Here is a 72089-nt window from a genome sequence, read left to right on the forward strand (position 1 = left end):
TCAAAGAGCTGGAAGAGCCTTCAGTGGCCATCTAGTCCAACCTCCCCCTCTATTTTACAAACAAGGAAAGAGAGGTCAGGATTTGTCCAAGATCACAGCTAGTAAGCTTCTAGGACAGGATTCAAAGCTAGTTGTTCCTGACTTTCTAGATCAATAACCTAGAAAAAGGATTGATCGGGTTTGGTTCAGGAGCATGCTTTTTGATACAAAGGAATGCCACATTTCCAGCTAAATAAAGAAAAGCCATCACCCTAACACTGCCTTAACAACATGAGATGAGGTGTTAAACCTCAGTCTTTTCATTTCCTAGACCAGATTGGGGCATGGATAGTTAATCCAACAAGTGGACTGCAAATACCACTTTTTTTTATATGTTAATTGTGTATTTTATTTTATTTTTTTTATTAAAAATTTTATTTGAGTTTTATCAAATACCACTTTCTTAAAGAATTCCTTCCATTCGGGGCGGCTAGGTGGCGCAGTAAATAGAGCACCAGCCTTGGAGTCAGGAGTACCTGGGTTCAAATCCAACCTCAGACACTTAATAATTACCTAGCCGTGTGGTCTTGGGCAAGCCACTTTAACCCCATTGCCTTGAAAAATCTAAAAAAAAAATTCTTTCCAATCAATGTGCTTTAGCAAACAAGTAGACCCTAGGAAAGAAGTGGAAGAGAGTGATTACCCTGGACAGAATTAACCAAGATTGATCATACATAGATCACAAGCTGGGACTTCATTTTATAGATGAGTAAACTGAGACCCAGGAAAATAGTGATTTGCCCAAGGTCACCAGTAGCAAATGTCAGAAGTGAGATTTGAACCTAGGTCCTCTGACTTAAGAACCAGTGCTCTTTCCATGGTATCAAGGTCCTTTTGAAGTTGGAGCTGTTGTGAATGCCTGCATTTGACCTAAAATATAAAAGATCTTGTACCCCATTTATCCAAATTCCTGTCTTTCTTACTGAGCCTAACTGCCTAGCCTTCACACTAATCATTGACACTATTCACTCCTATTCTTCAACTGACTTGAATCACTTTTCCCTCAACCCTCTTGCCCACCAATTCCCCACGTGGAGTCCAATAGGTCTCTGAACCCTGGCCCTCCATGCTTCAAAGAGGATATAAAATGGAAAGATAGGTATTTGGCTGATGGCTGTCCAGTGCCACCAACTGGGACTTGTCAAAGGAGAGGTGAAGTAGCTGGAAAATATACAATGGAGGGGTGGCACCACCAGGTTGAAAAGATGAACTGAACGTGAATCCAGGATCTATCTAGAAAAAAAAAGCAAAGATGGTAGGGAAGGTCATAAAATAAGACAACAATGTCAACCAATATTACCAACTCCTTATTGTATAGGGTTGATTTAAAAATATTTCATTCTCATCCTTATGAACTATCCCTAAATGAAAATCTTTTTTTCCTGGGTGAAATTAAAACCAAGATTCCCAAGGCTGACCTCAGGGATGCCCTTTTCTTGTTTTTTTCTTTTCTTTTTTTTTAAGTTTTTTTTTGCAAGGCAATGGGGTTAAATGACTTGCCCAAGACCACACGGCTAGGTAATTATTAAGTGTCTGAGGCCAGATTTGAACTCAGTTACTCCTGACTCCAGGGCCAGTGCTCTATCCACTGCGCCACCTATCCGCCCCAGGGATGCCCTTTTCAATAACCCCCAGAGCCATCTGGCATCAGTCTCAACTATCCCCCACAACTCAACTCAGACCGCATTACTTTCATCCTCTTTAGAGCTTCCTTTTTTCTTATTTGAAAGGTTTCTCTAACTACAGATTGTAAATTCTTGGAGGGCAGGAACTTGGAATTCTCAGCACCTAGAATGTTTCCTGACAAAATAAATAATAATTGTTGACTCATTCCTCAGTAATCCCCTCATAGTATCCCACCTACATCAAGGTATCCCTCTATAAATATCACAAATTATGAGAATATCTGACCTCCCAGGAATCAGGTTCCATGCCCAGACAAACAGCCTGCACTCCCATTTGTCTCACATCTTGGTGACCCTGAAGTTGAACCATCCAACCAAATGGAAGTCCAACTTGTTCAGACTCACAAAAAGGAAGATTACTTCTCTCCCCTCTCCCCATAGAGGACTCACCTGAGGAAGGTGGTCAAGGTCAATGTGGGCTTTCAGGCAAAGATGCCCCCAATGGTGGAGGCCAAGATGATGGCAAGAATAATGCAGCAAATCATGATCATAATCTTCTTCTGCTCATCCGGGAGAAGGAAAGAGAAAGCACAGAAGCAACATAATACCATTGTACAAGGAAAATTCTGTGGAGACTGGGGCTCCCAGAGCAATTATGCTGGTGGAGAATAAGGAGAGAGACAGTGGGAAGGAGAGAACAAACATGGAACTGGCTTTTGAAATCCAAAGTGCTGCCAATGAGCAATTTATTCCAAGCATGAAAAACCCAAGATAAATTCATAGATCTTTAATTTAGGGCAAGAAAGGCTCTCAGAGGTATCTAGGTCCTTCTTCCTTTACAGATGGAGGAACCTAAGCTCAAGACTTTCTGGAGGTCATATAAATACTACAAATATTCAGAATTTGAACCCAGGACTTCCTGATTCCAAGTACATTGTATCCAAATCTTTTTCCTGTCTTGAAAAACCAGAATCCTTTAAAAAAAAAAAAAAACCTATGATGAGATAAAAAAAAACACAAGATTTAGAGTTGGAAGGTACTTCAAAAATCATCTAGTTCCCTCCTTTTACAGATGGTGCCTAGAGATAGGGCCCAAAATCGCCCAGATAATAAAGAGAAAATCCAAGATTCAAACCCAGATCTTCTAACTCCTAAATCCAGTGCCCTTCTCCTACCCCAGTCAGCTACCTCTCAATATTAGATGTTGGTCATTGGCACCCAGAGAATGCAGACCCACCTATCCAGAAATTTATGCTTCAACTTGCAGCATGGAAACACACCCACTAATCTGCCTTGCCTCAGCCCCAGATACCATTAACACCAGGTCTTCTGAATCTTCATTTCCTCATGGACATGCCTCACTCTCTGAATGATCATCAAACCTGAAGTTACACAGAAAATTAAATCAGTGGTTCTGATGGAAAAATCTGGGATCATGAGATATCTGTATGAATCACACCCTCCATTGGAAGACTTCTTTCAGCGGCTGACTGACCCCTTGCCTTTCTGCCATGGCAGCCCTGCTCTGCTCCAACCTTAGCTAACTACCATCAGCTGCTTCTTTTTCTATTCCCAATATTGTTGGAGGAAGCACCTCCAAGTTACTAACTGGTTATAATTGCTCTCATAACCGAGAAGCCTCTCTCCAACATCAAAATTCTTTTCTCTTAATTTCCTCATATTCCCCACAGCAGATGTCCCAAAACCTTCCCAATCTCTCCTTACCCTGAACAGATAACCTAATTCCCACTTTAGTGAGGTCAAGGATGTCTTCCCTTCTCTGACCCACTAAGCTCATATCCTCACCTTTCCTCTCCCTTACCCTTCAGCTGCAGAAAATGGCCCTCCTGGTCAAAGATAACTCTCATCTATACCCATTCTCCCAGTTCCTCCCATTTTCTCCAAATCTTTTCAACTCTGCCTTTGTATCTTTTGTATGTTTTCTCCTTGGTTTACAAATCTACATAGATCTCCATTTATATATAGAAACACATATAATATTCTATATATTAATAGTCTATATTTATAAAATATATATATTTTTAAAACCCTTAATTCTGATCACCCAAACTACAATCTGTCTTTCCTCCCCTTCATCATGATGTTTCTAGAAAAAACAATCTACATCATTGAATCTACTTTCTCATCACTCACTCATTCTATAGACCCTGACAATCTGGTTTCTATCCTTTCATCTCTATTAAAATAGTGACTACCAAACTCATTACCAAACCTCCCTGTCTAGCCTGATTCTCTTTGACCTTTCAACATGGATCCAACTGAATACCCCTTCTCAATTCCCTTTCTTCCCTTAGCTCTCTCCTCCTATGACTGTAACTATTGGGGGGGGGGGCTTTTCTGATTTTTCATGCTCCTCAAAATCAAATATTTAGAGACACAGAGGTCATGCCATCATACCAGATGACAGAAATAAAAATGTAAAAACTGACTTGCCCACTAAGACATAGCAATAGCAGATAAATAGCCAAGATAGAATTTGAACCCACGATTTTCTGACTCCGTAGTCCACCACACTGTCCTTTATGTCATTCTACCACCTGCCCCTTATATATTGTTCCCCCCCCCCCCCCAAGGCTCTGTCCTCAACTATCTTCAGTCCCCTACACTCTCTCTCCCTTGGTCATTTCATCCATTCACATGACTACAATGACCACTTGTCTGCAGCTGTTCTCCAATGCTGACTTTATTCTCTATTTCTCCCCAGAACATCAGTCCTATTTCAATGCCTCTTAGATACCTCCACTAGGAAGTGCCACCAATGGTCAAAATATCATACCTCAGTCAAAAATTCCCTACCCTCTGTAAATTCTTTATTTTTTTCTGACACAAACTTATCAACCTAGTCACTCAGGCTCAAAATCTGTCAACTGGCTCTAAATATCTCCCATTCCCACTCTCTTTTCTATTTCCACTGCAGCCCTACCATCAGTTCTTGGAGGGCAGTGTCAGTGTCATTTAATCTTAGTATTCCTCAGCCCTTAGCAGGGTACCTCATTTTTGACTGCTAACTTAAAAGAGGGAGTTAATTTATTTTCATATCTAGTCTCTTTGCACCAAGACCCATTCCCAAGCATTTATTTGTCATACAGAATTTGAACAAAACCTAAAAATTGTATTAGTCCCAGTGAAATTCTTATCATTGGACATCCATAGAGGAAGTTAGGGAGAGACAAGGCCTTCTCACAATCAATATTAACTCATTTATTTAAATTAACAATAAAATAATCAATTTTCCATTTAAAAAAAAACAGACCAAAAACCCTTTGTTTTTGGACACACAATACAATTCCCAGCCTCACATAGAGACCAAAGTCGTGTATTTGGAGTTTGTTCCTTCTTGGCACCAGGGCCAGTCCCCTCTTCAATGTCAGACATCACAGCCTTGGGCAAGAACATGAAATTCCCTGGACTCTGTCTACATATTGAAGGGTATTTAGAACATATCCTGCAAAAAGGCACTATAGGACAGTAGCCTGGATTAGCGATCCTGCTCCATCCTTGGAGTCATTAAGGTTGAGGGTTAAGTCAATGAAGAATGGTGGGCACCTGTGGTATAAAGGAGCAATGAGTTTGGGGACAAACCTTATTCACCAGGTGAGAGCGATCAGCTTATGTTGACATAAGTCCAGTATCAGCTCCATGAGAGCTTCTGCACACTAAAGCTGACTTCTGGATGATCTAAAGGAGATTTTTCAATACCCTTAGCTTTCCCATGGCACAATGAGGAAGAGAGCAAACCCTCTTTGGAAAGTAGAGGGTATATTAACAGCAAAGACCATTTAGTCAAAGCCCCAATCCTAATTGAGTGACTCTATCAACATGGCCGTAGGAGACAGGGTCTCCTCAGTCCCCTAAGTGGCCACTAATTTCTAGTGGGCACAACCTGGACCTGTGCATTAGGGAGAAAAGAAGACAAGGGTCCAGTAGGCAAGTGAGCCAATAGACTATGGGTGATCTTGAAATGCTGATTTTCAAAACTACCACCTGCCCCTTATATAGTTTCTCTTCAAGGCTCTGTCCTCAACCATCTTCAGTCCCCTACACTCTTTCCCTTGTCATTTCATCCACTCACATGACTATAATGGCCACTTGTCTGCAGCTGTTCAGGAAGAGTGTTTTAATCAGAGTTTCTTCCGAAGCTGCCCAAATATCTGATTGGCTGATTGGTCTCTCATCTATTCCAACAAAGTTACTCAAGCTAATTCTAGAGGTTATATCCAGAACCTCTACTCCCCAGACTGATTTTCTCTCTCTCTCTCTCTCTCTCTCTCTCTCTCTCTCTCTCTCTCTCTCTCTCTCTCTCTCTCATCCACACACACACACACACACACATATTTGAGTAACTGAAAGTCTACCTTCCCTCCCCAGAGGGTAAAGGGTCAACTACTACCCCCTTATATCCTCTCCAGTTCCTTATGGAACAGTAATCAAAAGAATTATAGAAACCCCTGAGCACCTAGCATGACAGAGGAAAAACCAAGTGACAAAAAGCCTTGGACCCCACCCTTATCTTGTGATAGTAGGAAGGATGAGACCTCCCACCCTTCCTCCATAAGCCAGTTTTCATATCTGAGATCTCACTGGCCATTAGACAGAGAGTTGCATGACCTTCTCCTCTAGACAACCGTTGGTTTCCAGTACACACACTTCCAAACACAGCCAAGGATGGACTCAGCCTTGGCAAATGATGACCTCAGAAGATTAGGTCATCACAGCCCTTCCCTTGGTAAACGGCCACACATGAGAACATATACATAACCACCCAAGAATCCAAAGTCAATATTGGCCTCTTGGCTTGCTTAGAGGATAAAGAGCCAAAAGCTGAATTTGAAAAAGACTGTGCATTCTTAAAGGCCCCAGTTTTTACCATCACCCACCATCCTATGCCTTAGGGCCTTTTCTAATTCCAGTTTCTAGGGAGCATTACAAAGATTAGAGTTGTCAGCCTGCCAATGGGGGAGACTCAATTTAAGCCCTTTCCTTGTCAAAGTTGGCAGAATGAGACCAATTTCCGTTTTCTTAAACATTAGTTAAAGAAATAGACAATAAAGAAAAATTATTGTAGTTCCTGAGAAAAGAGTATTCCATGAGGTAGAAGGCAGCATTCTGGGAAGCATCTGAAGGGGGCTCCCAAGTTGCAATGCCAGAAAAGTAGGCTTGGTGATTAACCAGGGAGACCTGGGAGGCATTTCAGGGCTGGAGGATGAGATAGCGTGACTCTCCAAAAAGAGGTTTGGGTTGGATCAGGACAGGTAAGATTCCTCCTGGCTGGGCAAATGGCAAAACCAAGCCCCAGATGGGGTGAACTTGGGAACAAAGGCACACGTCCTGCTCACTCTTCAGAGACTTTTGAGAGGCAGCTCCCATCCAGTCCAAAGGAAGAGGCACAGGGATCCAGTTGGGATAAGATCGGGTTCTGGGAGAGGCAGGGGAGGAGGCGTCGGTCAGTGCACAGGTAGTCGGAGAGGATCAACTGGACTCAGCAGCAGGCCAAGGAAGTGGGGGGCAAGGAGGAGTTACTGGAAAAAGGGAAGAATAGCAAAGAGGAAATCAATTAACAACTAGGCAAAAGGATCCAACTCACACACCTGAGTCACTGAACAGGGAATTCCCCATTCTCAGAGGGAAGGATGCACACAATTCTTTTTTGGACACTTGTCAAACTCCAATGCGGACTGCTCAGGCACCACCTGCTCAGGGGACACCAGAGGTCATGGTTAGGCCTCTAACCTTTGTCCATGAATAATTAGAGAATGGAACAGGGAGGGGAGGGGGCAGAGAGACAGAAACAGAGGGGTGAAAGAGAGAGAGAGAGAGAGAGAGAGAGAGAGAGAGAAAGGAATGGGGGGAGAGAGGAGACAGAGAGAAACAGAGACAGATAAACAGAAAGAGAGACACAGAGAGAGAAAAATACCCTTCCCCAATCTACTACATGGATGATGACATCATCAGTGCATCTTTTACCCTTCACCAGATTTTAGAAATTCTAGGCTTGTGCAGTCAGACTAGCAGAATTTAAAAAATTAATAATAACAGCTAGCATTTATATGGCACTTTAAGGTATGCAAAATACTTTAAAACTATCTCCTTTGATCCTGGGAAAAATCTGCAAAGTAGATACTATTATCCCAGATGAAGAAACTGGGGTATAGAGAAGTTAAGTGACCTGTCCAAGGTCACACAACTAGTGTTCAAGGTCAAATTTGAATTCAGGTCTTCCTGAATCCAAGTCCAGAGCTCTTAAATATCACAACATGCTCAAGAATCTAAACTACTCCCTTCCCCAGAATGAGCTTTGGAACAAGAGCGTGATGAAGAAACTATCTGTAAGACATTCTGTTTAGGAAGGAGAGTTGTGTTAATCTACTGAAAATGAAGTTTTATGAAGGCTAACTTGAGCTTTGATGTTCACTCACTAAGGGGCCTGTGGTTAATTAGGGCCTACTTAATTTTTTAAAGGTTAATTCTAATATCTGAAAGCACTTATTTCACCGCAGTTTACTAATTCTAATAACCTCCAATTGAGTAGCTGAGTGAGAGACCAAAATCACATCTTAGAAAGAGAAAATGAAGACCAGATTGAAAAATGGAGCTAGTAACAGCAAGGATTATCAGCTGTGAATGACTTAGCTTTTCTCAGCAATATAATGACCCAGGACAATTCTGAAGGACTTATGTTGAAGAATGCTATCCATCCTCAAAGAAAGAGTTGATGATATATGAATACAGATTGAAGCATACTATTTTTTAATTGTATTTTTCTTGAGGTTTGTTTTTTTTGGGGGGGGGGTCTTTCACAACATGACTATTATGGAAATCTTTTGCATGACTATAATCTATATCAAATTGATTACTTTCTCAATAAGGGAGGAGGGGAGAGAGGAAAGAAGAGAATTTGGAACTCAAAGTTTTAAAAACAAATGTTAAAATTTGTTTTTACTTGTAACTGGTGGAAAATTAAATGCAAAATAAATAAAAAGAAAATAATATAAAAGAAAGAAAAATGGAGCTAGATACCAGATGTTTGTCTGATATCAGTGGAGCTCAGATGCCGATCCTCTGACCATAAGGAAGTCCAACTCAATAGTCCTGCATCAGGGCTTCATTCATATTTCTATTTTTTGGTTTTCCTAAGCAGATTGTCCCCTAACCTTAACCCATGACCATCACTCCATCTTTCCTCATCTCTTCTCTCCCTAAAGAAAGCAGGTTAAACATAGTGAAAGGTCTGACACTGAGCCCATGTCTCCTGTCACATGAAATGGAAAGGGACAGAAGAAGGAAGTAGCTTTAATCAGAGAGAGTGTTTATGAGACCAGAAGGGAAGAAGGGAGAAGATAGAAACAGGAGGTTGAGGACAGAAGCCAGAGGATCATAGTTTAGAAATGAAAGAAGCTTTAGAGGCCATCTAGTCCATCCACATTCATTTTACAGGTAAAGAAACTAAGGCACAGGGTGAAGTGACTTAGCCATGGTCATTCAGCTATTATATGTCAGAGGCAAGATTTGAACTCAGATTTTCCTGGCTCTAAGTCTTGTCCTCTGGACCACTGGACCACTATTCATCTCACTAGTCATAGAAGGTTCCCTTCCCATGTTCCAGAAAGAAGTTGAGATAATATCTGCAGATCAAACAAAGGACTAGAAATTTCACTGCTCAAAATGTCAGAATTAGGCAGTCTTACAACCAGACCACTTGGCTCCTATCCTGAAGAGAACTGATTAATAACCAACAATTCATTAATCATTCTCATGTTGGTAATGCTTAAAGGATTATAAAACAGCCTTCTTCCCAAGAACCTTGATTAAGAGTAGGGGTAACTATGGTGATCCTTCATTTTACAGATAAGGGAACTGAGGTTTAGATTAAACTGTGGAGTTGGAACAAAGACCAAGGACTATTACCTTAAACTAAGAAAAAAAAAACCTGATATCTTACTGTCTGATCTTGCTATCTCTTATACTTTATGTTTCTTCCTTTAAGGATATGATTTCTCTCTCATCACACTCAATTTAGATCAATGTACAACATGGAAATAATGTAAAGACTGACAAATTGCCTCCTGTGGGGTTTGGGGGGTCGGGAAGTAAGATTAGGGGGAAAATTGTGAAACTCAAAACAAAATAATAAAATCTTTAATTTAAAAAAAAAACCTTCCCCAAATTGTGAGAAAGAGCCCAGAAACCAAACCCTCAAAACCCAGCCTCCCAGTGACCAATCCATAGCTCTATTTCCACAAGAATAAAACAGAACCCAAAAATGGAGCAGATACAGAAAGCAAATTGTAGGATTCACCAAGCCAGTTGAGTATATAAAAAGAAGACACTACTGCCCAGAGAATCTAGATGCATGCTTCCTCCCAGAAACACCGGTGGAAAGGAAAAAAGGCCAGCCCCAAAACAAGACCTATTAAATGAAGAGGCACAAAGTCGACAGCTTGAGGGCCAGTCCCCAGTGACTCAGCTTAGGAATTCCAAGAGATTTCAGAAGCAGAAGAGATGCTGAAATCAAGTATGTGTTAGTTTTCTCTCTAAGAGTCAACAGAGCCCCAAAGAAGACCAGGTCCATATTACTTACAGTTCAGTGCCAACAGTCAAGGGGGGCTGCTGTTATTTCAGTCCAACGGAAAGCCCAATGATCAGAGCTAAAATGCCCAGGGCCACCACAACTATGATAATGATAATTACCATTTTCTAGATGGGAGGTATAAGAGAGAGGAAGAAGAAATTATCATAAATAACCAAGAAATGCAAATTAACTGGCAACAGTTCTCTCACCAAGGAGGCATTAATTGGTAAAGAGCACCAAAAACACTCCCAAGTCAACTTTTAAAACAATTTCAGCTCAGAGAACAGTAGACCATTGCTGAAGAGGCCACTTCCATGATAGTGGCTGCCTTTTAGTTTCTTATTTTAATTAGTTAATATTAATAAGAAGGAACATTTAACACTTTCCACATTTCCACATTTCCATTTTCCTAAAGGAGAGCAAATGTTATGAACACATTCTAAATTTTGGTGCTCTGGGACAAAGTCTCTGTGGCTCCCACCTTGTTATGACTTTAAATCAATCCATTCAGCGTAAGTCATCTCTGCACTGAAAGAAGCATTCTGTCTGTAGCACAGAGAATCAGTTATCCCTTTAAAAAGTAGTGATAACTTCTGACTTTAACCAAAGATCTATCAAGAGTTTGAATTTCTAGATTTACTTACTGTAACAATGTAAGTTTCTTGAAAGTAAGGGAATTTTATTTTTATCTTTGTATAAAAATGAGCAAACCAAATCCCCCCCTTATTCAAGAGAGAAAACGAGTCCCTTCCCCACACTGCACAGATGAAGAAACCAAAGCTTCTTCATGATACAGATCGAGGAAACCTAATCCCACCCATCTACCCCCTTTATACCTCACAGAGTGTCTAATACATAAGAGGTATTTATTAATGTTTTTTGAAGGACTAATGGCTAATAAATGTTGACCTGGACTGAACTGAATGTCAGCAGGAAAGGATACAGAATTATTCCAAACCTCCACATGATTATCACAACTATTACCAATGATAGCTGATGTTTAAATAGAACTTCCAATTTTTACAAAGTTCTTTCCATATATAAACTCCTTTGAACCACACAAAAATCCAGGTTCAATAGACGTTATACTTCTATTTTACAAAGGAGGAAAATCAGTTCAGAGAGATGAAGTGAACTGGGAGGATTTGAACCCAAGTCTCTCTTGAATTCATCCCCAGTACACTCTCCTTAATAGATTAAGCCATTGGGGGGTTGGGGGTTACTATCACCCCAGCATCCTAGGCATGAAATGATAGAGCTCTAGAAAATCTAACTAGAATACAAAGAGATCTCTGAAGAGAAGGTGTGATAAAGAGCAGTCCAGAAGTATTCTGGAGAGGTTTCCAGCTCCCTTAACCCCAGCAAAGAAAACAGTTAAACTTGGTGGAGACAGAGAGACAGCAAGGATGCCAGATGCCAGAAAACAGATAGAAAGAAAAGTCTGAGAAACTGCCGCTGCTTGTGCAAAAATATCTTTAGATGCTGAAGGAAGGAACTGACAAGGGCAGTATTCGGATGGGACTGTTTTTTATTTCTACAGAGCACAGTAGTTAGTCCATGCTCACATCACCCAGCTAGAATATGCCCCAGCTAGGACCATAGCCCAGGTCATCTAACTCCAAGTCATGATGCTACACTGCCTCTAAAATGCCATCATCATGCCAGAAGTAGGGATTGCAGTTAGGCTTCTTGGTCCACGACTGGTGAAGTAACAAAGTGATAGAAGAGGCACAGCCTTCCTTTCTGAGGTCAAAGCAAGCCTCTGGAGAAGAGTGCTCAAGGAAGTCATGTTCTGGAAGACTCAGAGCTACCCATCGGACCCAATAAGAGGTGAGATTTTGGCGTAATGCCTAAATCACTGTTTTCAAGGCATGAGTTCTGGTTTATAGGTCCACTCTGTGAGGAACCGTAAAGACTGTCTGGTACAAATGAGGAAACCAAAGATCGTCATTGAACAGATGAGGAAATGGGGTCTAGATTATCTGTAAAAGGAAACCAAGACCCCACATCTCATTGTACACATGAGAAAACCAAGGACTCATATTATACAGATGAGGAAACAAGAAACCCTACTCAACAGATAAGCAAACCAAGGGCCCTTATTATAGGGATGTTCCTTAGTGTATAAGAAAACTGAATCCCAGAAGGAAAGTGACTTACTCAAAGGTCTCATGATTAGTAGAAAGCCTATAACTCAAATCTGGCTCATGTGACTCCTAGTCCAGCACCTTCTTTATGCCTTAGTTTATATGAAAACAGGATTCATGCCAGTCCAAAAAAGGAATAAAAGGGTGTTAGTGATTCTACTGGGAGGATTGAGGCAGAAGACAGACAGGAAGGGTCAACCAGGATAGGGATGAGGTAGGTGGTGCCAAGGCCAAGGCTCTCACCCTCCGGGCTTCACTCTGGTACTTCACAGCCTTTTTGGTGTCAGCCACAGCTGTCTCCACGAAGCCCACTGACTGGTCCATGTTGTTCTCAATGCGATCAATCATGGCTCCCTTTCCAGGAATGTGAGAGGCAACGGCAGCAGAAAGCACAGTAGACACAGAAGAAAATAGGAAAGAGAAATAGCAGGCAAGATAGGTTTCTCTTCAGGCAAGACCCCAGGGGTCTCTCACCTTCCGGGCCTGACTACGGTATTTCACGGCCTTCTTGGTCTCATCCCGAGCTTTCTCCACATGGTCCACTGTATGCATCACATTCAGTTCTATATTATCTATCATCTCCCCCTGTGAAGGACAGACAGTGGTCACCACCTGCAAAAGCCCACTTCCCTTCCTCAGGACTGCTGACCCATAGTGAACTGCCCCCATGGTGGGCCACATAGAGCCAAGAGTAGGCAAGTCCAGGAATCTTAAGTTAGACCTAGAAAAGGCCTTAGTGGTCATCTTATTTGAGAGGAAACTGAGGTCAAAGAGGAGAAATGGCCTTGCCCAAGTGGCATCATAGATTTAAAACTGTTAGACCCCTAAGGTATCATTTAGTCCAATCTGATCATTTAACTAAAAGGGAAACTGAAGGCCAGAGGTGAAGTGAATTTAACACCATTAGCCCTCCTCTTCAGGTTAAGGGTCACTTACTAAAGACTCATGTGATTCTCATAATCTCTAAGGGGGGGAGGGGGATGCAAGTATTTTTATCCCCACTTTGCAGGTGAGGATACTGAAGCTTGTATAAAGTTGTCTCATTAACAAGGAACCAGACCAGGAATAGAAAAGCCAGACCTCTGAGTGCCAAATCCAACACTGTCTAAGGCCACACTTCCTTCCTACAGGTCTTTTATCACCAGTTCTGGGAGTCATTCAGATACCAGTGTCCCATCCTCTCCTGCCTCATTGACTTCTTTCATAACCAAAGAGTCAGTCCTTAATGGGATCCTGGTTTTTCAAAGGTCATCTCATGATGATCTTATTTTAATGTCATTTAAGATGGAGTTTTAATCCATGTTCTTGAACTTTTTTAAAAAAATGTTAATATTTCAATGATCAGTTTCCTTTGTAATCCAATTGTTTTATTTTATGTATTTGAAATTTTTCTGAGCAGGATCCATAAGTTTTACCAAACTGTTAAAGGGGTCCAAGTATTAAAAAAGACTAAGAACCTCAGCTTGAGGGGCAACTAGGTGGCACAGTGGATAGAGCATCAGCCCTGGAGTCAGGAGGACCTGCATTCAAATCTGACCTTGTACATTAATAATTACCTAGCTGTGTGACCTTGAGCAAGTCACTAAACCCCACTACCTTGCCGGAAAAAAAAAAGAACCTCAGCTCGACTCTAAGTGTTGGAGAAATTTGGCCTACCCTGGCTGCTTTTGTGGACTCCTTCCTCTCCTTCTTCTAGGAAGGAGTCTTTCATGCACTTGACACCCCCATTTCTTGTGGCAAGAAAAGAAACCTAAATCCTTTCTTCAGATCATTCAAAAGCTGAAGACCCCATACCCCATGCACTAAAACCTCCTCAGCCCTCCCCCGTCACTGGAGACAAGACTGGAAACAGAATAAGAGCACACTCACCATTCCCCAAGTCTCATACCCGATCCTCGCATGGCATTGTGGGCAAAAAACAGAAAGTGGAGGAGGAGAACTTGAGAAGTGGGTGCTAAAGTCTAGAGGAGAACAATTGGGGTCCCTGGCACCTAAGATGAAGTGAACTCAATAGAGAAGAAAGAGAGAAGGGGAGATTCCTATCCAACATGAGCCCTGGGAACTAACTTTGCTAATTCATCAATAGGAAAGAGGGGTTAAAACTAAGCCTTACAGTCATGGTAAAAGGAATAAAAATTAATATTTTTATTACAGTTCACTCCATCCACACACCACCACCACCCCCAAGCAAGGAAGGCCTTCAGCACATTGGGGTGCCTCCTACAGTGAACTAACTGATGCGGGGGGACATGAACAAGAATCAGACAGGATGGTGCATATGAAGAGATTGCAATATGTACTTAAGGAAAGAAACAGTCCCCAAGGATGGGGTCACCAATCAGCTGGAATATTTACAGTTCACAAAGCATTTTCCTCATAACCACCTACTGAGCAGTTATTATCTTTATTTATCAGATGAAGAAACTGAGGTTCAGAGAAATGGCTTGTACATGATCATGCAGCTAATCTGGGGCCCAGCCAGAAACACAAGACTTGAGGCTACAAAGAACCTTAGAGAAAGTCTAATCCAGCTTCTCATTCAACAGATAAGGAAACAGACTCTCCGAGACAGATGAATTGGCCATGGTCATATGGCCAGTAAGTGCAGAGCCAGGATTTAAAACTAGATTCCATGCTCTTACCATTCTATACTGGTCTTCTGATCAGGCCTTAGATTACATCCGGCTGCCTCCAACTGAAGCCCCCGATGTCTCTTGGTTTTCCTAAACTAATAAATCCCTTCCTGCCTCCTTTCCTGGGGCCCTCCTCCGGCTCACTGACCCTGCCCCATAACAAGGTACCTGGTTCTCCACCAGCATGGCGATGTCCACAAACATGTCATGCAGCTCCTTAATGCTGCTCTCGAGCCGGACAATGTCCTTGTGCCGTCCTTCAATCTCACTGAGGGCTTGCTTAGAGATCTGAGAGTCAATGATCTGCAACACAATGCCCCTCACATTACATATGTGGTCCAGACCCCGGCTGTCTTGTCTCCCCTCCCCAGGGCCAGTCAAAAAAAGACAAATTAACAGTCCCCATCTTCAAAGTGTTGTCATTCTATCAAAGGAGATGACACACAAACAACCAGGTACATCAGTGAAAATGGAAAGTAATCTGAGAGGAAAGGCACCTTGGGAGGCAGGGGAAGGGCTGGAAAAGCCCTGTTCCCCAGAAATGGCCCAAAGTAGGATCTGAGGATCCTTGATGGAAACCAGGAGCTTAACAAATACTTTTCTGGCTCCAAGCCTGGCTCTCTAAGGGGCACCTTCAACTGCCTCGTTCAAAGTCCGAGGCTTAGGACACAGATGAAATCAGGTGCGGGCCCAACCCTGGAGCAGCTTTGCAATCTCACTTAATGATGCTGAGACAAAGGGGAACCTGAGAAATCTAGATCAAGTACTCTAGGAAAACTGAGCAGCCCTCTTAACTAAGAGATGGGCAGGGCTGAGGGGGGAATGGGAAGGAGGGCACCTGTCCTCATCTGTGCCACACTTCCCAACCCTGAGTCCTTGCCCCAGCCTCTCAAACCAGCATGAATGTAAGCTCCCTGAGGGCAGGAACCGTTTCCTTTTTGTCTTTGTCTTCCCATCAGCTAACCCAGTGTCTGACTCCCCTCTCCACTGCCCAGCCCCCCAGTCCCCCTCTTCTCAGAAGACTCACCCCAGAAGTGAAAATGGCAGGGTTCCCACTCTCCAGCATCTCTTCCAATTCCTCATCTGTGGTTTTCTTGCCGGCTTTAGCCCAGAGGAAAGAGTGTCAGACATAGATCAGACCCTTTAGTGTCCGGAAACCATGAAACCCATGGGAAAAAAGGAAAAACCACTGGGCATCCTCTCAACTACCAGGGCTGGGAGGAGCATCAGCAGACCCAGAGGCCGGGAAGACACAAGTTCAAATTCAATCTCTGACGTTGACTTGCTTTGTGACCTCAGGCAACTCCCTTAATCTCCCTGAGCCTCAGTTTCCTTGTGTGTAAAATGAGGTGGTGGGGTGGCCTTTGAGGTCCCTTCTAACTCTAAGCCTCCCCCTAAGACTAGGTGTCTCTCACTGAGGAGAAAAAGAGGATTAAAACTGCACGATTGCTAAGAGCCATGGAGAACCGACAGAGTCCAAAAGGCTGTGAACCTAGAAAAGGACAGGCCACGCTACGTGAGCTTGAGCCAGCCTCAGTTTCTTCATCTGTAAAGTGGGGGGGGGGTGTCCTCAAAGACCCCTGTGGGTCTGGATCCCCCTGGGCTGCCACAATACATTGTAAGCTTGACTGTCTTCCCCACTCTCTCCAGCAGGGGGTGGCCTAAGCCCAGGTAAACCTCGCAGCCCACGCCTGGCATCAGAAACCTGGCCTTGGTGGTGCTGGGCAGTCATGAGGAGGGGGTGGTGGAATGGGGAGAGGCCCATGGTCCCTCCAAGAACCTACTGATTTCCAGCTGCCTCTGGATGCGCCCTTTACTACGATCTCGGAAGTCCACCTGGGCTTCATTGTACTTGGTCATCACCTCCACAAACTTCCGGGAGAGGACAGAGTGCTGTGGGGAAAGAGAGGGAGTCAGGGGTGAGGGGAAGGACAGACAGACACCAGGCACCTAGGTCTAGGGGAGTCAGCAACCCCCCTTCTCAAATCCTCCAAAGGAATAATTTGTCAAGAGCTCAACAACACAGAGCCTGGTACACAGTAGGGGTCTAATGAATGCTCATTTCCTCCTCTCCATACCAAATATCCATCCAGTTCCCAGTACTTCCTCTCTATAAGCCCCTGCATCTGCTCGCCATGAGAGACCTCCCATTTCATCCCCTAAAGCTTAGACTCACACACTTAGGATTCTCTTTCTCCTATTCCTTCCTCTTCTTTGGATCCCCTTCTTTCCCTCTCCCTGCCCCCTGCCCCACCTAAGAACCAAGAACCAAGACCCACAGATTCATCCTCCATGGTGCTTCAAACTAATCCCTTCTGAGTCCCCTGCCACCAGGCTGACCTAGGCCCTCGCCTCAAACCCAGACGTCTGTCATGGGCTCTTCCACAGCCTCCAGTTTCTACCCCACCTCCAGCCGGCCCTATACAGAGCTGCCAGATTAATGCTCCTCAAAATAACAGTTATCATGCAAAAAGAACCCCAAAACCCAGCTACAGCGGCTCCTAGAGAACCAAGTCAGGATAATGGCTTGCAGTCATATAGCTCAGCTTTAAGCTTCACAGAGTGCTCCATAAATATTAACTAATTTTATGCTCACTACAATCCTGGAAGGTAGGCGCTATTATCATTTTCCATTTTATAGATGGAGAAAATGAGGCAGAGATAGGTTAAATGACTTGCCAAGAGTCTGATTAATAAGTGCATGAGGCAAGATTTGAACTCAGGTCTTCCTGACTCCAGGTCCAATACCCTCTCCACTGTGAAACTTAAATCACAGATCTAGTGCTGAAAGGACCTTCAGGGCTCATCTTGGTCCAACCCCCTCATTTCACACTTGAGAAAATGGAGGCCCAAGGGGATTCAATGACTTGTCCAAGGTCATCTGAATGGTAAGTGGAAGTGACTAAATCTGAACTCATCTTTGGACTCCCTATCCAGCATTCTTTTGACTATTAGGATCTTAGCCCTCTCAGATCCAGCCCCATTTTTATTTAATAATATCTCTGACGATACTGGAAATCCAGAGAAAATACCCCTAAATCTGTGAAGTTTTCACCCTCATGGTCTAGAATTCTGGGTCCATGAACTTGTCTTTATAAAAATACAGAATACTAATAACAATAAACAAATTATATTGAAATTAACTCATATTGATAAATTTAGACATAATTTATTGTTATTAAGGTTTATATACATATATACACCTGTAAATCTGTAGAGATATAAATATATATGTAATACATTTGTGCAGATAGATGGTGCAGTGAATAGGGTACTGTGCCTGGTCAGGAGAATTCATCTTCCTGAGTTCAAATCTGGTCTCAGATACTAGCAGTGGGACCCTGGGCAAGCCACTGCAGCTTGTCTGCCTCAGTTTCTTCATTTGTAAAATCAGTTAGAAAAGGAAATGGCAAACCATTGAGCCTCTTTACCAAGAGAACACTAAATGGGGTCATGAACAGTAGGACATGACTAGAAAATGATTGAATAACTGAATTATATATTCATGCTGATTCATTTCAGGAGAATTGGTTTCCTTTGGAATCCTCTTCCATTTTTTTGCCTTTTAACCATATACTTTTGAGAAAGGATCTATAGCTTCCCCAGACTGCCCAAGGGGTCCAGAACATGAAAGAGGTTAAGAATCCCCACTTTAAAGAAATCCTCTCCATCCTCCATGGCCTGCTCCCAGACTACTGATCCCCCCAATAGCCTATTGATTTCTATTTGACCCCAGTCTCGACTCTGCGAGTTCTATTAGCTAGTGACTTTGGACATATCACTTCATATCTCTGGGACTTCACCACCTCCTTTACATTATAGATTCCTTAAATTATATCGAAAATTCCTTCCAGCTCTAAAGACTCCAGATGCCCGCTGAACTCCGAGACTGCAGTCCTTCTCGATCTTTGGGCCTTCACTCTGCAGCCATCCCCTTATCCTGGACATACCTTGCTTATACATACTGTGGTCTCTCCCATTAGACTGAGACCCCTGACAAGGACTGTTTGGTTTTTTGCCTTTCAAGTTGACAACCTTCTTTAAGCATCCTCTTGTTGCTTCATGAGGGCAAATATAACCTCCTTGACCAGATTATAAACAACTTAAGGACAGGGACCAGATATTTCTTTAATTCTGACAGAACCACTCAGGGAGTCAGGCCCACAAAAAGCATGCCACAAATACTTAATCCCATGATAGCAAAGGCAAGGAGCTAAACACAGCACCTGGGATTTCCGTATTCGAAGATCTGCCGATGACCGCACCTCGTCTTGCTCGATGTGCCTCTCCATGTCTGGAAATGGATCACAGAATTATAGGATTTCCAAATTAAAGGGACCTCGGGGTCATCTAGCCCAGCCCAGACCTGAAAAACAACTGCCTCTGCAACACGTAACAAGTGGGCATCCAGACTCTGCTAGAAGTACCCTAAAGAAATCCCACTCCTCCCAAGGCAGTTCCTCAACAAGAACTTTTTCCTGACATCAAGTTTAAATCTGCCCTTTTGAAACTTCCTCTCATTGCTCCTATGTCTTCCCTCTTTTTTTCCTTTGTCTTTAAGATTTTATTTCTTTTGAGTTTTACAATTTTTCCCCTAATCTCACTTCCCTCCCCCTCCACACACACACACACACACACACACAGAAGGCAGTCTATTAGTCTTTACAATGTTTCCATGGTATACACTGATCTAAGTTGAATATGATGTGAGAGAAATCAGATCCTTAAGGAAGAAAAATACAGTATAAGAGATAGCAGAATTACATAATAAGATAACGGGTTTTTTCCCCTAGATTATAGTCTGGTCTTTGTTCAAACTTCACAATTCTTTCTCTGGATATAGATGGTACTTTCCATTGCAGATACCCCAAAATTGTCCCCGATTGTTGCACTGATAGAATGAACAAGTCCATCAAGGTTGGTCATCACCCCCATGTTGCTGTTAGGGTGTACATCTTCCCTCTTAACTCAGGAGAATAAATCTAAATGATCTTCTACATCATAGGAGTTTCCAATCAGCTCTCATCCATACTTGCTCACCAAACATCTTATCCTTTCCATCCCAAATGCTCCCAAGTTCTTTCAATCAACCTTCATGTGGCATTAATTCTAGGCCCTTCACTTTTCTGGTTGTTCCCACTTTAGATGCCATTCGGCTTATCAATAGCCTTCATGAAAAGCACAGTATTCTAAAGGTGTTCTAACCAGAGTATTGGACAACAGAACCCTGCCCTCCCTCCTGAAAGTCACCCCATAACCCATCCCGGATCAGGTCATTAGGGAGAAATCATATTGTCATCTTGAGCAGTACCTCCCCAAGTTAAATAGTCCCATCCTCATCTGTCTCCACGAGCCTCACCCACCAAGATGTCCCCAAAAAATGACATAATTATATGTGCCATAGAAGGAGATGTGGAAAGTTATATGCAAAAGTATTCCTGGGGGAAAAAAGGCTGATGCGAAAAAGAAGAAGTGATTCTCAAGAAATAGAAATCAGCCAAGAGGCAGAAGAGGTGAGATCCCTCTGACCAGAACTAGCAATGAGGAGGGAGACACAGTGAGCTATGAGCACAGTGCCAACAGTGGGATAGAAAGTGCTTAGAGATCAGAAGGGACTCAGAGACATTTTCCTCTTACTCTTTAGTTTGTTCCGCACGCTGTTGGCCATTTTCTTAATCTCAGCTGTTAACTGTTCTAGGTCATCTTTTGTTTCTGAGAAAACAAAGACAGAAGAAAAAAATAAGGGGCAGGAGGATCTTTATAGATGTGAGCATCAATAGAAGAGAGTTGGAGTTCTCAGTATATCTAAGACCACCAAAGAATTTATCATAAGAGGTTCAGAGAGGGGCAGCTAGGTGGTGCAGTGAATAGAGCACTGGCCCTGGAGTCAGGAGGATCTTAGTTCAAATGCGGCCTCAGACACTTAATAATTACCTAGCTATCTGACCCTGGGAAAATAGCTTAACCCCACTGCCTTACAAAAAAAAAAAGTTCCGAGAGCGGACCTAAATAATCATCTGCTCCTGCCTCCTCATTTTAGAGAGAAATAAATAAGACTCAGAGAAGGGAAATGATTTGACCAAGTTATGTAAACATGAATGAGCCAAGAAGAGATGATATCACTCACTGGGTCTCATGAGAGAACATCCAACATCAACATTCACTAATCTAGCTCTATGATGTGCTACCAGTATTACCCTGAGCAAATCACATCCTTCCTCTGAGGCGCAGTTTCCCCCTCTGTAATTATGAAGAGGTTGGATTAGATGGTCCCCTCCATCTCTAAATTTAGGATCCCATGATGCTAGAATCTGTGACACTTCCATAAGAACTTTGGTTCTCTGGCCTCAAGGGTTCACAATCACTTCAGAAAAATATACATACCTGAAATAATTACAGATGATTCATAATTAAGTACTAAAAACTGCCATTTTGATTATGAATACCTTAGAGACTCTGAGAAGGAAGAATTCTAGCAGGGTTGAGTTAGGAAAACTTCATGGAAAAGATGGGGTTGACTTGGGCCTTGGAGAAAGGCTCAGATCTGTATTAGCCATAGGACAATGGTAACAAATTGGGGGTGAGGTAGGGGAGGGGCAAGGAGAAGAGAGATAGGGGAGAATTAAAAAAAAAAAATCACAGAAGGCTAAGTGATAGGGTCTAAAAGGGAGACCGAGAAGGAAGCTCATCTGCCAGGAACCAGGATGCTGATCAGGAGGTGAAGTCAAAAAGACCTGGGACTAGCTAAGGACACACAGGGATGGCCTCTCTGTCTCTCTCTCTCTGTCTCTCTCTCTCTCTCTCTCTCTGTCTCTCTCTCTCTCTCTCTCTCTCTCTCTCTCCTCTCTCTCTCTCTCTCTCTCTCTCTCTCTCGCTCTCTCTCTCTCTCTCCGTCTGACTCTCTATCTCTTGCTGGGGCAAGTTGGACAGATAGAATAGGACCTAGGAGGAACTTAGGACTATATGAGGTAGATGATGCCGTTAATACATTCATTAATTCAGCAGCTCTCCTGAACACGGCATCTGGTGGAAACTGAGGGTGGCTTGACTAGGTGGAAAGAGCTAGCTCATGGTGAATCAACTCACTTGGTTCTGGAATTGGGGCTGAGAGGATGATACTGTAAAGTTTCTTAGCTCCTTCCACGTTCTCTGCAATCTTGTCGATGCTGAGTCGAGTTTCCTCAATCTAGAAAGGAAGGAAGAAATGCCTTTATCATAGACAAGAAAACTCTGAATTCTTATAGAGTTTCTTGCTGAGTCCAGTCTCTTTTCCTGGTTTTGTTGAGACAGAAATAATTAAATGGACCTTGAAATGGTCAATTGAATATGCCTTTAAGGGGCAGCTAGGTGACGCAATGGATAGAATACCAACCCTGAAGTCAGGAGGACCAGGGTTCAGATCCGGCCTCAGACACTTAATAGTTGCCTAGCTGTGTGACCTTGGGCAAGTCACTCTTAACCCCACTTACATAAATAAAAATAATTTTTTTTAATTTAAAAAAAATTGAGAGGCAGCTAGGTGGCACAGTGGATAAAGCACCAGCCTTGGAGTCAGGGGTACCTGAGTTCAAATACAATCTCAGACACTTTAAATAATTACCTAGCTGTGTGGCCTTGGGCAAGCCACTTAACCCCATTTGCCTTGCAAAAACCTAAAAAAAAAAAAAAAAAATTGAATAAGCTTTTCAAGAATGATGTATCCAGAATCAAGATAGTTCCTTGGATCTCCCTATTCACTGCCAATGAAGCAGAATGATGGAAGGGGAAAAAGTCAAACTTTCACTTGGAATATTAAAACTTAGATCAAGGGGTGGCTAGGTGGTGCAGTGGACAGAGCACTGGCCCTGGAGTCAGGAGTACCTGGGTTCAAATCCGACCTCAGACACTTAATAATTACCTAGCTGTGTGGCCTTGGGCAAGCCACTTAACCTTATTGCTTTGCAAAATAAAAAAATCTGAAAAAACTTAGATCAAGCTAGATCTAAGGAAAAAATTGAGAAGAGTTTCTTATTCTTATGTACTTTGGAACCCCTGGGCAATCTGTCTAGTGATGCCTCCAGACCCCCTTTCAGAATATTTTTAAATCATTAGAGAAGATGTCTATGTTTAGTCAGAGCTTAATGAAAAATAAAGGTATCCTTTGTTTTTCCCCAACCAAAAAAACCTTGTTTTTTCAAAGAAATCTAAGAACTCTTTGAGAATTAATCATCTCAGGGCTAGAAGTATCCAAGACTATGAAGTCACAAGGAAGGATATAACATCACATGCAAGAGGATCTGGTCTCAAATGCCAGCTCTGCCATTTATTAGCCAGATGTCCTCTCTGGGCCTCAGTTCCCTCGCCTGAAAAGTGAAAGGGGAATCAATCAATCCATAAGCATCAATCCATAAGTCTACTCTCCTAAAGAGGCAACTGCTGAGTTGCTCAGTCTTCCTGAGCATGTGTCAGAGAGGACAGACCTATGACCTCAAGGTTATACCTTGGAAATCATGCTCCTGTAGGTATGGGGTGAAGGATTATTTGGCTTCTGCCCATTCCTATACCTGATTGCACAAATACAAAACCATAAAACAGGCACAGTAACATTCTGTCCTAGGAACAGAGAGTGTCACAAGACAGTCCTGAGACTAGCTAATGACATACAGGAAGGATCTCTCTGTCTCACTCTCTGTAACAAGATATCGGAACCCAATACTGCATTGTTATGGAGTCCAAAGTTCTGATAATTATGAGGATACAAGGAGAATTAATCCAACCATCTCACTAATGAGCATATATCCCAAGGAGAAGAAGACAGTAAGGGCTTACATAGACCAAAATATTGATGGCAGTAGTTTTTGTAGCAAAAACTAGAAACAAAGAGGGTGCCCAAATAGTTGAATAAACTATGATATATGAACATAATGAAATATTGCTCATAGACAAAATAGAGATGACTTTCCAGAGTGAACAGGACAGTGATAAGGAGGGGAAGTCCAAAAGATCTAGAATCAAATCCTACCTGAGAATCTGACTAGTGCTGTGATCCTGGACAACTCATCTAATCTCTGGGCCTCAGTTTCCTCAATTGTAAACAGGGGTTGAAACGAATACCAGTTTAGATCCCTTCCAGCTTCAATCTACTACTTATGATAGATGATTTCAGGATTACAAGAATCATAGGAAGACTTGCTGAATTGAACAGACTCTAGATAATGACTATACTAATATAAATGAAAACAACACTGAAAAAGAAATTAATTCTGATTAATTGTAAGTATCAGCATCAAAGAACAGACAATTAAATCACACACTTCTCTGGGTGGATGGGTGTAAGTTAGGTGGCACAGTGGATAGAGCACCAGCCCTGGAGTCAGGAGGACCTGAGTTCAAATCTGGCCTCAGACACTTAATAATTACCTAGCTGTGTGACCTTGGACAAGTCACTTAACCCCACTGCCTTGCAAAAGCTAAAAAAAAAAGTATAAAGGGAGGGGGAAGGAAGTGCCACAAAAGAATATCTGCCAATATTTATATTGCTTCCTAAGATTTGCAAAGCTTTGTATGAGATAAAATTTCTTCCTCACAACAACACAATTTACAGAGGAGACAGCCTCAGCCTCTGTTCCCCCTCAGTAAAATGACAGTACCACCACTCTTGAGTTGTTATAAGGTTGAGATAATATTTGCAAAGAACTCTGCAAACCTTAAAGCACCATACAAAGGCTATTTCTATTATTGTTATTATATTTGCTATATATTGTTATATTATTTGCTCATCATTACTCAAGTAATGTGGATCAGGATTCAAATGCAGATGGGTCTGACTCCCAGTGGAGCTCTCTAAGCACTAGGCCACCTGGATGTCTCCACAGATTTGGAAGGTGGCAAACACTATTGGATGTGTGTAGTGGCTGCATTGGTACCTTTTGTGTAATTGTTTTTCTAAATCAGAAGAGAAACATCAAAAGAGTTGCATCAGATGATTGAGATGCAAAAATAAGATATCCCCTTTAAGGGGCAGCTAGTTAATACAGTGATAAAGCACCAGCCCTGGAGTCAGGAGGACTTGAGTTCAAATCCAGCCTCAGACACTTAATACTTACTTAGCTTGTGTGACCTTGGGCAAGTCACTTCACCCCATTGTCTTACAAAAAAAGGAAAAAAAAGAAACCTATAGCCAATTTAGAACACAAAGTTCCCCATCCCTTCCTCCCTTCCAGTGCCACATCCTCCTTTAAGACTCCTGACTCTCTGTAAGGTCACCTATAAAATGATGGAAACAAAAAAAAGACTGAGGACCTGTCATTGCCCACTGCATGAGTATTTGCCAAGAAATGACATATGATTGTGAGGATTCCTTTTACATCTGGTTGACCCCTTAAACTGTCTCAGAATAAATCCCTCCACTTGGCTCCTTCCACCTATTCTCTATCATTTGAAAGATGTCTTAAGACATTCTGGGTCCAAAAATTCATCCACCATCATCATTGAGATGGCGATGATTCTCTCCAGACTAAGCTAGGCTGCTCTAGTCAATCCACTTCCAGGCACCCACCCAAAACCTTTCCAGAGTGAACAAGCCTGCCAGGGCTCTCTCATCTTGCCAGCATGATTGATCTTTGAGGACCTAGGGTCATTTCATCACCATAAATAGGCGAAATAATGGAGATGGAAATAAAATTTAGTTTTTCTCACTCTCAAACTGGCACCCTAACCACTGAACCCCCCCCACCTTCCCTGCTTGCCACCATTTGATATGACCTTCGAGGGTCCACTGGGAACCCACCTCACTTTCCCCCATGGTGGAGGCCAGGAGGGTCCTCATTATCCAAAGATAACTCCTTAAGCTCCTTTCACTGTCCCACTTTTCACAAAATCCCAAACATTATCAACATTAAAAATGACATTTTGGGGTATAACAAGATCAAAAGTCCTAGGTTGTGCCAAACTAATGGATTAGCTTCCTCAGAAAATCTCTTAAAAAAGTATTTCCTATTCAGAATAATCCCCAGGCCTTCAGGTTGACAACAGACTGGAGGACAGTAAGAGAGCACTGGGTTTGGAGGCAGATCTAGCTTCCTGTCTGAGATCTTTCTAGTTATATCAGCTAGGAAAATGTCCTTCCTCTCCCTGACCTAAGGTTTCCTCCAGATCTAACTCCACTGAATGAACCATTTAATGTTGAAACTGGAAGGGCCCCTAGTGACCACCTAGTACAACCCAATACTTAGCACACAGTAGGTATTTTTAAAAAGCTTGCTACAAGACTGGCCCCAAGGGAAGGGCTGCTTTACTGGGTCCTGTATTTATATATACTGGCCACATTTTCAGTGAGACTGAGCCAGAGGTGAATTAGCTGAATGACATCTCTAAGAGGAGGATTATTGTGAGGATTCCTTTTACATCTGGGTGACCCCTGAAACCCTGTTTGAGCTGAGAGGTCAGTCTAATTCAAGCTCAAGACATTTCTCAGTTAAAGAATGATTTCTTGGAACTTTATAAGAGACTCTGGTGGCAGCACTAGTTGTAACCAACTGTTCAAAGTCTTAGTAAGATCCACCATGCCACCTGTATAAATAATCCAGGTGCATAGGTCCCATCTAGCCAGAATTCTACCAAACTGAACAGACCAATGGAAAACAAAAACCTATCTGTAGATATATAAGCTTGCCAAAACGAAGACCTCAGCTGTCTCTCATTCTCTCTTGAGATAGCCTGGTATGGTGAAGAAAGCAATGGACTCGTGCTTGGGAGAATCTGGATTGGAATTCCACCTTCTACACTCAGTGGTAATGTCACTTAAAAACTCTGAGCAGAAAAACCTGGAAAGACTTACATGAATGGATACAAAGTGAAGTAAGCAAAACAAAAAGAACATCATTCATAGTAATAGAAATAGTGTGGGATGATCAGCTGTGAATGAGTTATTCCTAGCAATACAATCATTCAAGACAATTCCAAAGGACTTATTTCTGAAGAAATACATTAATTGCTTTTTGCAACCAAATAAATATATTGTTTATTCTTCTGTAGCCTGGATGAAAATGCTATCCACCTCCAGAGAAAGAACTAATGAAGTCTGAATGGAGATTGAAGCATGCTTTTTATTTCCCCTTTATTATTCTTTATTTTTCAATCTGCATTTTCTTTTACAACATGGCTAATATTGACATGTTTTGCATGACTGAACATGTGTAATCATAATAAAATTGCTTGCCCTCTCAAGGAGGGATGTAAATGAGGAAAAAAATTAAATGTTAATTTTTAAAAGTCTCTGAGCCCCATCTATAGTTTTTTCCTTCCCCAGAACTGATGTGAGAATCCACCTTAAAAGTGCTGTACAAATGTTAGCTTTTATTATCAATATTATCATTATTATTCATTTTAAAAGGCTGCTGACCCTACAGTGACAGAATATTAAAGCTGGAAAGGAATTTCCTATTATAGATAAGAAGAAAGCAAATAACAACCCCAAGCTGGTTATCCTGGGGAAGAGTCTGAAAGAGAAATCAGGGCTCCTGACTCCCAGACTCCTAGCCCCTCAGATTCTTGCCTAGAATCAGCCAGCATGAATCAGAGGTGGATTTAATGCCAGGCCAGGCATCTGTAGCAAGCCCATTAGTCATGACACCATGTGGTTGCTCCTTTTCTCCTTCATCATCAGCATCATCAGCATCATCATCACCTTTTCCTTTTTTTTAAAACTCTTTAAACAACCCCATTTGCCTTGCAAAAACAAAAAAAAAAAACCCTTAAAACTCTTAAACAAAAAAAATTTAATCAAACAGCAAAGAAAGAGAAATAATTATATAATATTCTGCCTGTAAATCTTCTGTTTAAATCTTTAGACTTGAGGACAGGAACTGTTTTTTGCCTTTCTTTGTATCCCCAGCACTCAGCACAGGCCTCAGCACATAAATAGATGCTCACCAATTTTGGTTTTCAATAAAACTTAGGTAGATATAATCCTACAAGAGGTCACTATCACATCCTGTTTTATTTTGCTTTGCTTTTTATATTTAAAGGTCTGCAGCCTATTACACAAAGAAATCAATTGATGGCTTTTTGTAACTGAATAAATGAATTGTTATCTTAAATCTTCTATGGCCTAACTGAAAGGGGCTTAAAATTACTAAACTACTTGATCCCCATCCAGGCCAATTATTCCTGACCTTCCCCAAGAAGTCATCACAGATCATCTCAGGAAGTCACTTAAGCAAAAACCAAATCTGTCAGACTTCATTTTAATGTTTGCTCCATGGAACTAATTATAACACACCCATTACACTAATCACTGCCCTCATCAAGATGGGCAAGAGTGGACCACTCCCAAAGACCTTGTCTCTGCCCTAAGGAGCTAATTAGGAAGGGGAATCTAATTAGGAAATGGAAGGCAGATAAATTACTCCACAGGAGAGGAGGCGGGTTGCCCTGGGGAGGAGCATACAAGTCTTGCAAGAAGGCCTGGAGAGAGGAGATGCTTTTGAACACACAAGACAGGCCTCTATCAATTGCTCACTCTGCAATGGAGATGGCCTAGGGACCACCATATCCAACCCCCTCATTTTACAGAAGGGGTAGTGTATTGAGAGAAAATAACCTGTTTAGGGAGGGCTGAGCAACCCTCCACATCTGGCTCACAAGATAACAGCCCTGTGGGTACAAAGAACCAAGCCTTGAACCTACTCCAAACAATCATTCTTTCCATTGCCCCTGTGCTACCTCTCACAGCAACTCATTTTTCAGATTCTTTGGCACCTTCCCTTGTTCTAAGACACTCTCCAAGGAGGCTCCAAATCAAGTTGTCTTTAGTTCCACATTATACTTGCTTGGGGGAAATGAAACACAGGTGAGGGACCATGGCATAGTGAATAGAGTCAGCCTTAGATGGAAGAAGACCTGGGTTCAAGTCCTGTCTTTGAAATATCGTGCCTCTGGGATACTTATAATCTCAGGAGCCCCAAGAAATGCTCCAATCCTAAATGTTACAGAAGAGTTCCAGGGGCAGATAGGTGGTACAGTGGATAAAGCACAGTGCCTGGCATCAGGAAGACCTGAGGTCAAAGCCTGTCTCAACATTGATTAGCTGTGTGACCCTGGGAAAGTCACTTAACCTGTTTGCCTCAACTTCTTCATCTGTAAAATGTCAAACCACTCCAATATCTCTATCAGGAAAATCCCAAATTGGGGGGGGGGAACTGAAATGTCTGAATAATAACATCAAAAATTACAGATAAGAAGGTGATGTGTATTGATAGAGGGAGTTGTCCCAGGGTTCCCTATAATGGAAATCACACATGCACATTCACACACATGTACACGTGCATGGACATGCATGTGTGTGCATATAAATATGCCAGTGCGCGCGCACACACAGACATACACACACACACACAGACTTCCTCTGTGAATCCAGCAGATGAAGCTTGGTCCAAGGTAGCATGCCATTGAGGCAATTCCAGTCCCATCAGAAAAGGGAATAGGACTGCTTTCACAAATGATACTCTACATGGGACCACACTTTTAGAGTTATTTAAAAGATATAGAGAATTTATGATCTCATCTGTTTCATGTTTGTTGTTGACCAATTTTTTTTAATTTTAGAGAGCAAAATATCCCCATATTGTCTTTCCTATATGTATTAAAATTGTTGAAGACTTGAAAAGAGGCGACAACAGAAATAATATTTTTAATGACCCTCTGTTTATTAATATCAAACAAGTCATATTAACAGATATGTTTGCCAAAACACTTTGTCATTGTCATGGGATGTTTCCATAGATAAATGGAAAACCTATAGATAGGAAGGTCCTCAGGATGCTCCTATTTGTGGATGATATTATGCTGGTTTCATCAAGACCGGAAAACATTTCTTCTTCTCCTAAATTCAATTAACAGTCACACAAAAAATTGAAGTCTAACTATCCAGCCAAGAGAAACAAGAAAAGTCCAGCCAGAAGACTGCCCATGGTCCATACTTGTTCAGTCATTTTCAGTTGTGTCTGACTCTTTGTGGGGTTTTCTTGACAAAGATACTGGAATGGTTTGCCATTTTCTTCTCCAGCTCATTTCACAGAGGAGGAAACTAAGGCAAACAGTCAAGTGACTGGCCCATTCCACAAAGCTAGTAAGTGTCTGAACTCAAGAAAATAAGAATTCCAGCCTCCGGGTTCAGTTTTATCCACAATACTACATGGCTGCCACGGTTCAGATTATGAAACACATTTGGAAGGGCACTTCAAAGACCTAAAGATTCATCAGTATAAATATTCATTGGACACACACTACTGAAGGACATTGAGCTAGAACCACATTGAAATCAGAGGACAAAAGAGAGCTGTAGTGAATTTAAGAAAATGCACAATGTTTTTGATGATACCAATCTTCTCCCTGAAACAAAGGTTCATCTTTTCAATATTGCTCAGTCATTTCAATCATGTTTGACTCTTTGTGGCCACATATGGGGTTTGCTTGGCAGAAATACTCAAGTGGTTTGCCATTCCCTTCTCCAGTTCATTTTACAGATGAGGAAACTGAGGCAAACAGGGTGGAGTGACTTGCCCAGGGTCACACAGCTAGGATGTGTCTGAGTACTGAGCAGCCACAATTAAAATTAAAGCTGTGTGTCAAAGGACAATGGAAAAACATGTGGTGAGAGCAAACAGGCTGAAACAAAGTGCCAATAAAAGAACAGGGCAGGACAAGCAGTGTAAAAGATTTCACCAAATTGGTGTTTACCTGGAAAAAGCAAAAGAAAAGGATCATGTGTTCTGCTGACATCCATGCAATGTCACAAGAACTAGAGGAAAGTCCCCCAGCAGATTAGACAAGAAAACTAGAGTTGCACAGGATGAAAAGATGAGGTTGAGCTGCAGCAAGCTCCACTGGGGGAAATATTCCCAGCTAGGTGTCCCTGGACCCATCCAAGTATCCATCACTCTACCTCCACCTGGAATGGAAGGTCTGACTGAGCCTGGGATCTGACTGTTAAGCATTCACCTTATCTTGCCCAGTCTCGGGTCCACTATGCCACCTCCAGGCCACCTCCAGGCCACAAGGAGCCCCCATCATTCCAATTCTAGCTCAGAGAACAGTAAGCAAACCAAAGCTGCCCTTCAATATTCATTCTGACTTCCTGTCCAGAACTCTCCTTCCCAGGCCACCACTCACTTCTGTGTGCTACCTTCCCCTGTTAAGACAGTAAGCTACCTGAGGGCAGGAACTGTCTTCCTTATTTATATTTGGGTCCTCAAAGCTTAGCACACTGCCTGGCCAAAGAAATCACTTAAAACATGCTTTTCATTCATTCATTAATTTATTCAAACATGTTCAAGGTCACAGATTAGTGCTGGTGTTTCCACTCCGTGTCTTTGGAAAAGAGAAAAAAACCCTCGGCTTCATTATATGATACTGAACAACAAATACAGGTCACAGAATCACAAAAGCTCTGAGTTGGAAAAGATAATCACATCCAACATAAAAGAATCAAAAATTCACTCTTCCACACCCCCAATCAATGGGTATATGGACCTTGCCTGAAGACCTCCAATAAAGACCACCCTCCTGAGCAAGCCCACTCCATTTTGTATGTGCAGGTCTTAGCATAGTGACTATTATACAGTAAATACTTAATAAATGTTTACTGACTGACTATGGGATGATTCCAATTATTGGCAAATTTTCCTCATATCAAGAATAAATTTGCCTTTTTCCAAAACTTGCTCCTAGTTCAAAGATTGGGAAAAACTATGTCATTATTCTGGGTCTGTTTCCTCATCTATAAAATGAACTGGTTGGCCTCCATGACCTGGACTGGCCAAGTATGGAGACAAGCAAGCCCTTTTCCTGGACCACAGAGTTCAGATGCTATCTCTTCCACTCCTCCAGTTGGCTTCTAAGAAAGGATCTATGTCACAAGGACTGTTTGACTTCCTGATAGGGCAGCTGCCATTGGCACCACCCCAAATGTCATTGGCCCAGCCACACCAAAAGCTCATCGTACAACTAGATTTCTTGGAACTTCTTAATCATTCTGTACAAAGAATGCAATTACTTAAATTCTTTCATTCTTGCCCAACAAAAGTTCCCATCTTCCTATGTCTCTACATTTCACAAAGCTTGTAATGCTTTAAGATATACAAAGCAATTTTTTTAGCATCAGTGAATAAAGTGGGTAATAATAGTAGTATTTTTTCCCTTTATAGATGAAGTGTCTAAAGATCACATGTGAGGTACAACCTCACACCTCTCAGACTGGCCAATATAACCAGAAAGGATAATGATCATTGTTGGAAAGGTTGTGGGAAATCTGGGACACTATGGAGCTGTGAACTCATCCAGCCTTTCTGGAAAGAAATTTAGAACTATGCCCAAAGGGCAACAAATATGTGCATACATACCCTTTGATCCAGCAATACTACTACTAGGTCTATACCCTGAAGAGATGATGAAAAAAGGTAAAAACATCACTTGTACAAAAATATTCATAGCAGCCCTGTTTGTGGTGGCAAAGAATTGGAAATTAAGTAAATGTCCTTCAGTTGGGGAATGGCTTAGCAAACTGTGGTATATGTATGTCATGGAACACTATTGTTCTATTAGAATCCAGGAGGGATGGGAATCCAGGGAAGCCTGGAGGGATTTGTATGAACTGATGCTGAGTGAGATGAGCAGAACCAGAAAAACACTGTACATGCTAACAGCAACATGGGGGTGATGTTCAAACTTGATGGACTTGCTCATTCCATCAGTGCAACAATCAGGGACGATTTTGGGCTGTCTGAAATGGAGAATACCATCTGTACCCAGATAAAGAACCATGGAGTTTGAACAAAGTTCAAGGACTATTCCCTATAATTTAGAAAAAAACAGATATCTTATTGTCTGATCTTGTTATCGCTTATATTTTTTGTTTCTTCCTTAAGGATATGATTTCTCCCTCATCACACTCAATTTGGATCAATGAACAACATGGAAACAAAGTAAAGACTGACAAATTGCTTTCTGTGGGGGGTGGGGGGGAGGGAAGTAAGATTGGGGGAAAAATTGTAAAATTCAAAATAAATAAAATCTTTCATTTAAAAAAAAATCACATGTGAATTAATTTGTGAGGTTCAACTGGAGAGCACACCTAGCACAAGGCCAAGGCCATGGAAGTCAATGTCTCAAACTAGAAGCAACCTCAAAGGCCATCTTGGCTCACCCCTTCATTGACAGAAGAGGAAACAAGGAAATTGACCCCCCCCCCCCAAAGTTCACACAGGTTAGCCTCTGAGGCAAAGATTAAATCTAGGTTCTCTTAATTGCAAAGCCATAATCTTTTCAATACACTGTATTTCTCCTCAATCCAGACTCCTGAGTCTTCATTTACTGGTCTTTCCATTAATTTACCATGGATTTCATTCAATAACTGGACTTCTAAGCTATATTAATTTCAGGATGCCAGGTTATCAGAAGTTATCTGAAAATCATTATGCTACTAAAGGTCTTTTTTGCACTTCAGATATAAAAAGATATATATTTTTAATTTTTGTAGATTCTTCAGTGAATGCAGTTGCCTGAGGACAGGATCTGTACTTTTATTAGTCTGGGAAAACTTAGAACAGCCATGGACCTGGCTTGAATTCTCCATCACCAGAGCAGCAAATAAATCAGTCCCTGAACAGACAATCTTGGGTAACTGATTGGAGTTAGTTCAGAAAACAAGTTTTATCTTAGGAGCACCTCCAGAGATAAGCAAACCCTGGGGAGTTTGGTCTTCTCTATGCTATGGACCATATCAAAGGAGGACTTCCACCCAGAGATTTGGGTGGGGGGAACACCTCATTTCCTGGGATTTACAATGTTCCCTAGAATGTGCTTGATCCCTTTTATCATAGAGATTTCTGGTCCTCAAAGAGAGAAGATAAAGGACCAATTCATTGCAAACCCTCAGGCAGATCTACCACAAAGAAGCCTTCCCATACAGCACCAGGACTGAAAGGGTTACAGAATGGAAAGAAGCATTTAGCCAAGAACAAGGTCAGATGTGGGTGGGAGAGGTAAAAATGCTGAGGAAGAGAAGCAGGTACTGTCCTGGAGTCTCAGTCGGGTCCTAAAAGAGGCAGACCCTTTAAGTTGCCACAGAAATATGTGACAAGAGGTTGTTGTCATAGTTGTTGCTGGTCCTTCATTCTGGAAAAGGACCAAGAACATCAAGAGGCGAGGTCCTGATCTGCAGATAAATTGGATTTCAAAGAGGCAAAACTATACAAAGTCATCAGCCTCACTTTCTTCTCTAGTCCCTGGAGTCCAGTGGTAAGACAACGGTCCACTAAACAGTGGGAAACCTTGGCCTTTTTAAGCTAAAGTCTTTCCTAGGTCTCAATTTATCTGAGAAAACATCCCTTCAGCAATTAAGGCTAGGTGAAAAATGAGGTAAAAGATGGCCCATTTTGCCTTCACAAAACAATCAGTCAGGGAGGGGAAGACCCTCATAGTTTCTGGCCAGAACAGAAACAATTGCTATTTACACTCTGAATCAACAAAATCCAAGGGAGGCTTGGCTTATATATGGCCTAAATATGGCCTTTGTTTTTTAGAGGGTTTTTATTCAAGGAGGAACAGTCGCAAGGGAGAAAAGAATAATGTTAATGATACAGAAAAAGAATGAAAAAAGGAGAAGTATCAATGAAATATTTTTAAAATTCAGAGAAGAGAGAAGTTTAGAAGGGGAAACAAATAAGCCAGGTAATATTGGTACTATTGTGTTAAATTTAAAATATTCATTTAAAAAGCAAACTATATATAATTTGCAGTTTCAAATCAATCTGTGATTTCATCAATTCAGGAGCTCCCTCCAGCAGACTGAAACCTTGTCACAGGTTCATAAACAATGCTCTTTTTCTGTTCTTTGTCTATGGAAACACATTTGTTGATGTTGGTTAAGTTCATATTTTTAAAAAAAGAACTTTTTTCAAAAAATCTAAGTGGCGTGGGAAATCTTGGGAGTTCCGGATCTCAATGCTTATACCCATGAATGCTGGAAGATCATCACTAAACAATATTAATAAATGATAACAACATCTAACATTCATAAGTTAAGCACTTTATAATTATAATTATTATCTCATTTGATCCTCACAACAACCCTGTAAGTTAGGTGCTGCTATTATCCCTTTTTTATTCTTCCCCCAAATGAGAAACTGAGGCAAACAGAGGCTAAGTAACTTGTCTAAGGTTAGATTTGAACTCAGATCTTCTTGACATTCTAACCACTAAGCCACCTGGCTACCCTCACAAAACAAAGCCCAGGGTAAGGAATAGAGGAGTTAATTTTTCTTGAAGCAATGCTTTTCCCAGGGATATTGAACAGAAATGGCTCCACATTCATGCTTATCAGGAGATAGAGGTTGGTATTGCAAAAAAAAAAAAAAACTCCCAAAAAACACCAACCATAATGATAGCTGATAACAAGATGACTTAAGACAAGAGATAGGAACAGACTAACCAGTGGGGTGATTATCAGGACAAAATGATCCTAATAGTCTTTAGCATATTCTGTTCTCTAAGATACAGCAGTAAAATGTTAGACTTCAATATTCTAATAGTAAGATGCTAGAATAGAAGCTAGAGTGGAAGCCTCTTGAAGGCAAGGACTGTTTCAGTCTTGATCTCTGCATCCTCCCACATTCTGCTTGCTGAATTAAAAGACCTCAACTTTCTCCCAAAAGTACTTTCCTCTGTTCATCAGTAGTGAGGCATTTCCCTCCCCACTTCACCAGATCTAAGACATCAACAAATTGATTTTTTCCAGGCCTCACTGGGTCTCCTCTTCCAGGCAATTAGCTTAGTGAGATATTTCAGCTAGAAGGAGTTGTTCTGACCAAGGAAAATGAAGAAATCCCCAAAGCCATCATACTAGCTTCCCCAATAAGCCCACACATGTGATGGATTTAGCCTCAAACTCTTTCCTACTGCCAATAACTGGCAAGATCAATGACAGACCCAGTTCTACCCCAGTGATGGTGGAGAAGGAAGAATTCTTACATACCCACTTGTAAACTCAAGGAGGGAAAGCAAACCTAATGTCAAAAAGGGAATAAAATATGCTCTCTCTTTGTGCTGCAGAATTAGAAATCTCTAATGAGGGGAAGCTAGGTGGCACAGTGCATAGAGCACCAGCCCTGGAGTCAAGAGTCCCTGAGTTCAAATCTGGCCTCAGACAGTTAATAATTACCTAGCTGTGTGGCCTTGGACAAGCCACTTAACCCCATTGCCTTGCAAAAAGTAAAAAAAAAAAGTCTCTAATGAAAAAACTACAGAACAGGAGTTCTGACAGAAGAAATGATCACTTATCAGCTCACAATCCTACAGCTCTCAAAGCATTTTCCCCTCTACTAACCCAGAAAGTTAGCTACTGCAGAAGAATTGCTATCATCACTATCCCCATGTTACAGATAAGAAAGCTCAGACCTAAGAGAAATGACAGGATGTGTCCAACATTAAGATTTGAATTCTGAACCAGGCTACCTACCTCTGAAAAAAATTCATCCATGAAGGCCGTGTTGTCGATGGCAATCTCCACCTCATCATCAGCATCATCTTCTGTCAACTGTTTCTACAAGAGAGAATAAGGTAGAGGATGAGAAACCATGGGACCCCATTAGTCCAGTTCCAAGAAGCACTTACGCAATATCATTCCTATCAGCAGTCTATATGAAGATACAGATTTCTCCATGTTCAGAGACAGTATGAGGTAAAGGAAACAAGACTATTGTTCCCAGCCGGGATTTCCATATTTACAGTGGAAAGAAAGGAAATTTTCCCTACAACAACCTCTGAAGTTTTCAGCCCTGCTTATCTTATCCACTTCCTATGCAGAAAGTCACAAAGAATGAATCTCCCTCCAAGAAGTATTTCAAAGCTACCTCATATTTATTCTGTATATACTTATTAATATATGTGTTCTCTTTCCTCTGTAAAAATTTAAACTGCTCAAACAGAAAGCTGGGAAACAATTTTCAGAACTAGGGGTTCTTTTAAAGGTCTCACTTCTAAAATTTATAGAGAATTGAATCAAATTTATAAGGTTACAAGTCATTCCTAAATTGAAAAATGGTCAAAGGATAGCATAGGAACAGGCAGTTTTGAAATGAAGAGATTAAATATATATATATATATATATATATATATATATATATATATATATATATATAATCATATGAAAAAATGCTCCAGGGGTGGCTAGGTGGTGCAGTGAATAGAGCATCGGCCCTGGAGTCAGGAGTACCTGAATTCAAATCCAGCTTCAGACACTTAATAATTATCTAGTTGTGTGGCCTTGGGCAAGCCACTTAACCCCATTGCCTTGCCAAAAAAAAAAAAATGCTCCAAATCATTAGCAATTAGAGAAATGCAAACTAAAATAACTATGAGCTATTCCCCATACCAACCAGATTGGTTAAGATGACAAAAATGGAAAATGATCAGTGTTGGAGAGGTTGTAGGAGGATTGGGACATAAATGATTTGTTGGTGCATTTGGAATCTAATCCAACCATTCTGGAGAGCAATATGGAACTATGCCCAAATAGCAGTAAAACTAATCATAGCCTTTGACTTAGTCATACTATTGCTAGGCCTATGTCCAAAAGAAATCATAAAAATTGGGAAAAGTCTCACATGTTCAAAAATATTTATAGCAGGGATGCCCATCGATTGGGGAATGGCTGAACAAGTTATGATATATGAATATTATGAAGTACAACTATCCTATAAGAGATCATGAATGGCTGGACTTTAGAGAAGCATGGAATGAATTATAGAAACTGATGCTAAGTGAAAGGACAACATTATGAGCTGATCAACTTTGATGGTTGCAGTTCTCTCAGCAATTCAAAGATCAAGGACAACCCTGAGAGACCTGTTATGGACAACACCATCCACATTCAGTGAAAAAAAAACAAACACACAAACAAACAAAACTACAGAACCTGAATGGATACTATGTTCACTTTTTAAAAACTTATATTTTTTTTCCTCTCCCATGGTTTTCTTTCTTTTCCCTTATTCCTATTTCCTCATACCCAAAATGATTAATATGTTACCATGTTAAATACAAATGTACATGTACAACTTTTACCACACTGTTTGACGATGAGGGGAGGAGGATGGGAAGGAAGGGTGGTAGAAAAATGTGTAACTTATAAATAGGCAAATGGATGAATATTCCATGTAAGTGGAAAAATAAAATTTCAATTAAAAAAATTTAAGCTCCTTGAGAAAAGATTTCTTCATTCTTTGTCATTTGTGTCCCTAGCATGAGGTTCAATGAGTAGCATATAGTAGATAATTAATAAAAGTTTGCTGATTAATAACATTCTGGACCTAAGCAATAGGTCATATGTTCCCACAAACTCTCTGTCCAGGAATGGAATTCCCTTGTGCATTAATCCCCCTCCTCCCTACTCACACATACAGAGCTACCAATCACAAAACAAAATTACAGTATTAGAGGGAATCTGAAATATCATCTGGCCCAACTCATTCTTGAACATGTATTCCCTCTATACCAACCCTAACAAGAGGTCATTCACCCTCTGATTGAAGCCTTTGGTAGGGAGTCAGAAGATCTATGTTCAAATCTTGTGACTATCCATGGGACCTTGGCGATCCATTAAACTCTTCTGTAATTTAATGTCCTCACCTCTTAAATGGCAATGGAGAAGGCTAGGATTGATTAGCTGATCTCTGAGGCCCTTCTGTAACTTCTATGCATTGCACCCAATTCTATCTTCTGGGGCCAAACAGAAGATGCCCAATTCCTCTTCCATATGAAAATTTTCAAATATTTAAATCTGCCCATATTAGCTCCCCTGAATCAATCATCCTCTGTTCAAGGAGACAACCTTCCTATTCTGCCCAAGATTTCCAGACCCAAGATCTCCTAGACTCAAGGAGCACTGTTCCCACGAACACAGAATCTTTCTATTCCACTCAATGATAGAGGTTAAGACTTTCTTTAAAACTCAGAGAATTGATTCAGGGCAGTTTTTTCAGGGACAATCAAGAAATCAAAAAAATGAGATAGTCAAGTTGACTATCTAATACTTAAACTTGATTGTTTCCCACAGAGATGAAGATCTGGGTAGGCCTAGGTAGGTCCAAAGACCTAAGATTCATAAGCAATCAGTTCGTTATGAAATAACATCATCAAATTGTCAGCTTCATTCTGCACTAGACTGATGTCACTCTGGGAAAATTACTTACTCTCTCTGAACCTCAGGTTCTTAATCTGCAAAAAGGAGACAATAATATTTATACCACTTCATTTACAGGTTGGTGGTAAAGAAAGTAAACCTAAACACCCAGAAGCCAGGTGCCCAATTGGTGAGAAGCTAGAGAAGGTCAGTGAAGGTCACCTGAAGTCTTCAACCCCTCCCCACAGGCATCAGGGCTTTTGTGGAGACCAGGACCAAAAGGGACAGAGAAGAGAAATTTGTGCTTTGGTGGACCTGGTCTGTTCAACCAAAAGACAAAGGGATCGCCATTCAATGGCCCCTTCTCTTCAGTCACATGGATTCATTTGTACCAACTTTGGGAGATTTGAGCAACTTTATCAACAGTGAAATCCCCACAAACGTTTCTGTGGCTACTGACCTGGACATAACTGACCACTTCCCCTCACCAGCCTTATCATGGGGGCCTTGGTTCACATCCTTTCCAGAAGTAAGAGATCAAAAACTTATCTATATCAGCAGAAATCTACCACCAACTCTGGACCCTCCTCCACTACCCACAGAGAATAGCATAGGAGATCTCGTGAAGCTGCATGTGTATGCACCCTACACACACACACACACACACACACACACCTTCCCCACATACATATATACACATCATAAACACAACACAACACACATATACCCTCCCCACACACATACACACACCACAAACACAACACACCACACACATCGCACATACACATACACCAGACACATCACACATACATACACATACCACAAACACAACACCACATACATCACATACACTTACCCATGCATACACACACATGCCACTCACACCATACACCACACCACTGGACACCCCAGGTCTTGATCTTCAGTCTTCTTCACCTTACTATGAGAAACTGATTGTTCCCCTTCCCTTTCCCTTCATCCATATAGCTTTAGATTCCCCATTACTAATCCAGAGTCTCAGGAAGGGCACTGAGCTTCAATTCAATTAATTCACTTCTTACAGAGCACCCCCATGAGCAAGGTGCTGAGCCTGATACTGGGGATACAAACAATGAAATAGCTCCAGTCCTCAAAGAGTTATAGTGTACCTCATGGGAGAAGGGTAGGAAGACACAAAAACGGTTGATTTTGAAGTCTAAGGCCCTGGGTTCAAATCCTGCCTGAGATGCTTGCTGTGTTACAGCTGGCAAGCCACTGCATCTCCATGGGCCTCAGTTTCCTCAAAAATAAAACGAGGAAAGATGAGTTAACAGGAATCCAAAGTCCCTTCCCCAATCAAACATTCTAAGTTTTAAATCCTTACAAGTTATAACTAGAAAGGGCGTGGAGTCATCTGGTCTAGGGATTCTTAAACTGTTTTGTGTCCTAGCCCTCTTAGTTCAGGGAGACTGGGAAAGGCTATAGAGTCCTTCGTGTAAATATATAAAAGAAAATATATAGTCTTACAAAGTAACAATTCAATAAGAATAGTTACTGAGATTATATATATATATATATATATATATATATATATATATATAAACACCACATGCATATACTTATTTAGTGTCTTTGTGTCTTTTTGTGTGTGTGGGTGTGTGTGTGTGTGTATTCCAAACAGTTTACCAGAAATATTCTTGAAACAACCCAGGGTAAGAACCTTAATCTAGTCCAATCCCTTCATTATAAAAGGAAGAAGAAAGGTCCAGAACAACTAATTAACAAGCTTAAAGTCACCAGGGTAGTTAATAGAGACATTGAGACCACAGGTTCATTGGTTTAGAGTTAAAAGGTCCTTAGAGATGAACTAATCCAAGAGTTCTCAAAATGCAGTCCAAAGTCCTGGAAACACTTTCAGGGGACCCTTGAGATCAAAATAATTTTCATACTAAGACACTTTTATTGCTAATATGACAAATATCAATATATGTATACAAGATTCATCTATACATATGTCTACATGCACGTGGGTATAATATATATATGCAGATACATATTAAAAGATTTAGGGGAAGGAGGATCCTCAATTTTTAAGAATATAAAGACTTAGTGCTTTCATTTTATAGATGATGAACTGATTCTAGAAAGAAAAGTAGGGGGCGGCTAGGTGGCACAGTGGATAGAGCACTGATATTGGAGTCAGAAGTACCTGAGTTCAAATCCGACCTCAGACACTTAATAATTACCTAGCCGTGTGGCCTTGGGCAAGCCACTTAACCCCATTGCCTTGCAAAAATCTAAAATAATAATAATAATAATAACAATTTGCCCAAAATCACCCAAATAGGACATGGCAGAGCCAAAATTAGAACTCGACTCCTCTGACTAGACACCTTCCTCTTTCCACTAACTTAGACAAAGCCATATTGTGAGACAGTAAGTATAGTTTCCCCTATTCTCCCTAGTAATATTCCAAGATCCCTTCTAGTTCTGACATTCTCTGACTGAAGGACAGGAAAACTGGGAACAAGAAAGGGCCAAAGTGAACTGAGCTGACCCAGAAATGATGGAAGCATTATTGCTTTCCAGAAATAACCAACCACAAATGGAACCCCTGACTTAGTGACTGGCTCTGTCTGTTGTCTCTACATCCAAGAACATATACCAGCTTTACAATGTCGCCCTAAGTCTCTCCAAAGTAGGAGTTTATATAGTTTTATATCTCTTCGTTAATCCTTGTGGCTAACACAATGCTCTACGCTTAGGTAATGGGCACTCAATGAACATTTTAAAAACTTTCACAAAGTACCTACTATGTGCTGGGAGCTGCCACATGCAAGATACCAAGACAAAAACCGGGAAACTTACATTCTAAGGGAGAGAAGTAATAAATTTACAGATCAATCTATACAATGATTGGGGGGTTCATCTATTATTGCCAGTCACTGTGATAGGCAATAATTTCTTTTTTTAAATTTATTTTTATTTAAGGCAATGGAATTGAGTGACTTGCCCAAGGTCACACAGCTAGGCAATTATTAAATGTCTGAGTCTGGATTTGAACTCAGGTCCTCCTGACTCCAGGGCTCTGTCCACTGCACCACCAAGCTGCCCCCAGCAACAATTCCTAAGGGCAAGAATTTATAAAAAGTGATGAGAGGGAGGCAAAGGAAAAATGATTGGGAGAGTCATGATGATGGAATCAGATATCGGATATCAGTTAGTCAATAAACAGGGAATAACCACCTACTATTCACCAGGCAATGTTCCAATCAATGGGGATACCAAAAAAAAAGGAAGACAAAAGATAGTCCCTGCCCTCAAGGGCCTCACAGTCAGCAATACACTTAAAGAACCTTGAACTTGGACCTCAAACAGCAAGCTAAAATCCTAGTTCTGAACCATCTTTGCTAGAAATCTCTACACTTACCTGGGGCTCAATTTCCTTATCTATATAATGAAAATAATAATACCCTCACTAATGAGTTCCTCACTGTCAGAATATAAGTGGTCATTACTATGAGAGTCTGGCCAGCCAGTTCTGGAGTGTCTGGCCCTGGGGCAAAGGAGTCATGGAAGAGGAAAAGGAGTTTACAGAGAAAGCTGGGCCATGCTTTCAAAGGAAGCCAAGCCAAATGACCTGAGTCATCTGTGAGTAAAGCAAGAACTGAAGAAATCTTCAACCCTCAGCCCTTCCCCTAGTCAAGGATCATGACCACAAAGTCAGTTGAGCCTCAGGAGAGAAGCCAGAATCTCAGGGGGGTACAGAAGAATCACATATTTTTTATTTAAAAGAGACTTTACTGATCATGTTATCCAACTCACTCACTTTATAGAAAAGAAAAGACTGAAACTCAAAGAACTTCCAGGAATTGCCCAACAGACAGAAAGGCCTGGACCCAGGATTTGAACATACCTCCTCTAATCCCAAACCCACTGTATTGCTCTCACTTCTTTCCCCTTCTTCCTTCATATCAAAGTTTCTTTTGAATCCAAAAAAGTATCTATTCGCATTCTTAAGCATTCCAAATTCCGGGGAAAAATTTCTTCAAAATCACCCTACAAGGTAGGTTAGTACATGTCTTATTGAGAGGCAGGGCTACCTAATGGTTAGGATGCAGACTGGGGAATCAGGAAGACTTGGATTTAAAATTGTTTCACTTAGCCTCTCTGAGCCTAAATTTTTTTCATCTCTAAAACAGAGAATAAGTCCAGGATCCTCACAGCTTCAGTGTGAGAATCAGATGAGGTGGCAATATATATGCAAAGCACTTTGCAAAGCATAAAACACTACATAAATGAAAGCTCTTTTTATTGTTCATATCTCTGTTTTATTAATGGGGAAACAGACTGAGATGGATTGCACTGCTAGTAGGTAGAAGAGTCAGGCTTCCAGTTAGCCCTCTTTCCCCTCATTAACTTGTCCCCCAAGGTCAAAACATTCATACTTTTCCAGGAATAATTAACCATTACCCAAGGAGACTAGAGGAGGGAAAGGGCACAGTGTAGGCAGAAATATTATCATCTAAGCCCAAAGATGCAGGAGAGTATAATTTCCCAAAAGGTAGGAACTGTCTCCTTTTTATGAACTTACTGCCCAATACATGACTTGGTCATTAGAATGTGATTAATACCTATTGCCTAACTGCTGGGTTTTTTCAACTTAACAAGTTCCTGGAAAATGAAATCATAGATTTATTAATAGTAACACTAGCTAGCATTTTAATAGAGGCTACTCTGTAATAAGCACAGTGCTCTACAAATATTCTTTCATTTGATCTTCACAACCCTGGGAAGTACAAGCTTTCATTACACCCATTTTATTGGTGACAGAATTGAGGAAAATGGAGGTTAGATGACTTCACCTAGGTCATACAGCTAGTTAAATGTCAGCAGTCAAATATGAACTCAAGTCTCCCTGAATCCAGACCCAGAACTCTAGCCACTGTACTATCTAGTTACCTAGAGCTTAAAGGGATCATTGAGGTCAAGTCAAACCCCTTTATTTTACAGATGAGGAAACTGAGGCTCGGAAGTGACTTGCCCAGGCTAAGTGGCTGAAGTGGGATGTAAACCCAGATCTTTCTGATTCCAATTCAATCAACCAATGATCACCAAGTATTTATAAAGCTCCTTAAATGTGCCAAGTGATAGAGACACACAGACAAAGAAGGAAATGATCCCTGTTCTCAAGACACAGATCATGGTGGTCTTCATAGACCAGAGACTGAAGGGCTACAAGTTAATAAACCATCTGCATTTGATTTGACTGAGAGTTGATCTGTCATCTGGTCCTAGGTCTCACTCAGAAGGATGCTAAAGGAAAGCAGGTTTGGGGGGGAGGGGACCCTTTTCTGTCCAAGCAGATAAAGACAGTTCTATAGCCCTCTCTCAACCTATATTTAAGAGGGCAGAGACACTCTGGAGTATAGCCTTTACTTCCCTAACCTTATAAACTCCAATTTTCTCCCCACCCCCAAGAACTTGACTAAAAGGGATAATGACACTTGATGTTTCTTATCTCTGAATCCCAACTCTCCCATTCTCTGTTGAGATGTCCCAGAGAAAGAGAACTCCTATACCAAAATAAGGTCAAAATGGATACAGGATTTAGACAAAAGGGGAAACACCACAGAGATATTAATAGACCAAGAAATACTTTATCAGATCTATGGAAAGGGGACAAATTTATACCAAACAAGAATTAAAGCACATTATAAACTGCAAAATGAATGATTTTCACTATATTAAATTAAAAAGTTTTTGCACTAATAAAATCAATGCTGCCAAAATTAGAAGGAAAGCAGAAAGCTGGAAAATAATCTTCCCAACTAGGAGTTCTGATAAATGTCTCATTTCTAAAATACATAGAAAATTGCAGCAAATTTATAAAGTTACAAATCATTCCCCAATTGATAAATGCTCAAAGGATATGACCATACAGTTTTCAAATGAAGAAATTAAATCATATGAAAAAATGCTCTAAATCACTATTGATTAGAGAAATGCAAATTAAGACAACAATGAGGTATCACCTCATACCTATCAGATTGGCCAAGATGAGGAAAAAGGGTCAATGGGGTTTTTTTTATTTAAGGCAATGGGATTAAGTGACTTGCCCAAGGTCACACAGCTAGGCAGTTCTTAAGTGTCTCAAGCTGGATTTAAACTCAGGTCCTCCTGATTACAGGGCCAGTGTTCTATCTACTTTGCCACCTAGCTGCCCCAAAATTGATCAATATTGGAAAAGTTGTGGAAGGATTGGGACATTGATGCATTGCTGATGGAGTTGCAAATGGATCCAACCATTCTGGAGAGCAATATGGAACTATGCCCAAAGAGCAATAAAACTGTTCATACCCTTTGACCCAGCAATTCCAATTCTAGGTCTATATCCAGAAGAAATCACAAAAAAATGGGAAAAGTTCCACATGTTCCAAAATATTCATAGCAGCTCTTTTTGTATTGCAAAGAACTGGAAATTGAAGGGATGCCCATCATTTGGGAAATGACTGAACAAGTTATGGTACATGAATACTATGGAATGTTATTGTTCTATAAGAAACCACAAATGGTCAGACTCTAGAGAACCATGGAATGAGTTATAGTATCTGATGCTGAGAGAAGGGAGCAGAACCAAGAAAACAATGTATACATTAACAACATAGTGAGATGATCAACCTTAATGGAAGCAGCAACTCTTAGCAGTTCAGAGAACTAGAACAACTCTATGAGACCAGTTATGGACAAGGTTATCCCCATCTAGAGGAAGAAAAACAGAACCAAAAAATAATTTTTTTTAAATTTCAGAATCTGATGAACACTTTATAAAAAATATCTCTTATGTATCTCTTTCCCTAAATCCTAATTCTTCATACCGAAAATGACTAATCTGTAAACATGTTTATCACAAATATGTATAGACAATGTTAACCTGACTGTACGCCACTGAGGGGAGGGGGGTGGGAAGGGAGGGTGGAAGGAAATTTTGTGTGACTTAAAAATATCCATGTGCATATGAATGAATGTTGAAAAATTTTCATAACATGTATTTGTAAAAATAAAATACCAATTTAAAAAGGAGATAAGAGAACCCTTAGATCAGGGAATATCAGAACTGGGAGGGACCTTAGGACAGGGGATGTCAGATCTGGGAACATGGGTCAAGGGTAGCAGGGATCTAACAAAGTAGTCAGTCCAAGCCTATTCTCACAAATAAGGAACTTGTGACCCAGAGAGAGGAAATGAAGCCTTTCATGATTCTCTCCCATTCCTCTCGGATTCCCACCCCCAATTTCCCATGCATAGATTCTTATAAATGTTCTATCTGTTCATAGTACCCCCCACCCTGGAGGGATAAAATAAGCTCCTCACCAGCAGAGATTATTTCACTTTTATTTTTGTCTCTCAGGTCTTGCAACAAGATAAGAACTTGGCAGAAACTTAATAAATATTTGTTGACTGACCCACTGTCAGGAACTTCAGGAAGACTCAGTTCATTTGCAAACACTGTGAAGAAGGTGCTACCTTTGCCCATTCTTCCCATTTTCTCTCTGGACTATAAGAATAAAAAATTCATAAACTACCCTCCATTGTTTTCTGTCCCCAATCAAAAAAGTCAGATGAAACTCCTCCAGTTCCCTTTTCTGCCATCTGTTCTGCATTGAAACACAGCCCAAAGGAAGACTTCCTCTTTGAGCTGCCCTACATCCTCCTCAAACACCCACCAACGACAAGTCAAGGAGAAATGAAGGAATCATCCTAAGATCCCAAGACATCTAATTCAGAAGTCAGAATCACTGAATCTTTAAGGAGAGCCCCAGAATCAGATGCCACCAACTGATATGATTCTTAGATTATATCCCTTCACCTCCCTGGGCCTCAGTTTCCTCATCTGCAAAATGAGTTTCACTAAGGTCCCCTCCTGATTCATGAGGTTCTACCACTTTCACTTACAGGATGTTTTCACGCTGTGATTCTCTTTTAGCTTCACTTTGGTTTCCCTGCCTAAGAGGCTACTTAGCAAAATGGATAGAGAGCTGACCTTTGAGGTGGTTGAAGAGTTGAATTCAAATCCTGCCACTGGCATATCCCAGCTGGGTGACTTTGGGCAATTTTCTCAATTAAACTCTCCAAGGCTCAAGGAATTCCCAAAGATGTAGTAAAATATAGAACAAATGCTCATCTGGACCAGCAGAGGGATTTCCCATACTGGAAGTTCCCCATGAACTCAATGATACAGTTCTCTTCCCAAAAGTATATTTTCTTTGGGACAGAGCTGAAAGACTAATAAACCATGATACATTGAGCTTAGTGATTTCCCCAAGCTATTAAGAGAGCCTGAAAATGAACCTAAGATAGTACGGTCTCCACTAGACCAGTAAATTTTAGAGGTAGAAGTCCAACCCCTTGTCTTACAGATAAAAAACTGAAGGCCAGAGAGGGGAAATAACCTATCAGAATTTCCTTGGGTATTTCCAGTGTTGAGCTGAGTGAATGGGAATTTTTCAGTCATTTTAGTCAAGTCTGATTCTTCATGATTCCATTTGGTATTTTCTCAGTAAAGATACTACAATGGTTTGCCATTTCCTCCTCCAGTTCATTTTATAGAAAAGGAAATTGAGGTAAACAGGGTCAAATGATGTGCCCAAGATCATACAGCTAAGTGTCTGAGATCATGTTTGAATATGACCTGAGTCTGACACATAGTAAATGTACATAGTAATGGAACTTCTGACTCCAAAATCAGTCATCTTTCCACTACTCTACTGCAATTCTTTTATACTCCTGTCTACTAACCCAGTGGGTGATGAAACAACAAAATTAAAGCAAACTAGTCAAGATGCCACATTTAGTCACCTTAAGAGACTGTCTACCATCCAAGGAGTGGCCAGCCTAGAGCTGAAAGGGAATTTCAGAGGTCATTAAAGCCAAACCACACACACACACACACAGACACACACACACACACACAACTTACAGATGGAGAAACTGAGGCATCAATATGTGAAATATCTTGTACTGGTACAAAAATGGCAGAGTTGGGATTCAAACTCTAGTCTCACAAGTCCTCTAGATTCAGTACATTTTTACTGATTAAAATGCTTGAAAATTGACTTTTTTTATTTTTTTCATCCATATGTACATGTTTATTTTTTAAATTTTTAAATGTATAATATACATCAAATATATATCTAAATGCATAATTTTAAAATTTCCTTCTACCCTCCCTTCCCAACCCCTCCCCTTATTGGCAGTCAGGTTAGCATTATATATACACATTTGTGATAAACATGTTTACAGATTAGTCATTTTCAGTATATGAGGAATTAGGATTAAGGGACAGAGATACATAAGAGATCATTTTTATAAACTATTCATGAGATTCTGAAGGGTTGTTTTGTTGTTTTTGTTTTTGTTTTGTTTTGTTTTTTCCCTCTGGATGGGGATAATATAGTCCATAGTGGGTCTAAAACAATTGTCCTAGCTCTCTGAACTGCTGAGAGGAGCTGCTTCCATCAAGGTTGATCATCTCACAATGCTGTTGTTAAAGTATACAACATAGTCCTGCTCCCTTCACTTAGCATCAGATCCCATAAGTCATTCTACGCTTCCTTAAAGTCTGACCATTTATAGTTTCTTATAGAACAATAATATTCCATAGTATTCATTGAAATTGATTTTTTTTACAAAGCCTAGACCTATACTTAGTATTCATGAAAGCTGTAATAACAAAAGCTGACATTTCTCAAGTACTTTAACATTGACACCATGTGCACAGTATAGATTTTCCCCCTGGAACCTTAAAACAAACCTACGGTATAGGTTCTACAAGTATTTGATCCCTATTCTATAAATTGAGACTTGAGATCAGGCAAGTTTATATGGTCATGGTTGGACAGAGCTTATTAATTGTTGGAAGCAAAAACTGAACCCTCTTCTTAACTAATTTTAAGTCCAGGACTCTATTCAGTATGCCACTCTGCTACCTAAGTATGAATGCGTGTGTGTGTGTGTGTGTGTGTGTGTGTGTGTGTGTATTATATATGTCGAGATAGAGATAGAAATAAAGAAATAGATATATACAGCCTCCAGGGACAGACACAAACACACACATACACATACACCCATACACAAGAACCCCTGGAAGAAATAAATTAGGAGATGATGATGACATGGAAGAGGCCACAGACATAAGAGCTGAGACATAAGGCTAAAAATTCCATGTCCTTTTGCTACCCTTTGAACAATGATGCTGGATCGCTATTTAGCAGCAACATGATCCAAATGTACCATGAGATGAGTTTTCAGAGTTTGGGATGAGTGCAAGTCCCAGTTTGGCTACTATGTGACCTTAACCAAATGCCTTCTCCTCTCTGAACTTCAGTTTGCACTTCTGTAAAATGAGAGGGTTAGAACAAACAGATGAAAGTTGGGAAAGATGATCTGCAAGGTTCCTTCCAGCTTAGTATCTTTAAAAAGACTGTTCCCTCCTTAGGCACATCGTTGTACAAATAGACATGTGTCACCCTCAGTCATGTAGGATAAGGCACAAAAGGATAAGGCAGATAAAGCGGTTTCAGGACCATGGATCGCACTGGTTATTTAAAGATGCAGCCAAGGTGGCTGCTAGGAAGCAAGAGAGCATAGTCTACCAGGGCTCCCCCCACCACCCCTTTGCCCAGGATAGATGATGGACTCAGAGGCATTGGCTATATGGAGAGGCCTAACAAAGCTGCCTTAACTAGGACAGTTAAAGACTCCGCTAATCTCTTTAGCCAAAGCTTGAACTTTACTCACAGCTTCTAGGGACAGACAGTTGATTATTACCATGGGAACAGCCCAAGGTCTTTCTACAAGCCAAGTGACTGCAAGGAAATCAAAATATACCAGAAGGGTTGAAAAGATCTCTTGTGGTGGTTGTAGTCAGGTCCAACTCTTTGTGATCTCTGGTGGAGTTTTCTTGGGAGAGAGAGCGAAGTGGCTAGCCAATTCCTTCTCCTTTTCTTTCTGAAGCAAACAGGAGTGAGTGACTTGCCCAGGATCACACAGTTAATAAGAGTCTTGAGGCAAGATTGAACTCAGAGATGAGTTTTCCAGCCTTCTATCCTTTATGGCACCACCTAGCTGTCCTCCAAGCCCATCTAGATCAAACCATAGCAGAACGAGACCTTCCTCTCCAACGTATCAGACAAGACTTTCTCTAGGTCCGATCAAAGTTCTCCAGTGAGGTAGCCTCTCAAAGCAGCTCATTTGTCTTTCATAAGGCTCTCATCAGTAGGTAGTTTTTCCTGACAGAAAGATGAAATTTGCTTTTCTCTATTTATTGTTCCTATTTCTGGGACAGACAAAACAAAACCTAATCCTTCTTCAGTCAGCCAATAAGCATTTATTATGTATTCATTAAATAATTGCTATATGGGAACTTTGGAGATATAAAGAGGCAAGAGGCGACTAGGTGGTGCAGTGGGTAAAACACAGGCCCTGGATTCAGGAGGACCTAAGTTTAAATCCAACATCAGACACTTAATAATTACCTAGCTGTGTAACCTTGGGCAAGTCACTTAACCCCATTTGCCTTGCAGAAAGAAAGAAAGAAAGAAAGAAAGAAAGAAAGAAAGAAAGAAAGAAAGAAAGAAAGAAAGAAAGAGAGAAAGGAAAGAAAGAAAGAAAGAAAGAAAGAAAGAAAGAAAGAAAGAAAGAAAGAAAGAAAGAAAGAAAGAAAGAAAGAAAGAAAGGCAAAGATAAGGTCCCTACCCTCAAGAAACTTACCTTCTAATGGGGAGACGACACAAAAGCTATAGACTTAGAAATTCCAACCTCTATGACTTTGAGCAACTTAACAAATCTCCTTGACTTCAGCTTCTTTATTTGCAGAATGAAGGGGTTGAACTAAATGACCTCAAAGATTCTTTAGAGCTTTAAATCTCCTTAAGGATCCTAGAGCTGGAAGGGACCTTGGAGATCCTCTAATCCACCCTGCACCTACTCCTAGAAGATGAAGTCTTAGAATTCTAAAGTTGAAATTGAGGAGCAGTATGTGCTAGCATGGAGAGTATTCTGAATCTAGACCTGGGTTCTAATCTCAGTTCCTGGTAACTAGCTAAGTAATCTTGGGTAGGCCTCTCTAAGCTTCAGTCTCCTTAGCTGTCAAATGAGGATAGGAATAACTGCAAAGCTCACTTCACAGAGCATGCTGTGAATGTCAACTAAAATAATCTTTACAAAACCCTGAGCAAACTTTAACTAGCTCCAGAAATATCAGCATTATTTTAAGAGCTTAGAGGTCATTTAGTTCAACCTCCTGCCCATGGGAAAAAAACAGAACCCATAATGAATTCTTAACCCTTAAAAACAAAATACAAACACGTATATGGAAGACAGCATTTACTTTTTCCCATTGTTAATTGTGGAGGATAATTAATAATAACTGGTGATACTATCTGCTCCATGTGATTTATTAGCAAAAAAGGAATAATAAACAGATCTTAGGGATGATTAGAGAGGCCAGACCCATTATTATGCCTGTTTTCTAATAAACTGTATAGTTCAGTTTTGTTTCTTCAGTTAAAATTATCTATTCACTACACAATAGATGGCAAAGGAAGAATACAGACAATAGGAAACACAAGAACTCAGAGGGGATCTATAGCGAAGGCCATAGACTCAAACTCGGAGGGAGCTCAGAGGTCATAGAGTCAAGCCCAGGTAGAAATGATTTGATAGAGGTCACACAGATGGTATTTAACCTGCCTTCAGAACTAGCCTTATTTTCTCTATACCAAACAGACTCCAGATTTCCTGAAAGAGGTGAGATTGAGCTGGATCTTGAAAGATGAGGATGATTTGGGGAGATGTCAAGAAGAGAAAGCATCCTGGGAATGAAAGCAATGGAGAACCATTGGGAGCCAATACCAATAGTCCCTTAGGATTATGGATTTAGAGATCCCCTAGTCCAGAGAGTTCTTAACCTTTTTGTAGGTCATAAATGGACTCCTTTGACATTTTGTCATAGATCCCTTCTCAGAATAATGGCTTTAAATGCCTAAAATAAAATACTTGGGACAACAAAAGAAAGCAAAGATTGAAGAAAATAAATTTGTCATTTATTTCGCCATCCAAGTCTAGAGAGCCTTTAAAAATCTATCCATCCCCCAAAAAGTAAAATTAAAAAAATCTATCACCTCCTTGGGAGTCTCTGGATCTTGATTTAAGAACCCCTAAACTAACCAATACCTTCTTTTTACAGGAGAGGAAACTGGGGCAAGGATTAATTTGAGAATAACGAAAGCTCTGGTTTTTGGATGATAAAGGTAAATTCTTCCCATTGGACTATGCTGTTTGTCTGGACAGTTCTCCCATTGACTTCTGCCAGATTCCTCCCCATCCTCCCTGCCCCACCCCCACCACATTACCAGGAATAAAAATAAAATTAATCCCCTTCTCTCATCTGAGCATTTTATCTTCTGGTCTTAGCCTGCTGGGTTCTGTAATCCTTCCTCAATCCCTGTCACTCTCTTCTCCTGCCCAGCCTCCCTCCTGCTCACACATTCTCCATGGACCAACCCAGGCTAGGCATAAAGAAGACCAAAACAGCCATGCATTCCAATGCCCACAGCTCAGTGCTCAGCACTGACCATCCCAGTAGGGAAGGGCCTAGTCGTACCTGAAATCAGAGCAAGGGGCAAAGTTGGCTTGTTGTTCTTAGATTTCCAAATGGAGGGGTCTAATCTACCCCAGTCCTTTAGGGGAGAACACTGCCATGAGGAAGTAGAAAGTCCCTCTAGTCCTTCCTCTCCTAAGAGGGAGACAATGGAGGGTCCAGAGGGTAGGGAGAGTTTTCTGTTGTTTTGCCCTTCTATCTATGTATCTTCATAACCTAGTAGACAGACAATGCATAAAATACATGAGACAACAAAAGAAATTAAAGATTAAGGAAAATAAAGTTGTCATTTGTTGCCCTACGCAAGTTTGGACTTCCTTAAAAATCTATTACCCCAAAAAATAAAAATTAAAAAATTTTTAAATCTAATGGCTAGGGGCAGCTAGGTGGCACAGTGGCACAGCCCTGGAGTGAGGAGGACCTGAGTTCAAATCCAGCCTCAGACAGTTAATAATTACCTAGCTGTGTGGCCTTGGGCAAGTCACTTAACCCCATTGCCTTGCAAACAAAAAACAAAAAAAATTTTTAAATCTAATGGCAAAAAAAATAAATAAAAATGAATAAAAAAAACTAATGGCTAGTGATTGGAATAGACCAGCTCAATTTGAATCAGAACTTTCAAGATAGGATCTGACCCCCCCCCCCCAGCAATGGAACAAGATAGTTGAGGAATCACTTGAGGTATTCAAGCCTCTCAAAGGAAGTTCAATGACTTTAAAGAGATCTCCAGACAGAATCCATTTTTCCCCCCTTCAGCTCAATGGAGAATGCCATCTGTATCCAGAGAAAGAATTGTGGAATTTGAACAAAGACCAAAGACTTTTACCTTTATTTTTAAAAAAAACCATTTTCTTATTATGTAATTTTGCTATCTCTCATGTTTTATTTTTCTCCCTTAAGGATATGATTTCTCTCTCATCACATTGAACTTAGATCAATGTATACCATGGAAACAATGTAAAGACTAACAGAAAAAAAATAAAAATAAATAAAAATAATAAAAATTTAAATAAATAGATAACTAAAAAAAGAGACTAACAGAATGCCTTGCAGGGAGGAGTGGGGAGAGGGAAGCAAGATTAGGGGGGAAATTGTAAAATTCAAAATAAATAAATAAATTTTTTTAAAAAAACTCAGCCTAAGCACCTCCTTCATGACACAATTAGCAATTAGTAAAATCAATTCAGTATATAACTCTGTAGAATTCTACAGGTATAAGAAGTCTCCTTAACCAGACCAGAAAAGAAACTGCTTGAGGACAGAGGCTGTTTTCACGGGTATCTTTGTATCTTTAGCACCTAGGTCAGCACCTGCCCTGAAGATGCTTTGATGACAACCAAGGCAACCAAAGGAGCCCAAAAAGGTGAAGAATATCTGACTTTCACACGTATTCTTCAAATATCCAGTAACTAGAGGGCTCCAATCATTTACTGATCTAAGGGAATTAAAAAAAGAAAATTACTTTCCTACCAAAGGTCGCTTTACTTCTTAAAAATATATCAACTTTTTTAGAGGTTTACGCCTCGAATTTCTTCCATGGGGAACTCCCAATGAGGAAACAACCCATCAAGTCAGACTAGCAACTTCTGTAATTTATAAAGAGGCAACTCAAAAACCACAAGGGAAAGGAAGTGGCCAAGTTCACACAGCAGCTATGGCAAAGGCAGAACTTGAATGTAGATCCTTTTTGCAAGGTCACTAAGGTGACCGCAATTTGGGGCCTCCCAAACTTATATGCAATAGGTACTTGATAATGGCTAGTTGGATTTGGTTAGGTCAGCTCACCTTTAAAAAGTGGTGCCTCCCATCTCCCAACATCTTAATCCTGTCTCCTCTAGCTGGTCCCCACCCCCACCTTCCTTCCTTTCCTGTTTCTAACCTTGGAGCAATACACAGTAGACTCAGAAGTTAAGAATCACTGGCCTATCTGCAAGGGAGAGGAAAAATAGAAAGGAGCGTCGGGTGCAGAATCAGAGGGCTTGAGTTCAGATCCTGAACTTACCAGCTTGACCAAGTCACTTCATCTCAGTTTCCTCATCTATCAAATGAGCTCTAAGACCCCTTCCAAATCTAACTTTGTGATCCTAGGGAGGCTCCGTGCACAGAGTGCTGGACCTAGAGTCAGTAGGACTTGAGTTCAAATCCAGTCTCAGACACTGACTAGCTGGGTGACCCTGAGCAAGTCACTTAACTACGAATGAACTTCAGCTTCCTCATCTGTAAAATGGGCTAAAATGCAAGTCACTCCAGAATCTCTGCCAAGATAACCTCCAATGGGGTCACAAAGAGCTAGACATTAGTGAAATGAGGAAATAGCAACATCTAGCATCCAAAAGCATTTTTAAACTGGTAAAACTCAACATATACTTTTGCATCGACATATTCTTACAACATTATAAGAAATGAACTATTATTTCCATTTTACAGAGGAAAAAGGCTAAGAAAAGTTAAGCAGCTGGCCTAGATTTAAATGATCCTGCAATATTCAAAAAGAAATCATTAAGAAATAACTTCCAAAGCTGGGCTGAGTCCCTTTCTGGAACATCTGGGGATTCCTGGTGAAGAGGCAGTCTACATCTGTACTTCACTTACGGACTGTTAGTACTGGAAAAGTCTGATCTGAGAGTTTATGGTTAAGATGACTAACCCAGGGGCCCAGGATCAAAGATAAGAAAAGACTTGAGCCTTGTGACTCTGGCCTCAGAAAGAACCTAAGCCCTTAGTGGGGTCAGGGGTTGAGGCTGATACTAATAGTGAAACACCAAGGAAGTTTCCGGGAAGTAGAAACTGTTTTATGTAAATTTTTCTGAATTATTGTCTCATCCACAGTTATTTATTTTTCCTTCTTTTTTTTTGGCATTGGAAATGTTTTGAACTTTTTATATCATAGGTATGGTGATTCCCTGTGTGAGAGCTCCCTCCATCAATGCAGATGCACAATTCATCTGTAACTTATATTCTTAAGAGAATTACCTGGAGGATACTGAGGTCGCAGAACTAGTATATTGGAGTTTGGATTTGGATCTCCCTTCCCTCAAGGTTTGCCCTCTACGTACTATGCCTTGCTGTCTCTCATCATGCAAAGCTAGAAGAGCCAAGAGGAAAATTGAGCTACTTTTAATTCAATGCTAGGTGACAGATGAGTTGAGCCTAGAACCCAGAACTCCCTGCCACTCATTCCCACATGCCTTCCATTTTGCCCTTCCCCACCCAGAGCAAGGGTTGGGACCCTTAGACAAGAGAAATCATTTGGTCGGGAGTGGCCACAGGAATCGAAGGCAGGACTTAAAATTCAATAAATCTAGGAGCTTTTTAGGGGTGAATTCATTAAAAATATAGCCCTCAAACAATGTCATAAATAGCCAAATGATCCTGGACAGAAAGAAAGATTGCCCACCCCTCTTCTAGAGCATTAGGAGGTATCTAACTTTTGCATGTTCTAGGGCAGTTCTTTGAGATCCAGGTCAAGAGGGAGAGAGGCTAGGAGTGAGAGTCAAAGGCTGGGCTAAAAGGACTAACTCTGGTTATTTTCCCTCCTTGGGTCCTCGTTAAAATGAAGGGGCTCTAAGGTCCCTTTGTGGCTCTATGCCTATGATCTTCCATGATTTCCACTTAGGTCCCTTAATGTTAGACCCAGTGCTTTCCCTAAATCTCTCTTTTTCACACACACACACACACACACACACACACACACACACACACACACACACACATATTTTATCTCTCTTTTCTCTTTGTTGTTCAGTTATTTCAATAACATAGGACTCTTTGTGATGCCATTTAGGGTTTTCTTGGCAATATACTGGAGTGGTTTGCCATTTCATTTTACAACTAAGGAAAACTGAGGTAAACAGGGTTAAGTAACCTGCCCAGGGTCACACGGCTAGTTAGTGTCTGGAACCCAGAAAAGAACTCAGGAAGATGAGTCCAAGTTGGTCAGTCTATTGCCATACCTAGCTGCCGGATCCTAGCCTTGTTCTACTCTCATCCCTGTCTCATAGAATGCCAGGCTTCCATCAAGACTGGGCTTTCCACAGCCTTCTCCATACCCTTCCAGACCCTACCAGCGGCTAATGCTCTGCCCTTCTCTAATTTCATTCAATGTATTTGGTATTCATTTTGTATGGAATTCATATGAGAAGCAGTATGGTGACTTGGATCGAGGTCCGCTGAGCCCCAGGAAGCCCTGGTTCAAGAAAGACCTGGATTTGATTTCTATACTGATTGTGTGACCCTGGCCAAGTCACTTACTTTTTTTTCCCCTGCAAAGCAATGGGGTTAAGTGGCTTGCCCAAGGCCACACAGCTAGGTAATTACTTAGAGTCTGAGGCCAGATTTGAACCCAGGTACTCCTGACTCCAGGCCCCCCCCGCAAGTCACTTACTTTCACAGTGCTTCTGCCAACTCCCTGAGACTAAGTGGCAACCACTTTCATGGAGAAGCTTCCTCACCTGGAAGCTCCCGTAACAGTGAAATCACAGGACCAGGTCCTATCACCAGATGACTTTTAATATACTTAATTGGGCAGATACCTTGACCCCAGTTGAATCTAAGTCCTTTGAAGTCAGGAACCGCTTCCTTATGTCTCTCTTTTGGATAAATACTTGTGGCATTGTTAGTAATTTCTGGCTGGAAACAAGTGAATGGATGGGATCATGCCGGTTTCTCCCTGGGGTGCTAAAACAACTGGATGGACCCCTCAGATGACTGAAGGTGTGCAGCCCTTGTGGGATAATCTGCACAAGATTGGCTTGGGAACCAGCTCTCCACCCCATTCCTCCAAGGCCCCACCACAAACCCGTCCTTTCCTGTGTCCCAGTAGCCTCCTCCTGCCAACCCTGAGGAAGGTGCCCCACCATCAACTCGGGTCAAAGGGCAACGAAGGACTGGGCCGCCGTTTGGGAGGAGAAAGAACAATCACGCTGGCATAATAGAAACGCCAGGGATGAGAGGGCAGTCAATAGCGAGGAGAGGAGAGGATGAGGAACTGAGCCCAGGCAGGCGGCCAGGCCTGCCCGGGGTTTGTTTTTAAGTCCAAGGAGGCGTCAGCAGCTTCATGGGAGAGGCTGGAGGGAAAGGAGAGTGCCTGGGGGCAGGGGCAGAAAGGAGTCGAGAGCACCCAAGGGAGAAGACGGACCAAAGGGGGGACCTCCCGGGAAGAACTAGCCCGCCAGCCGGAGATAGCTTAGGTGGTCTGGCCAGAAGCAAGGAATGCACGGGCACGGGCACGGTCATGGGCACACATAGGCACAGACGTACACAGACACAGATACACAGACACATACAGACATAGACACACACACACACACACACACATACAGACACACAGACAGAACACACACACAGACACACACACACACACACACACGCTGTTGGTTGGCTTAGGGGCTGCCTGGGGAGGAAATGTGACCTACAAGCACTGGGGGAGCCGGACAGAGGGAGGGGGTGCGGGCAGGGAAGTCTCCCCAGAATGAACCGGCGGCCACATGACCTGGGCGGGGAGCCCCAAGAGGGGGCCCGGAGGAGTGGGGGGGCGCCCTCCCACCCCCGGCCCCGGGGGGCCCCTCCGCCCCCCGGGGGGCTGCCCGCCGCTCCCCTGCCCCCGGGGCGGGGGGCACTCACAGCCTTCAGCTGCTCCAGCCGGTCCTTCATGGTGCTCGGGGGGCGCCCAGGTGAGCTCGCGCCCAGGTGAGCTGGCTGCCGCGGCCCAGGGGAGCGGCAGGAAGTGGCGGCCCGAGCCGGGCCGCAGGTGGAGGAAGAGGAGGAGGGTGCGGGCCGCCGGCCGCTGGAGGAAGGGCCGAGTCCCGCGGGGGCCGGCCGGCCGGGCGGTGCCCAGCTGCCCCGCTCCGCCCCCGAGCCCGCGCCCCCTCCCGGGCCGGCGCCGCGCCGGGGCCGCAGGGCTAATCCTCCCGAGTCCGGCCTGGGAAGCGGCCCGACCCCTACCTGGGCGCCGCCCCCAGCTCCCCGCCCCTCCCCTCCTCCTCCCCTCCTCCTCCTCCTCCTCCCCTCCTCCTCCTTCCCTCCTCCTCCTTCTCTCCTCCTCCTCTCCTCTCCTCCTCCTCCTCCTCCTCTCCTCCTCCTCCTCCTCCCCTCCTTCTCCTCCTCCTCCTCTCCTCCTCCTCCTCTCCTCCTCCTCCTCCTCCTCCTCCTCCTCTCCTCTCCTCCTCCTCTCCTCTCCTCCTCCTCCTCCTTCCCTCCTCCTCCTTCTCTCCTCCTCCTCTCCTCTCTTCCTCCTCCTCCTCTCCTCCTCCTCTCCTCCTCCTCCTCCTCCTCTCCTCCTCCTCCTCCTCTCCTCCTCCTCCTCCTTCCCTCCTCCTCCTTCTCTCCTCCTCCTCTCCTCTCCTCCTCCTCCTCCTCTCCTCCTCCTCCTCCCCTCCTTCTCCTCCTCCTCCCTTCTCCTCCTCTCCTCCTCTCTTCCTCCTCCCCTCCTCCCCCTCCTCCTCTCCTCCTCCTCCCTTCCTCCTCCCTCCTCCTCTCTTCCTCCTCCCCTCCTCCCCCTCCTCCTCTCTTCCTCCTCCTCTCCTCCTCCTCCCTCCTCCTCCTCTCTCCTCCTCCTCCCTCCTCCTCCCTCCTCCTCTCTTCCTCCTCCTCTCCCCCTCCTCCTCTCTTCCTCCTCCTCTCCTCCTCCTCCTCCTCTCTCCTCCTCCCCTCCTCCTCCTCCTCTCCTCCTCCTCCTCCTCCTCCTCCTCCTCCCTCCTCCCCTCCTCCTCCCCTCCTCCTCCTCCTCCTCCTCCTCCTCCTCCCCTCCTCCTCTCCTCTCCTTCTCCTCCTCCCCCCTCCTCCTTCCCTCCTCTTCCTCCTCCTCTTCCTCCTCCTCTCCTTCTCCTCCTTCCCTCCTCCTCCTCCCCTCCTCCCCTCCTCCTCCCCTCCTCCCCCTCCTCCTCCTCCCCTCCTCCCCTCCTCCCCTCCTCCTCCTCCTCCTCTCCTCCTCCTCCTCCTCCTCCTCCCCCAGCGCCTTTGGCAGAAGCAGACACCCGGGGGCTCGGAGGTTCCCCAGGAGAGGAAGAAGAGCCCCGCGGAAAGGCCATCGCGGGGGGGGGGGGGGCAGACAGCCCCGAAGCCCCCCGGGACCTGGGAGGTCCTCCGAGCCGCGGGGACTGTTCACCCCGGCCTGTAACGGGGTGAGTCACCTGGACCCCAGCTCCAGCCCTCTTTGCGGCATTCCATCAGAAGGGGAGAAGCCGGACGGAAGGGGTCGCCCACCCCCCAGCTCTGGCGGCCAGAACCGGCACGGGGACCCCGCCTAGGAGGAGGCAGTGCCCCGGTACAGACACGGACACCTCCACGCACCCCGCACACACACGCGCATGCTGCTGCCGTAGAGGCTGGGGGGGGGGGGGCACCCACAACATTCCCGGGACAGGTGGAAGGGAAAAGGAAGGAAGGAAGGAAGGAAAGCAGGGATCCAGCGATGAGCCTCGTCCTTCATTCTCAAAGGAAACGAGGAGCGAAGGGAGGGTTCGCGATCTCCCAAAGGCGGGCCACGGGCGGGGCCTTTCCGTCCCAATAAGTGGAGGGGGCCACGGGGGTGAGATCCAGTCGGCGGGGTCAAGGGCACCCAGGATGCGACCACCGGGGGGTCAGCTTCCCTCGCAGCAGCACACGACCCTCCACCATTAGCGAGATTTTGACGGCAGGAGAGCAGCGTTCCCAAGTGGATGGCAGAGGGGAACGCGAGAGAAGGCAGAAAGGGTCCCCTAAGGGCAGGGGAGAAGAGAAAGCTGGGCCCCAGGGGGTGGAGGTAAATCCGAGAAGGATGGTGGAGGGAAGTCAGGTAGAGAGAAGTGCGGGAGCTAAGGGACTGGAGCCCAGCAAAGGTGTCTAACTCCCGGGCTCAACTGCTGCCGGGCAAGGGGCAGAGAAAGGTGAAAGTAACAGAAAACTGGGGAGGCAAGAACCAACTGCCACCTACTCTTGAGATGCAAAACTGACTGGAAGTAGGGAATGATGGTGGTAACGGACACAACCCGGGATCGTGAAGGCTCCTCAGATTGGGGGGACATCCCCATTCCCATGGATTCCTTGTCTAAGACAAAACTTGCGGCCTGATCTCCTCAGGCTTCACCCTCTACCTAATTCTAGGTCCAGCGAGAGAAAGGGAGCTCACCTTTTGCCCTCTGGATGAGAGGCAAGACTTAAAAACCTGGGGCCTCCAGTCCTCTCTGACCTGCGGCCCACCCATGGTCTCTCTCCCTTTCTATCCATCTCTCCCCAGTCCTTCCTGTGTCTTCTCAGCTTTTTAATAAATTTTTGTTCTTTTCCGCCCTCGCTGTCCCGTGTCTGAATAATGACTCCTCACAGGCAGAACCCAGCTCAAGCAGCCAGCCACTACAACTGGACCTGACTTCTCCTCCCGGTACAAGGTCAGCAGCTAAGTGAAACAACTTCGTTGGAATGGATGGATGAGCCATAGAATCAGAATGCTTTGAAGTCTACAGAAACCCTTAAGATCCTGCCTGGTTGTAGCGCTCCATTCTTTTACACCTACCAAAATGAAGATCCAGAGAGAGAAAATGATCTACCAAGGAGCACACTAGCAAGTTGGGGGCAGAAGCCCCTTCTCAGTGGGCTTCCAGCTGCTAACTCTTTTAGCTTCCCTATCTCCTCTCTGGGCAATGGATCCAAAAACAATTGTAAACTCTCATCCCTTAAAGTGCTAACTATTGTGAAGATTAGTCTCTGCTGCCTTTTCCCCCAATTTTTTCTCCTTCAATCTGGATACTGCCCTAGTCCTGTTGGTGGCCTGTCTTTCGTTCTGAAGAGGACCATGACATCAGGGATGTGATGCCGTGACATGCAAGTGAATTGGATTTGAATGAGGGAGGGCTGTGCACTTTCTCCTCCATCTGGGTCCTGAAGCTTAATAGAGATCAGAAACATTACAGAACCTGCATAGAGAGTCAGACTTTAATCTGAGGGTCCAGGGTTCAAGGCCCTTTTTGGGCAAGAATAACTCAATTTTTATGGAGAAAAATACAAAACCTGCTTAAAGAAAATCCCCTGGGGCGGCTAGGTGGCTTAGTGAATAAAGCACCAGCCCTGGAGTCAGGAGTACCTGGGTTCAAATCCAGTCTCAGACACTTAATAATTACCTAGCTGTGTGGCCTTGGGCAAGCTACTTAACCCCATTTGCCTTCCAAAAACCTAAAACACACACACACACAAAAAAAAAAGAAAAAAGAAAATCTCCTACCCCCAACTGAGGGCTGAAATATAGGGTGGGATTTGTACAAGGGTGTTGCAGGAAAAAAACTGCAGTCTCTTGTCTTAGTCTAAATCCTTTCCTGGTTAAATTCCCTGCAGCAGGAAGATTAGAAAGGTCACAGAGGAACCCACCTCTATACTTCCTTCAACTGGTGAGTTGTGGCAGAAAGAGCACCAGTTCTGCTAACTGAACAGACCTGGGTTCAAATTTTGGCTCAGCTACATCAAAGTGATCTCAGGCAAATCACTCCTCTGGGACTCAGTTTACTTATCTTAAAAAGGAAGAAGTTGGATTAGATGATCTTTAAGGACTTTTTGAACTTGGAATAGTGGGTCCTAATAATCTGCAATGCATTTTCTGACCTTATTTCCTTTCACTCTAGAAGTTTCATTTCACCCCTAGAGTCTCACTTTGGAAGTACATTCAGTCCTTCTGGCTTCTCCCTCTAACTGATTGGTTCCTCCCCAAAGTTCCATTTTTAAGAGGATGCTCAGGTCTGCCATGTCTTCATTCCTTCCCATACCACACTCTTTCTTCTCCAGACTTTTTCTATATGGCCAGCCCCACCCACTAACATTTCAGCTTCCCTTTGAGTGTGATTTTAGAATATCTAAGAATGTTAGGTCCTTGAGGGCAGAAACTGTTTTTCTTTCTTACCTGTATTTGTATTCTCAGTGTATGACAACCAGTAAACAATAAATGCCTACTGACTTGACTTTATTCCATTGTGTGAGGTTGCTTGGCTCACCTGAGCCCTACAGACAGTTAAATAGCTGGACTAGCATTACTCAATAAAGGGGACTTATTTTCATGCCCATTCTACCCTGTTCTCTAATCTATTTGACAATTTGTAAAATAGGTAGCACAGTGGAGCAATCAGGATAATTGACATTTAGATGATATTTTTAAGTTTTCAAAGAACTTTCCAGAATTTGTGGCATAGTAGGGAAAAAAAAAGGTGGACTTGGAGCATGAAGGACCTGAGTTTGAATCTTTCCTCAGATACTTCCCAGCTGTATGACCTGGGACCAGTCACAATCTCCCTGAATCTATTTTTCTCATCTATCAAATGGGGTTAGTTGAGGACAAATCAGTTAGATGATGTATTTAAAGTACTTAGTAAATCTTAAAATGTTATTTCTATAGGGGCAGCTAGGTGGTGCAGCAGATAAAGAACCAGCCCTGGAGTCAGGAGTACCTGAGTTCAAATCTGACATCAAACACTTAATAATGACTTAGCTGTGTGGCCTTGGGCAAGCTACTTAACCCCAATTTGCCTTGAAAAAACCTAAAAAAATAAAGTTATTGATATAAATGCTACAATTATTATCTCATTGAAAAAAATCCTAAAGTTCAGAGCCAAGTGATCTAAGATTCTGGCTCAGTTCTACAGGTCATACGACTTTGGTCATTCAAATTCTGACTCAGCTATTGATACCTAGGAAAGAGAACTGAGTCCAAAGTTAGGAAGAAATGAATTCCAGTCTGTCCTCACAAAGGTTCTAGCTGGGTGACCCTGGGCAAGTCATTTAACCTCTACCTTGATTTCTTCCAGTGTAAAATGGGAATAATAGTATAGCACCCACTTCAAAGAGTTGTTGTGAGGACCAAATGAGAAAATATTTGTAAAATATTTGTGCTTAAGGGGCGGCTAGGTGGTGCAGTGGATAAAGCACCAGCCCTGGAGTCAGGAGTACCTGGGTTCAAATCTGGTCTCAGACACTTAATAATTACCTAGCTGTTGTGGCCTTGGGCAAGCCACTTAACCCCATTTGCCTTGCAAAAAAACCAAAAAACCTAAAAATAAAAATATTTGTGCTTAGAACAAACCTAGATGTATAACAGCTTCTTCCCTCCTTTTCCTGGGTCCCAGTCTCCCACATCTTTAAAATGATGGAGTTAAGATTAGATGAATGCTAAATTCCCTCCAGAACCATTCTTTGGTTCTATGATTCGGTCTGGATGGGACATCTAGTAAAGAGTCTTTGAATCAGATGATTTTGGTTCAGATCTGACTATGAATGCTTAATATCTGTATGACCTTGGACAAGTCACTTAACTGCCCTTAACTTTGATTCCTTTAACTGTTAAATAAGAGATGGAGGGAAGTCAGACCACATGGCCTCTGCAATCTCTTTCAGCTTAAAATCTATTATTCTAGAGTTTCCTGCAATTCCAAGACAGTCCATCTGATCTTTCCTGGGGTAGGCAGGAAATAACTAGGGGTTACCCATAAATAGTTCCCTAGGATAAACTTTTTAGAGCAAGACAACACACAGATAAATAAAGAACCTAACAAAGGCCATTGCAACCCATATAGGTTGTTATTTAAATGTTTCTTGAATTTAATATAACTCATAGGTATATCCTCAAGGAAATACCTAAATACAAAAGATCAGAAGACATCTGAGTTCCGAGGACTCAAGAGTGCTTATAATCAAACTACACCTACTAGAAGCTAAAAGTTTATGAACACCTAGTTCACCCACAAGCATTGAGAAGAAGATTTGAAAACATGAAAAGATAGCCAGCCAGCCAAGAGAGCCTGGGTACCAAATGAAGCTCCATAGCATCGTGCCAAAAGAGAGTCATCTTGTTTTGGACTGGAGATGATGGATCCAGCTTTCACAGAGGAGGTAGGATTGAGGTGGGGTCTTTCAGAACAGATAGAATGTCCATGAGCAGGAAAAGTAGTCCAGTCCTGGGAAATTGGGGAAAGTAACGGGGCTATATTTGTCTCTGCTAAGTTTGGATTCCCATATAAGAAGTGGGACCCCTGACCAGGGTTTGTTGAGTGATGAAGACCAAAAGAAGTAAAAAGTTGGTCACCAAAGTTTAGAGGCTAAACTTGGAAATGGTGAGTATTATAGAATATCATTGTCCCTTAATGAAATAAGAATAAGTGAACGAAATGAGGAAAGAGCCATATGAACAGACACAGGCTGGGCACGCTAGGATAATCAAAAGAAAATGTGGCTAATTATTAACTCTACAAATGATAGCCGCTCCAAAACTCAGATCAGCAATCTGAACATAACTGCTGTGTTTAGTTATTTTTGCAGTCATTTCTGGTGCTACATGACCCCATTTGGCATTTTCTTGACAGAGATTCTGGAGTTGGTTCATCATTTTCTTCTCCAGCTCATTGTACAGATGAGGAAACTGAGGCACGCAAAGTTAAATGACTCACACAGGGTCACATAGCTGGTAATCTGGACTCAAGAAGATGAGACTTCCTAACTCCAGGCCCAGTGCTCTATCAACTATTCCACCTAGCACCCTTACTACATTTCTATAACTCATAACCACTTTAAAATTCAGATCAAGAACTTGGGAAAGTATTGAAATTAATTTATCATACAATAAACACTATTTTAACATATATAAATTTACAATCTTCTAAAATTTAAAATTAATGTTTTTTAGTGAAAAAAATGTAAATTTAAAAGTAAATAATTATAAAGATGCTGGGTCTGATCCATCTTGATTATTCTTTTGTGTTATTTTTCTAAACTGTTTCATGAAATATACATTATAGGGAATTTATTTATGATTTGAGGTTTTGTAGGATGTATCAAAATGATTATGACCAGTATTTATATACTGTAAAATGTTCAAAGTACCACCCCACTGCCAAATCCCAGAAATTTATCCATTTAAAAAATATATCAATTTAAATTAATTAAATCTTTGATTTAAAAATTTATCCATATTTTTCAAATTGTCAAAAAAAGAAAGAGAACTCAAAGCAGTTTTCTGAAATGTCCTGGCAGATGAGTGTCAAGCTCTGACTTTTTTCTCCATCTACATAATTTCCTGAGCCAAGAGAAAGTTTGCTCCCCCTGGTGGCCACAAGTGGGCTAGCCTGGAATCTCTTTTATTTTAATCTAGCCATCTGTCCTGACTCAGGCTAAGAAATGGGACCTAAGCTTCTGAGGAAAGTGAATTTTCCTGATGGATCCTATCCTGATGGCCTCATACCATGGACAAAGAGGGAAGATGGAGAGATAAACTTCAGAGCACTGAAGAAGTTATAAAAAGTCTTACCATCCTTCTGCTATAGAGTCAAGAACCAAACGAGAGAACCAGATATTTATTGACTTGCCCAAAATAATACCCTGTTGTCTGAATCCATGGCTCCTGATACCTAGAATGGTGTCCCAGATGTTCTGCCCAATGACCCTTTCTGATCCCCTCCCAGTATTTCTGCCCCCATAACACTTTGACCATAGGGCTCTTGGATGAGGGGTTATGAGCCCAAGACCATGTAGGCCCTTGGTTGCAGAGCAGTTGCTCCAACTTTGATGAACAAGTCACCAATAGCAATCCTTGCAGTAAAATGTAACATCTGCTGCTCTGACACTGCCCTGTACTTACTACCAGAATTGCCTTTGTCATTGCCCCAGGGAAGTCAGAATATCTGAATTTGGATCCTGATTTTATCCTTGAAGGACTTCCAGACCTTTCAGTCTGATCTATACATATAGTTATATTTTTTTTCCTTTAGGTTTTTGCAAGGCAAATGGAGTTAAGTGGCTTGCCCAAGGCCACACAGCTAGGTAATTGTTAAGTGTCTGAGACCGGATTTGAACCCAGGTACTCCTGACTCCAGGGCCGGTGCTTTATCCACTGCGCCACCTAGCCGCCCCATATTCATATAGTTTTAAGGGATATTTTAGGATGGAGTAGAAGGGACCTATTTCTTCATTTGAGTAGAGGGGTGCGTGTGTGAGTGTGTGTGTGTGTGTGTGTGTATATGAATGGTACCACTCTTGAAATTCAAATGTGAAAATATTAATCCATCTATCAGTAAACTTATTAAGTTATTTAGTAAATTTATTAATCTTATTAATATGTGTGAAAGATGCTATGCTAAACTCAGAGATTACAAAGAAAGGCAACCAAACAATAGTTTTCATACTAATGGAGGAGATTATATAGACAGGGATAAGGGATGTGCTGAACCGGCCCAGAAAGCATCCTTGATTTAAAGGTGAGGCTTTAAGAAAGACAGTGATGAGGGGCAGCTAGGTGGCGCAGTGCATAAAGTACCGGCCCTGGAGTCAGGAGTACCTGGGTTCAAATCTGGTCTCAGACACTTAACAATTACCTAGCTGTGTGGCCTTGGGCAAGCCACTTAACCCCATTTGCCTTGCAAAAAAAACTTTAAAAAAAAAAAGATAGTGATGCCCAAGATGGAAATGAGGAGGAGGAACATTCCAGGAATGATCCAGGAAAAATGGGGTATAACCAACAACAAAGTACAGAAATGGGATTTGAAATATTGTGTGTGACTTACAAAAGATAGTCCATCATCACTGAATCTTGGCATGTATAATGGGGAAGAAGACTGAAAAGGTAAGAAAGAGCCAGGGAAGGAAGAGCCCCAAGTGCCAGGAACCAAAGGGAGTTACTGAAGTTTTTGAGTGGGTGAAGTAAGACATGATCAGATAAAACTTTAAGGAAAATTGTATGAAAGGTGACTTGGAAAAAGGAGAGCTTTGAGGAAGAAAGAGCAATTATATGAGAGTTCCAACAGTATAGCAGATGATGAGGGCTCTAAGGTGGTGGCTATGTGTATGAAGGGAAGGAGACATTTAGTAGAAATATTATGAAGGTAGGAACTATGAGTGGTACCATTCAAACACACACACACCACACACACACACACACACACCCATGCACACATATGTGCATGCACACACATGCACGCATCTCTCTACCAATCAACCTGATTCGTTATGTGGACTTAGTAAGACTATGGAATCAAGGAATATAATGAAATCATGCATATCAGAATTTCCTCCACGAAAGCAGATTGCTCACCATCTATAATGTGACAGAGAAATATCAATCTGAGAGTTACCTGAATCTCAAAGAGGCTAAGTAAGTTGCCCAGGGTTATTCAGCTCAGAAGATTCGAATGTTGGCTTTGAATCCAGGGTTTCCTACTTCCAAGCCCAGCATTCTATTCATTTTATCACATGCCTTCCTGAGATTTGAACCAAACACAGAAACTCCTAGCTATGCCTCTTTCCACCTACTCACAAGATTTTATAGTAAAAAGGTACCCTGGAGAACACCTCCTCATTTTACACCCAAGGGAGCTGATGGCCAAATGAGAGCAAATGACTTGTCCAAGATCACACAGGTATTGTGTAGCAAAGCCAGGATCCAACTTCCTAGCTACGCTGCCTCCAAACCCAAGACTCACTGCACTGTCCCATGCTACCTTCACCAGACTATCCATTCTGCCCTAATCCAATTTGGCAGTAACTCGAGATTAGTATAATATGTTCCTAGTTCCTTCCTTCCTTGTACTTATTTTAAAAGATGTATGGCTTAACTTTTATTACTTCATCTTGTGAAAGTGATTCTATCTATACATTTTCAGCTCTAATTAAACCCTAGGCAAACTGTATGGAGTTGTGTAAGGGGATGGACTATCAGCATCATACTACAATCTCTTCTGACTCTACAGATCAATTTAGCTAACTGGTCAGTCACCAAGCATCTATTGACCCTCTGCCATGTGCCAGTCACTGAGCTAATCACTAGGGATACCAGGAAAGGAAAATACAGGCTCAGCTCTCCACAAGCTCACTTTCTAATGGCAGAGAAAAAGCATGGGTACATATAGGATACCAGGGTCATCACCAGTCATCTTGACTTATGTCTTACCACTGGACTCTGATAACTCTGGAGGAGAGAGTGAGGCTGATGACTTTGTACAGCTCTGCCTCACTTCAATCCAATTTACTCACAGGTCAAAGCATTACCCTCCTGAGGTCATTGACCCTCTTGAGGAACAAAAGATGAAAAACTGAACAGATAAAGTAGATGGAAGAGAAGGCTCTAGCAGATGACAGGGGAGTCCCAAAATGGCCTCCAGTAGAAGGTGTCATCTGGGATGAGCCTGGAAGGAAGTCAGAGGTTCTAGGAAGAGAAAGAAAGAACATTCCAGGCACCAGGAACAGCCAATACAAAGACAAGATGAGAGGCAATGGAGTTTACTATTTCAGGAGGACTCATGTATCTTAATATACATGTTATAAGCCTTGTCCTAAGAGGTTCTAATTTATTTTGTTGCATAAAAAAAAGCCATGATCATCAACCTCCTGGGGTGACTAGAACATATAAAATATCTTCAAAGCCTTTTATTATTTCTAACAGATACTTTATCAAAGATTATTAAAACAAGTTTTGCCAAGGTAAAGCAATGAAGGTTGTCTGGACTTAGTGATAAGTAGCCTGGAGAGGGATGAAGATATCTTTGGTCTGGGTTTGTTCCTTTTAAGTAGGATGGAGATTCTGAGAGGTACAGTGGAAGAGAATAAAGGTTTATATAATGCCTCCCATGTACCACACACTTTGCTAAATGTTTTTAAAATATTGTCTCATTAGATCCTCACAATAACCCTGTGAGATAGATACTGTTATTTTCCCCATTGAGGAAACTGAAGCTGAGAGAGGGTAGGTGACTTCCCCAGGGTCACACAGATAGAAACTGTCAGAGCTGTATTTGAATTCAGGTCATCCTACTGATGGAGGGGAAAGAGGAAGAGAATTATGAATGTAGAAATTGGGTGGAAATGTAAAATGACTACTCTTGAGATGCAAATTGACTAGAAGTAGAGAATTATGAATGTAACAGAAACCATTTGTAATCTTGAAGTCTTCTCAAATTGGGTGGAGATCCCCATTACCATTGATTCATTGTTTAATGTAAAATTTGTATCCTGATCTCCTTAAGCTTTACCCTCTACCTAATTCTGGTCCAGGAAAAGAAAGGGAGTTCACCTTTTGCTCTCTGGATGACAGGCAAGACATAAAAACCTGGATTGGACTCCAGCTCAGAGCTGCAGTCTTCTCTGACCTGTGGCCCAGCCAAAGCTATTTGGCTGTTCTTTTATGTATGTCTCTGTCTCTGTCTCAGTCTCTGTCTCTATCTCTGTCTCTGTCTCTCTCTTTCCCTCTGTCTCAGTCTCTGTCTCTATCTCTGTCTCTGTCTCTCTGTCTCTCTCTTTCTCTCTGTCTCAGTCTCTGTATCTCTGTCTCTGTCTCTCTCTTTACCTCTGTCTCAGTCTCTGTCTCTATCTCTGTCTCTGTCTCTGTCTCTTTCTCTCTGTCTCAGTCTCTGTATCTCTGTCTCTGTCTCTCTCTTTCTGTCTCAGTCTCTGTCTCTCTCTGCCTCTCTGTCTCTCTGTCTCTCTCTCTGTCTCTCTGTCTCTGTCTGTCTCTGTCTCTCTGTCTCTCTCTGTCTCTTTCTGTCTCTCTGTCCCTCTGTCTCTGTCTCTCTCCCTATCCCTTCCTATTGTAACTTCTTTTAATAATTTTTTGTTTTATTTCCACCCTTGCTTTCCTGAGTCTGAATAATGATTCCTCATAGGCAGAACCGAACTCAAGTAGCCAGTGGCTACACTACCTCCAGGTTTAGTGTTCTATCCACTGTGCCACCAAGGTGTCTCTCAAGTTCTGATTGCCACTAGTCAGTGGGAAGAAAAAGCCTCAGAGCTGGGGAGACTTCCAAAAGGAAAAGTAGCCTGGAGCATATTCTAAATTTAATAGGTCAGAATAGTTGTTTTCTAAGGGCCCTTCCAGATATGAATATCTATGATCCTATGAAACACAGTTTGGATGAAGGAGAAATAATGCAAACAAGATGGCAACCTCAAGTCTGCACAGACAGAAGAATCTCTGTGATATTCTATGATATTCAATGATCTTATTGTTTGGATTTACCCAACAAATATTCTAGGAACAACCAATTTCATTTCTGGAGTTGTTGTATCTGGGTGGCCTTGGGCAAGCCACTTCATCCCATTTGCTTTGCAAAAAAAAAAAAAAAACATGAATTGAACTGAGCATCTAAGATTAAATGACACCAGGAAGGATTTTTAGCAATGAGATGAAAGGGAAAAGATCATCTCTTACAAACACAAACGGTATTTATTTGGGGGGGGGTATCTTTATTAAAAATCATATTGACCAAGTAATAGAGTACAAATCCATGGGGGGGACTAATATGAAGTTACTGAGATGAGAAATCTTAAAGATCATCTCAATCAACCTCTTCTTGTTGAGTGAGGAGGCTGAGAGTCTGAAATTGGAACAACCAAAGATAAGTTAGTGGAATCTTATTCTACATTGGCATTTTGAAAAATGATATCATGTATATGAGGGGGCATGGTCATTAGTCTTCTGGCAGGCTTTCCCCTTCCCATTGTTGTCACTATGTTTTCCAAAATTTATAACATTTCAATGCCACAATTTTCATAACACATCAATATATGAATTGTTATACATTTTTTTCTCCCAGTGGAATTTGACTATTGAGTTTAAATATTTGAAAACCTTTCTTTTACAAACTAGAAGATACTTTGGAGATGACTTAGTCCAAACTCTCATCTTACAGGACCTGAGGTACAGAAAAAAGGAAGTGACTTTCCCAAGTATGTACAAGAATAACACAGTCAGGACTCAATAGTACTAAATCTGATACTCCTAATACACCACACTGCCTTTAGACATATTTAACCTTTCAGAGTGGTATTATACAATGAATCTCATGTATAGATCCTTCATACCCTAGGTTTAATGAGAGGTACTTTGGTAATTTGACATTTTGTAAATAGACTGAAACTCCTATCCAGGTCATTTTCTACCAGATAGTCACAAACCATACAACAAATAGCAAAGCATTTAATTAAGACAGAATAGCAACAAGGGGATTTCAAGTAGTAGAATCATTCCCCACCCCTTCTGTACAAAAAGTGGGGTCTTGCAGTTAAGAGAGAGAATATTTCCTCAAATAAGGAAGAATATTCCCCCACATTCCAAGGATTATTCTAGAATACTTTCCATAACTTCAGCCTCAAAAATTAAGATATGCATCACTATTTCTTCAATCAACCTACACAATTTTTGTTCAATAGTTTTCCAGCTGGCTACTACATAAAGCTATTGTAGTTGTCTGCTGCCACTTCTTTGACCTTAATGGAGGGCTTTTTGGAAGCTAGCCAGTATCACTAGGCTAATCAACACATTT

The 72089-nt window shown here is 42.0% G+C and overlaps 1 protein-coding gene across 2 annotated transcripts; it reads right to left on the bottom strand.

The window, feature by feature from the left end:
• Positions 1-5930: 5930 nt before the first annotated feature.
• STX3 (syntaxin 3) lies at positions 5931-58542 on the bottom strand. Of its 2 annotated transcripts, XM_074231409.1 has the most exons (11): positions 58459-58542; positions 36531-36614; positions 22121-22220; positions 20672-20746; positions 19261-19328; positions 16819-16927; positions 16062-16135; positions 15203-15337; positions 12876-12986; positions 10264-10379; positions 5931-7204 (listed from the first exon to the last, which is right to left on the bottom strand). In XM_074231409.1, the coding sequence occupies exons 1-10, from the start codon at positions 58486-58488 to the stop codon at positions 10296-10298; spliced, it is 870 nt and encodes a 289-aa protein (XP_074087510.1). In that variant the 5' UTR covers positions 58489-58542; the 3' UTR covers positions 5931-7204; positions 10264-10295. The 2 variants fall into 2 exon arrangements, with proteins under 2 accessions (XP_074087510.1, XP_074087511.1); XM_074231410.1 differs by lacking the exon at positions 10264-10379.
• Positions 58543-72089: the final 13547 nt, after the last annotated feature.

This window comes from Macrotis lagotis, chromosome 3, assembly GCF_037893015.1.
Source record: "Macrotis lagotis isolate mMagLag1 chromosome 3, bilby.v1.9.chrom.fasta, whole genome shotgun sequence".
Taxonomy (NCBI): domain Eukaryota; kingdom Metazoa; phylum Chordata; class Mammalia; order Peramelemorphia; family Peramelidae; genus Macrotis; species Macrotis lagotis.

Coding starts and splice junctions, on each gene's coding strand:
- STX3 (XM_074231409.1), bottom strand. CDS start 58,488: ATGAAGGACCGGCTGGAGCAGCTGAAGGCT. Junction 22,221..36,530: donor TGGATGAATTTTTTTCAGAG/GTAGGTAGCCTG, acceptor CTTCCTTTCTAG/ATTGAGGAAACTCGACTCAG. Junction 16,136..16,818: donor CCAGAGGCAGCTGGAAATCA/GTAGGTTCTTGG, acceptor TCTGGGCTAAAG/CCGGCAAGAAAACCACAGAT.